This window comes from Spinacia oleracea, chromosome 2, assembly GCF_020520425.1.
Source record: "Spinacia oleracea cultivar Varoflay chromosome 2, BTI_SOV_V1, whole genome shotgun sequence".
In the NCBI taxonomy this organism is placed as follows: domain Eukaryota; kingdom Viridiplantae; phylum Streptophyta; class Magnoliopsida; order Caryophyllales; family Amaranthaceae; genus Spinacia; species Spinacia oleracea.
In genome coordinates, this window is record NC_079488.1 from 69,713,637 (window position 1) to 69,785,725 (window position 72,089).

Here is a 72,089-nt window from a genome sequence, read left to right on the forward strand (position 1 = left end):
GTTTGAGTTATTACCGAAGTAAGAACCTCAAGCGGTATATGATACCAAGGAAGTTTGATTGCTAGGTCACTTCTCTTTAAACATAAACTTATAGGTAGAAACGGAATCGTAAACTCCTTTCATTTGTTCCTTGTTTTCCTATTTCTTGTACCCTTTCTTATAGTCTTAAGAATTGAATTCTTTAGTGTTGACTTTTATACTTTGTTAGACATGTCCAATGTCACCCCAATAAGGTTCTTACCATTTAATTTATGTTGAATATTAAGTTTCAACTAGATGATCTTACCAGAAGCTTCTAAAGTTCTCTAAGCATCGATCTATTCGAATGTCTAGGGACTAGACTCATTCGAGAATTAAATGGACAAAGATATTAGGCTGTTAACCATTGGTAAAGCTGAGCTTTATGATCTCAAAACTACAGTGTATTTTGAATTCACAAGCACCAATTGGTTTGCCATTCGACTTTGATGTTCGAAAACAACCATAAAAGTCGCTATAAGAAACGTACATTTTAAATTGCTCACTTTCTCTCATTTCCGTGAATCGTTCTTGGATTCACTACCAATCGAGGAAATTTACTGTTACCTTTCTAAAAGGATTTACTGCAGTGCAAGATATTTAATTATAAACAATAATTAAAACATACATTGAAGCATGCAAAGTCTAAACATTTATCATGAGTAATAACTTGAAAATTAAAGCATTCATGCAATTTAAACAAGTTATTAGCATTTTATTCGAATTTAATGTTCCGGCAGGTGTGAATAAAATGAGTCCAAGATCCTAAAATCATTAAAGAACTAAGCACAGTTTGTCGACTTAATCCTAAAACATCTTAGGTAAGCAAAAGCCTTTTGCTAATAGTCTAGAAACTATTCTTGGTTGATAGGTACGTCTAGGAACTTATTAGGTAAACCTATCGATTTTGCCACGACATAAAAGGACTCCTTACTTATATCGTTGAGTTTCACCAAAACTAACATGTACTCACAATTATTTGTGTACCTTGCCCCTTTAGGACCAATAAGCAACACCTCGCTTAGCGAAAACTATTACTAGATTGATGTAAAGGATATCCAAGCAAGTGTATATTTTGGCATGGCACCTTTTAACTCAATTTTTTTAAGTTTGGAACTTAAGGCTCTTACTATGTTGGTTAGATTTTAAGTGAACTAAAATCCTTAATCATGCAACACAATCAAGCTTTTGATCTCATGCATTTTAAGACATATTTAAAAGCAATAAATAACTTAAAACATGCATAAGATAAATGTGATCTAGTATGGCCCGACTTCATCTTGAAGCTTTAACTTCAAAGTCCGTCTTGAAAATCTCCGTGGGAGGCACCATTTTCTTCAAATAGAAGAAGCTATAATTAAAACTAATTACAACTATTTGATGGTACGCAGACCATATTTGAATTGAAAAACAACTTTGGTACTTTTGACCAATTACATTCAAATTAATGGTACGCAGACCATATTTTCTATCCTATTTGGGTCATACTAGTCACTTCATAACCTGCAAAACAGTACATATACAATATATACCATTCACCCATTCATTATCATGAATGGCCCACATAGCTGGTTAGTAAAACACATTATGCATCACGTAAACATTTGCAGCAATTAATCAAGGGCACCAATAATCTACCAATTATTCAGTCCTTATTAATTCTAATCAAGTTGTTTTAACCTTAAGGATTTGTAGACCTAATCAAGAGTTTATGACTAAAAAGGGCTCCCACTTAAACCAATAAATTCATATGCTTTACTAATTTTAAACATAAAAATGTATTTCTAGTCTAACCAGAAACATACAAATTTAATTAAAATTTAAAGCTCATATAAATTTATAATTGAATCCAAAAAGTTTAATTTAATTTCAGTCGTATTTAAATTAATTCATGATTTTAATTTTAGTAAAATAATTAGAATAAATAAAATTTATTATAATTACAATATTCAAAATTAAAATCCAAGAAAATAATTTAAATTATTAATTTTAAAATTAATTAAAATTACGTAAACTGAAAATTTCAAATTAAAATTTCAAAACGATCCAATCGCAACGCAACAACCCCACGCAACGCACGCCCATGGGCCACACGCACACAGCCATCGCTGGCCATGTGCGCGCAGCCCATGCGCTGCGTCGCATCGCTGCTGCTGCTCTCCTTCGCAAGGCATCACGCGAGCTGGTGCTCGATGCGCGCGCCAGCACTCGATGCACGCGAGCCATCGCTCGCTACGCTCGCTCGCCAGCGCTCGCTTCATGCGAGCCAGCGCTCGCTTTATGCGGGCCATTGCTCGCTGCGCGCGCTTGCCAGCGCTCGATCCTGCGAGCCATCGCTCGCTGCGCGAGGCATCGACGCTGGGCGTAGCACTCGTGGCACGCGAGCTTGCGCTCGCTGCGCGCGAGGCTCCGCACGCTTGCGCGAGGCAGTGCGCGCTGTGGCGCAGCTCGCTTGCTGCCCACACGCGACTGATGTGCCTTGCTTTCGCCCTCGCCCATTCGTCCATTGCTCACAGCCCACGACACAAGGCAGGGCTGCTGCCTTGTGCTCGTGCACCATGGCCTTGCTCATTGCATTCGTGCCGCATGGGCGACGAGCTCCCTTGCTCGTCGTCACATGCCCGCACTATACAACACCCCTTAAGGGTAACACGTAGCGTCCATTGCTTTGTGCGTGCAAGTTATATGAGCGAATCGCATGAAATTTAAAAAATTTATATTTAAAATTAATGACAAATTAATAAATAATATTAATTTCATAATTTTAGGGCGAAAAAATCGAAAATTTATTATTCAATTGATTTCCGATTAACATGGATTCAAGTCTAGGTCATAAAAATTTAAAATTTAACATAAATTTACAATTTTTATGGTGGTTTTTAATCATAGGTATCTAATTAAATTATAATTAATTATGAAAATCAAATTAATTCTAAATTATTCTAATTTTCAACAAATTAATCATAATTACAAATTAGATTGCATAATTAACAAGGCTAGGCATTCAAACTTGTTAAACATATACAGTAGGTCAATCAAAAATTCAAGATTTATCAACAAGAATCGCAAATATTTAATTTAACATCTTAAATTTACGAAATTTTGCATTCGAAAAACTAAAGGAAAAATTGATATTATCGGTCCCAACTATGGCCGATTTACTTTAAAAGGTCCCAACTTTTGATTATGTCAGGGTGGTCCCAACTATAGAGAGTGTTTTCCAAAAATGGTCCCTTAGTTAAAATTAAGTGCTAAATAACTTAATTAACACTAATATCTCTCGTGCAATAATCATATTTTTTAATTAAATGAAGTAAATGGAACAGTATGATATGCTTAAATCAACTTAATTAATAGTTTAATAAACCAAAGGACCATTCTTGGAAAACACACCTTAAAGTTGAGACCACTCTAGAATAATAAAAAGTTGGGACCTTTAAAAGTTAAACGGCCATAGTTGGAACTGTCAATATCAATTTTTCCAAAACTAAAACCTCCGAAAAATCATAGTTAGGCTTCGAATTTGAGAATTCTGGGTTCGGCAGAAAAATATTATTTTTGTCAAAATTTTAGAATGCCTTTTACATGCGGAATTGACACAAAAATCACTCGATTTGGATGAGTAACGAAGAAACTGCCGAAAAATTGCGTACGTATAATTAAATAAACGCAATTTGCAATTAATTAACAATTACGAAAATTAATCACCCCTTTTAATTCTTGCAAATTTGTAATATTTAACCATGTTCATGCAATTTTAGATTATGAAAATAATAAGAGGCTCGTGATACCACTGTTAGGATATGATACATATGACAATTCATAAATCATGCGGAAAAACCATAAAGCCAGGAAAAAGCATATTATTTACACATAATCATTTAGCATAGTTTAGATGCATACTCTTTGTTGCGTGCCTTCCCTAGCTGCGCCCGAACCGAACAAGAACAAGTCTTTAGGACTCCAAGTGTCGTCCCTCCGTAGATAGTCCACAGCACGTCCGGATCCGCCTTAAGATTGACCAACTAGAATCGCCCTTAAGGTACTTAGAATTTTCGGCACTTTATAGGCAATTGTATGACTGAATTTTGCTCTCAAAAACTCACTTTGAATACTTGAATGCTCGATGTAAATATGTGACCCTAGGCACCTATTTATAGAGTTATGGAAAAGGATTTGGAATCCTATTAGGATACTAATTTATTTAATTATAATCCTACTAGGACTCTAATTAAATAAACTAAATCTTTTAGGTTTAGATTTAATCATATGCCAAATCCCGGTAGCTTTAGGATTCGAGTAGCACACAAACACACACGCACGCACAGCAGCCCACGAGGGGCGCCATGCGCGCGCGCAGCCCGCGAGCTCGCAGCCCACTGCCGCAAGCACACACGCTGCCGTAGCCTTGGCGCGCGCTGGGCCTGCCTTGCGGTGGGCCTGGCGTAGCCTTGGCTGGTGCGTTTGTGGCGCGCTGGCTTGCTGGGCGATGGCCCGGCTTCGTGCTGGGCCTTCGTCTGGCAGGCCTCGTCCGATGCTAATTCGTACGATACGCTTCCGATTAATTTCCCGATTTCGGAATTCATTTCCGATACGAACAATATTCAATATTTCCGATTCCGGAATCAATTTCCGTTTCGAACAAATATTTAATATTTCCGTTTCCGGAATTATTTTCCGATTCCGATAATATTTCCGATTCTGACAATATTTCCGTTTCCGGCAATATTTCCGATTCCGGCAATATTTCCATTTCCGATAATATTTTCCGATACGTAACATGTTTCCGTTTCCGGCAACATCTACGACTTGGATAATATTTATATTTCCGATACGATCCATATTTCCGTTTCCGGCAATATCATCGTTTCCGGAGTATTCATTTCTTGCCTGTGACGATCTCAGCTCCCACTGAAACCAAGATCCGTCGATTCCAAATATCCATAGATGGAGTATTTAATGCCATTAAATACTTGATCCGTTTACGTACTATTTGTGTGACCCTACGGGTTCAGTCAAGAGTAAGCTGTGGATTAATATCATTAATTCCACTTGAACTGAAGCGGCCTCTAGCTAGGCATTCAGCTCACTTGATCTCACTGAATTATTAACTTGTTAATTAATACTGAACCGCATTTATTAGACTTAACATTGAATGCATACTTGGACCAAGGGCATTATTTCCTTCATCTTGACCTTCACCCTCACCCCCTGTATTATCGGCCCCGTCTGCACCCGGACCCCCTGCATTATTTGCACCTTCAGCTTCACCCGCAACCGGACCCGTCGTACCACTGTTTGCTCCTTGGTTCTCATCATCATCATCATCACCAGGTTTATCTTGATCCCCGGTATTTCCCTCACCATCATCTTCTTCATCATCATCACCTTCCTTGTCATCTTCTTCATTGTCGTTCTCATTTTGTGGCTCTTTTTCTACTGGGCCCTGGTCGGCCTCCTGAACTTGCTGCACAACAGGCACCAAAGGCTCTTCTTGTGGTGCGCCTTGGTCTGCCTCCTCATGAACTTGCTGCACCACAACAGGCTCTTCTTGTGGTTTGCCATGCTCTGCCTCCGTATGATCTTGCTGCACAGCAGGCACATGTTGTGGCTCATGTTGTGGCTCTTGTTGCGGCTCTTGTTGCGGCAGTGCCTGGAAGTGCTGCACATGTTCCATGTCCACTTGCTGTGGGGGGGGGGGGGGCTGCACTAGCTCTGCCTCCATAGGCTCATTCTGCACGGCCTCCACTGCTGGCACATTCCCATGCAAAAACTCAAACACGGGCTGCTGCACAGGCAAGGACTGATAATTCACAAACACAGGTTCTTCACCTCCCACTGCTTGTTGCACTCTGTGTTGCACATGCTCTTGCAAATTCTCTGTTTCTTCATCCAATAGAACGACATCTAACTCACTCAGGACCTTGTTAACCGACTTATCCACCGCAATTGGCTCACCTTCCACGTTAATGTAAGCATTATCGCTGATTTGGCGATGGGAACTGCCAGCAGAGGGATCTTTTTCAGCAACACTATCCTTTGCCCCCAGCCTGCGTATGATTACTTGTTCTCGTATCACGGCACGGAGGTCTTGCAATAAGGGGGCCATCCTTTCCATAACCTAATACCAAGGTCAAAAAAATAGGGTGTTTTAGTCTAATACATTCACACAATATTAATAAAGAACAGGCTATAAGGATGCAAATAATAACGTTTGGTACACGTACAATATTTACAAATATGTTCTATACTATCCTACATATTATTATTTGGTACACAGTCGACTATACCAAAATTCTTAACCACAATGACACTCATAAGTCTTTCATCTGCTTTTAAAGACTTCACAATAATACTTTGGGGGATTAAGCAGTCCTTAAATGAAAGAATCACCATTCTTTCATTGTCATTGGACTACAGAATCCTTCCAAGGTATTATTATAAGCTTTCTGAAGCTACACTTGTATATCGTCCTTCCAAACATCAGCATATAGAATGTGTTTAATAAAAAAACAGAACACTTGATATCAAACTACTGCTACTCATACCAGATCAGCAACCTCTTCTGCCAACGGCCTTCTTTCTTCTCTGCCAAATAGAGGATGGGGCTCCCGGTAAACAACATCAACCGTCTGTTGAAATGAAATAAACCAAGAATTTAAATACTAATAACAATGTCATATTTAAAGCAACAAACACCACATATATTGATCACAGGAGAATACACACCGGTAACCTCCCATAGTCTTCACTAGGCTTCCTATCTTGAAGTTTCACCTTCTCCACCTCCTCCTCAGTCCAGACTTTTAGTCTGGGAAACTCGTCCCAACGGACAGGAAGCCGACATAAACGGTCTAGATAAAATACCTGCCAGAATGGATAACTAATTAAAACATGCCAGAAAAGGACTACAACATACAACACTTATAATGAAAATACTTATTAAATGTCAATTTCAGGAGAGCACTCACCAACAAAAATAAAACACAACCACCAGTCCCAGCCGCATAACCCTAAACTTCTAGCTTTCGCTGGCATGTGATCGCGTAGTCTAGCAGCCATTTGTGACAAAACTCACACCAGTTATACTAATCTGCGTCCTTCGCAACACATACAGCACCTAGCAGTTTCGTCGACATGTTTGCACCATCAGTAGAAGGACAAAGAATCTGTCCTATTAGCACAATCATGAAGTTCTCCATGAACTCAGTCCTTTGACGTTGATTTGTGAGCGGCATTAAGTTGTCGTGCTTGTCCAAGGGACCTAACAACACGCGAGTTGCATTGGATATCAGTACTGTGGTATTGGTGTTTGCAGGGTTTTTCTCACCATACTTGACTGCATACGCTAGAGCTTTTCCAGGCGGCAAATCAGAATCCTTTTCAGGAACGGGAAGCCCGTTGTTCCTCAAACCAAACACATCTTCCCAATGGCCAGGTGTGATCGGCAACACATGCCCGTCACCACCTACCAGATAACTGTTGACTCCGTCCAATCTGGTCATCAACCAATAACAAAGCTGCCTCGGAAGCTTGGATATTTTCAACTCCAACAAGCCTCCAAACCCCATTTTTTGCACACAGGCTCTTCTAGAGTCATCAAATCCAGCAATGATCTTTGAGAAAGCATCAGTGCGACATATAACACTGGGTTTCTACCAACATGCCATTAAGTAAGTCAGAACCTAACATAATATCTGCTACACAATCACATAATCTCAAGAATTAAATTACTATATACCTTGCGATCGCAATTAGCCCTCTGGGTAGCAACTACAACATCATGACACTTGGCATATTCACCCCTAGACATTAGATGTTGGGGGATTGGAACCTGATCAGAGGGTACAACAACATATTATTAAACATACTAGTTGATACTAATTTAATGAATATATATTAAAATATCAGTATAGATATTAATCATACCCGCAGAAACACTCTCCTATTCTTGCCTCTCTTAGTCATTCCCTTGTCTTTAAGAGGAGACTTTCCTTTTCTACGCTCTTTATCCACAATCTTACCAACCTTTTCTTCAGCACCAACTTCTTCTTCATAGGCCCCTGTTCTTCCTCGTCATCAGTATCCCCCCGACGCCTCTTCCTAATCACCTTCAAATGTTTCTTCCTCAACCCATGTTGTTCATCTTCTGGATAACCCCGCCTAACATTTTGGCCTACATGCTTCGGATGCTTCTTCACCACTCTACGGACATCAGCTTCTCCATCTTCCTCGTCATCCTCTTCATCATCATTTCCTTCATCCTCCTCTACATCATCAGCTAAACGCCTGCTCTTAGGATTAGCATACTTCCGACTGCGCTCTTTCATCTTCGACTTAGCACCAGCAACAACTTCAAGCTCATCATAACACTCATCATCCTCCTCTACAACATCAGGACGCCTTCCTTTAGCATTACCCGTTTTCCTGCCCTGATTTTTCAACTTAGACTTTACACTAACATCATTTTCCTCCTCATCATCCTCATCTACATACTCTTTGTCGTCTTCTTCTTCGTTATCTAATTCCTCACCCTCCTCTTCATATGGTGTATCTTCACTATCATCCCCTGATCCAATGAGATCTTCCTCGTACTCTTCATCATCTTCATCAATTGCCGGTTCCATATACTTCTTACGGTTACTAGTGCCGGGTACCTGGGGAGGTTTATCCTTAAAAACTTCATTCATTGCAAATTTCTGCTAATATACGAAAACAAATTCCATGATTATGTAATGCACAAACATATTCATGATTATTTAATGAAAAGACATATACAATATTAAGTAATACCAACCAAAATATTATATAGCTATCATAAAATTATATAAACAACACTTCACAACACTCACCCATTGCTTATTTGATCCGGTGTGACCCTTTTTGAATACCATCCTGAAATTACAAGGGGCCAACAAAGTGAATAAGAATCTGAATACCAAACTAACAATAACTTCAGGAAATTGAACTTTCAGATCAGCTAGGCAATACCAAACAAATACGACACTGTTTGGTCAATGTTTTTACGACACTGAATAAGAATAACAGAACAAATAGAAGCAATATTTGAGAAAAATAACCCAATGTTTGGTCAATTTATATAACAATTCAATACACAAGTAACCATGTTTTGGGATATTCATAACAAATAAAAAATTAATAAATATTTTAAGAACAATTTGAACAACATAAGAACAAATCTAAAAGACAAATGAAGAACAATTTTTGTACCTCGGGATTTATAATCAAATTTTTTAAAACCCACTTCACAAAATCCAAGACATCTAATTTATACGTATTATAACTATAAATCAGATAAAGATTATTAACCACAAATTAATTTCTAACTTCAATTTTAAATTGCATGCAAATTTCTAAACAAATAAATTCCATACTTTCTACATCCCATGAAATCTTACAACTCGTATCAAAATTGCATAAACCAATCATAAATTGTGACTTATGAATCATACTAAATCCAGAATTACAAACCCTAATTAGATTATTGTTCAAAAAAATCATAAATTTACACTAATTCGATATGAACCCTAGATTATAACAATAGAAAATTCTAACAAAATAACAATAGAAGATTATTCAATAAAGCTTAACTCTTTACCTGAGATGTCGCAAGTCACCAACTTCCTCCTTCTCGCAGAAAATAACTTCAACATCCCCTTCACGCAGATATTTCAATTATATACTACGGGACGGCAGTGAAGAAGTACGGCGGTTTAACGTTTGTGGGGAAGTTATAGAATGGGAGGCGGTTAATCAATTGAGGATTCTGAATTTGGAGGGAGAAGAGACGAGCGGGAGACGAAATGGCGGAACAAGTGAAGAACACAAAGCTTCCCAGGTAAGTTTTTAGGAGAGAGAGTGAAAATTAAGAGTGTTAAAATTTAATTACAACATTTATTAAAATTTACAGTTGTAAAATAATTTCCCCAAATTAATTAAAAGGAAAACAAATTAATTTTTTTGAAATTTGGAATTTGAACCTGATTTTAGAGAGAGAATGAGAAATAAAAAGGAGAAAGAAATTGAAAGTGGGTCAAACACCTTCATACCCTTGCATTTACCGATATACCCTTGGCATAGTCTTCAAAGACTCTAGCTGGTAGAGTCTCAGAAAACCCCCCCTCCTTACCTCTGCTTTGTTTTTCAGTTTCTTTTTGCAATATATAAAATAATCTAAGGCGTAGCCGTCGAGGCTCCTCCTTCCTCTTCTTCGTTCAGCAGATCTCACTCTTTTCGTATCGGACCGTGATGAAAATTTAAAAAGGAGACCCAAGCCCTTGTGCCCTCATGCCGGACCACACTTTTTACCTAAGCTTAATTTTATTCAATTTAATGTGTTTTGTTGAATTGAATTTTGTCGTGTCTTATCATTCTTTTTTCAAATAAATGAAGCTCGAGTCCAACCCACAACCTGTGATTTCATACTCGAGTAAGACCGTATTTATTCCGTATCCGTGCTTAACTGTGCCTTTCTTCGTGTCGGGCTGACCCAATGCCTATCTTTAATCGGAACCAATCTATGTCACATGCACATCTTCTTAGTTTTACTTTTGAAAAAGGAAAATAAGCGCACAACTGCGGCATATGCTTCTTCAATATAGTGAGTGCTTTCCTTTTCTTCCTGTTTCCCGGTTAACAAAAAAACAACCTTCCACCTTTTCCCTCTCTCTTTCTCCTCCAAGCTTTATCCCATGGAAGGACAAGAAACCCTAAAAAATCCACCGGAATCTTCCGACAACCACCTCCCTGCAACCACCACCACCACCACCACCGAAGAGGTGGAGGAGGATATAAACACTGCCCTCGATCTAACGAGTTACCAGCTCCACGACCTTGACTCGGTCGAGTTACCTCCGACGCTTGTCGAGTTAGACTTGACTGCCAATCGTCTCTCTCAATTGGATCCTCGAATTACTCTTCTCTCTCACCTCAAAAAGCTCTCTCTTCGACAAAACCTCTTTGATGATGCCGGCATTGATTCTCTCTCTAGTTCGCATGCCATTTCTGGTCTTGAGGTAAACTTATTGCCATTTTCCCCCTTTTTTTGTGAAAATCGTTTATTCTTTGTTGATCAGGTCATTCAATTTGTAATTTGTCGATTTTATTTTGAATATCCCCTTCTTTCGGATAAGAAATTTGTTGATCATGTGCTTCAATCAGAGTTTATGTGGATCATTTCGTTTGTGTATCATTTTTTTTTTAAAAAGCCTTTCGTTGATAAGCTCTATTAATGTAGTTTTTTCTGGAAATATTTCAATTTCAAGTGTGATTGCATTGTACAAGGTAGAAGCATAGAATGCTTATTATTACAGTAAAGAGTAGAAGAGATTTCAATGTGCATTCGGCTATCGCATGGGCATCTGGAGAGAAAAGGAGAAATTTTTCATATCTAATTTTGTTAAGGGGGTGAGACATGGAGAATCAGGTTATTTTATATGCTGCGCCGAATGCACTATTATATACTTATATGAAGGAGTCAAAAGTTTTGATGCTTAGCTTAGCTATTGTTAACTGTTAAACCTCACTCTTCCTATGTATAAAGGTGGTATCTTTTCACTTGCTCATTTATCATAATTGTTAATGCATTGGCATTCTTTTGTTTGAAGGATTTCTTTGACCTCTTTTTTCATCATTGCATTCCTGTAATTCGTTTTATTAATCCGGTAAAAGTAATACTCTGTCGAAGAAGAAGAAAGAGTATTTGCCCGTTATGTCTAAAAGAAGCAGGGATTTATATTTGCTTGAAATAATTCCCAAATAACTATTCTGTGTGTTTTTCTACGCCTGGAACCTTTGATTATATCTCGACGAAAATCAGATTTTAGTGGATAGCGTGTCAAAACCACTTCGTCCTCCTCAGTATAATCGTAATAAGTTGCATCACAATAAGATGCAGGTTTCTCTGACCAGTTTTTAAGGATTTTATACGTAGTATCTCATTTCTATAAGCTACCAAGGAAAAATATGGTATTTCTTACATATTACTAAATAACGACCTCTAACCAAATGTGGCCTATAAAAGCTGGATAGGAGAAGGTAACAATTTAACCATTTAATCTGAATATTAGTTAGTAGTTTCGAACAATCTAGAATAATAAATCATGTCATAGTGAATAATATGTTGACTTGTCACTAGTATACAACTATACAATGCTATCCAGACCAGGCATTTCTATTAAGTTTATAATTTTGGCTAATTGAAGTGTCCAAAAATCTGTACATTTTCCTAGTGTCTAATTGTCTATAGGGCTTGTTTTTCAAGTGAGACTGTAAGACTATGAGCAACCTGTAGACAAAGATTGGATGAAGTAGAACTAATGTTTATTGCCTTGCAAAAGTGATGTAATTGCATTCTACTGTGCTAGTATAGTAGTATTGCCTAACCGTATTACCGCTCTCCAAACTGATTGTTAAAATTTGCAGTGGGTAGCATATACTCCCTCCGTCCCATATTTATAGTCCCGTTTGACAAAACACACGGGTTTTAAGAAAAATGGAATATAGTACATGTAAAAGTGGAATAAAGTACAAATGATGATTGATTTATATGGAAAAGTGGAATAAAGTACTTAAGTACATGGGAAAGAAAAATATAATACAAGGGAAAATGGAATATAGTACTTGTTTTTGTTTTGTTGTGTTTTCAATGCATTTTTTAATTAATATAATACATGAGAAAGTGGGGACCTTCATTGTCATTCATTATCATTGCAAGAAGCGGGGTAAGGGGGGGTCGGGCGTACGCAACCTTACCCCTGCAATTGCAGAGAGGTTGTTTCCCAAAAGCGACAACGGGATGACAACGGGACGACCATCTTCTACTTCATGAAAAGGAAACGAAGAGGTATTAAGAGCCATTTTGATTTAGTCCATTACATCTCACAGCCAAAAGAACAAATGAATCTTTGGCTCCATCGGAAAGTGGGGACCTTAATAGCAAAAAATAGAAACATGACTATAATTTTGGGACGCCCGATTTGAAAAACAGGACTATAATTTTGGTACGGAGGGAGTACATATTAGTTTGTGGTCAACTATTGAAGGACACCTTGTTATATGTACTGCCCCTTCTGTACAAAAGTGCACCAATTTCAGTTCGTTGTATTTTGTGACTTGGACTAATGTGTTGACTGAGCAAGTTATGTTTGTTTAAAATACTTTATTAGCAGGGTTAGCAATAATATGTTAGGCTTCTCCAGACTGCTGCAAGACTAAGCTAGAATGTTTTTTAGAATAAGCTCAGAATGTGGTTTTGCTGTTTATATGCTTGTTAAGGAACAAAAGGGAGAGGGTTGACCAAGAAGATTGTCTTTTCTAATTAGGAGCAATGTTAAATTGAACATTTTACTTTTTGAAGACTTTTTATTCACAAGGACAATGAAATGCAACGTTAAGAAACTGTAACTCCAGCAATGGAGTAGTCTATAAAATTCAGCTTCCAAATAATAGTAAAAGTCTACAAAACTACAACATAGCATACCTTTACTTGTATGAAAAAAGTACCTTGGAACTCGAGTCAGAAAGCCTCATTATGTCTGTGTACAAGATCTGTTCATTGCTCTTGTGTCCCATGAGTTTGGGTTCCAAAAAATCAATGCTGCAAATTGGGCTTTTATGTCCCTGCTGAGAATGATAAACAGCCTCAGACAATGTGTTTTTAGGCCCTCCGCTGGATAGGCATCATTTGACCTTGGTGGTAATGCTGACTGTGAGTTGAACCTTTATTACCCAACGAGAGAGATTCAATACCCACATTATGGGGTGAGGGGGGGGGAGAACAAGAAAACTTGAACTATTAGTAATGATGGAGGTGATTAAGAGAAAAAAAAAAATTGGTATAGGTTTTTTATGTTTTCTTGTCACATGTGAGGATATCTTATCCTCTAAATCTACTATTTTTCATCTTCAATAATCAAATTTTCTTATCTGAAAGAGTCCCCATGTCGGAATATGTGATAGCATGGAATTAAATCATGATGTGTGTCATGTGTCCTTGCACAAATGCTTTTCTGTTAAAAGGATTTTAACTTGTCTTTTCAGGCGTGAGTTTTCAGTCATGCAGCGACTTCCGATATTGACTGGTCTTTTGTCGCATCAGACATTTTAATCTTTTATAAACGCCGTAAGCATATTGATAAAAAAATTGAATATACATATAAGATGAAATAACACTCATAGTAGAGATGTAGAGTCAACTTAATGTTTAGAACCTCTTGTCTCTGCATATTACAAGAAAAGCTTTCGAAAAGTATGTTTTCAACTGTAATCTAAAATATGTATTCTAGGAGCTCTTGAGTGACAGTGATGAAGTTGATTTTTTTTTTTTTAAATTTCTCCAATGTCAATTCACCATAAAAATTGGCATAATTCGTAACGTCTGCAAGATGCGTCTTCCGCAACGTGACTGTTACCACAATCTGTAACTGAACTACGGTTTCTTTTCGATGTGTATACTTTGTCCCTTAAGTTCGGAAAACTCTGTAGCAGCAATTTTTCCTTTGTAGCAAAGAACTATCAGATTTGTAGCAGCAATTTAGCCTTTTCCTCTGTTGTATGTAGGAGCTGGTACTTAGAGACAACAAACTTACAAAGATACCTGATGTCAGCATATTCAAAAATCTTCTGGTGTTTGATGTTTCTTTCAATGAGATACCGTCTTCAAGTGGGCTATCAAAGGTCTCCAACACTCTCCTAGAACTTTATGTGTCAAAAAATGAAGTCACTAAGATAGAGGAAATTGAGCATTTTCACGAGCTGCAAATTCTTGAACTGGGCTCCAATAGATTGCGGGTATGTGTCCTGAAATTTTTCAGCTAATGGCTATATGCTTAATTAGTGTAAAGCACGACATTTTGGCTAAATGATTAATTACTGTAAAGCAAGACATTCTGCAGAAATTTAAGAAATGTAATCGGAAATTGCCTCCTTAGATTATAATGTCCCAACTTCGGTCTCTGTTTGAAAGACAAGCTCTAGTAATACAGTAACTGCCTTTTTTCAGGTAATGGAGAATCTAGAAACTTTGATCAACTTGCAAGAGTTGTGGCTTGGTCGAAATCGGATTAAAGCTGTTAACTTATGTGGGTTAAAATGCATTAAAAAACTTAGTTTGCAGAGCAACCGCTTGACATCTATGAAAGGGTGTGAGGTATGCTTTATCCCCCTAATTTATGAAAGATTAGTAGATTACACTTGATACACTTTTGAGACTCTGTCCTTCTGTGTTTTTTCTGTTGTGGTGTAAATATTGCAGGAATGTGTAGCCCTTGAAGAATTATACCTGAGCCATAATGGAATTACAAAAATGGAAGGCCTATCAACGTTGGCAAACCTCCGTGTCTTGGATATTGCATCGAATAAGCTAACAGCAATAGAGGATATTGAAAAGTTGGCAAGGTATGGTGGTTATCTTCTACCAGTAAGTACTTTTCATGAAATTGATGGTTGGCTGTTTAGCCGCAACATAATTATGTTCTTTGACTGATCTTTATGTTCAGGCTAGAAGATCTGTGGCTTAATGATAACCAGATTGCCTCCCTGGAGGATATGGCTGAGGCAGTTGCTGGTTCGAGGGAGACGATTACCACTATCTATCTTGAGCATAACCCATGTGTATGTACCTAATCTTAGTCTTGCTATCCTATTTTGAATGCTAGAATAGGATGCACCAACAGAGATTTTTTTCACTTTAGATGCAGTTATATGATTCCTTACCCCGCTTCTTGCGGGAGCCTTTTTGAGGCAATGGGGTAATGATAATGATGATGCAGTTATATGATTGCAATGAAAGGAGAAGGGGAGAGGATGTTTTTTAGTATTTTTGAATCTTTTTACTTCTTGGCATTCTGATCTCTACAGTCTACTTTATTCTGTTTCTCATGTCTTAGTCCTATTAGAAGATCTTAAGGTTTCTGTACAAGGGTCTAGTACACCGGATGACCTATTACACCTGCTAAGCTTGGAATTCAATTCATCTATGGCAAGTATATAGTTTGTTGTAGTACTAACGACTCCGTGCTGGTCATTTTTTTACTTGGTTGCTTTTTGCCCCATGGCTGGTGGAAAAATTTGGACTGAAGTAAGACATGAAGATAACATTTAGTCCGGATAACCTAATTTTGGAAATCACTCATAAAAGAAGTTGGACTTCAAGACAGCTAATCCTGCAAACCGTCCACTGTAGAGCTGTATGATTTCTGTGATGTCGTTACCCTGAATCATTATTATCATCAGAAGCTTAATGAGATCTTGGCCTAATGGCTCTAATGATAAAGAGTCAGTTGTTGGGTTTGAAGGTCCCACGTTCTAATATTTCTTTCCCCGTTGTATTTAGCCTTTGCGCTTCTCATGAACCTAAAAAAAATCAAGAAAAACAGATCAGATATCAAGAAAACACCTCTCTGATCAGATCGATTTTTGTTTTTTAGCAATGGGTGTTTTCTAGAATCAATCTCTGAGATGTATGCGAGTTTTCAATTTCAATGTAGAAATCCTGTGAGATGTCAGATTTCAACTTGTGATTCACAGCGTGATTATAGGATTTAAAGCATGATAATGGTGTATAGTCTAGAGGGGGTTGTTCTGTAGAGCTGGCCTGCTTTGGAATTTCATTCCTGCTGTTGTGTCTATGGAAAATTATGGTAGCTCAACACTGTAGATACATGTTTTTGCTGATTCTTACTAAATGGAAGATAAGGATGGCCACCCCTTAACCCATGAATGGGAAATAGGAAGGAAACATCAAGAATATTGTGGTTTTATCGTTGGATGTGATTTTGAATGGATCAAGAAGGAAACAACAAGAGTATTGTGGTTTATTTGTCTCTTAATGTTCTTCCTGTTTCGTAAAATGGAAAACACCTCACCCTGCCTTCTGTTGGCGTCACTTTTCTCCATACTACTTTTTCACTCTCCATCATGTCAACCCTTTTCTCTCATAATTTCGACACACTTTCTACTCATATATCTATCTCCATCCCCCTACATTTTTTTATTCACATCTACAAGGGCCCATCCCTACTGTTCTCCTTGATCTTTGTACCAAATTAGGACATAGAGAGTGGTTTATACTATTAGTTGCATCAGCCTCACTTTCGCGCAGCCCATCTAAAACGGGTAAGTCAAAATAGGTGGTTGGCAAATATGGTGTAGGAAGTCTATCATCATTTGTGCCACCATCCCTGGAGTTATTTTGTTTAAGTATCTCTTTTGGTGGTGCTGTATGCCTAACGGCTAACTTGTAACTAAGTGTATCAGTCAGCTGTTGGGAAATTTTTGTTAGATGTACTATTGACTATTGAGCCTTGAGAGCAAATGAGAGTTGTGATCCACTGTTATTGACTACGAGGTATTGAATATGCTAGGCCCTCCTGTTGCACTTGCTTCTCTTTCGATTCAAACGTAATGAAATCTAGAGACAAAATTGTTGGTACATTGCCTGGCACAATGCTGCTAATTGGAAAACCCAGATACAGAAACTGTGACTGACTTGTCAATTGTCATGGTAGCTTTCAGTTTAAGGTTATTTTTGCTCTCAGATCTGCATTTTCTGGCTTTATTCTGTCTTGCTTCAATGATTTATGTTGCTGCAACCCTGCCTATATTCTTGTTGCAATAATTGCCTGTCTAATCTTCTTTCCGTCATCTCTCAGGCAAAATCTCCCAACTACACTGCCACTTTGAGACAGATTTTATCAAATATCCAGCAGATTGATTCCCAAGTTTTTGCTTAGACAGGACTTGATCACCCAAGAGTGTATAATTTTATGAAATCACAAGTTCAGGCATCCTGGCTTACAAAAACCATGGATAATGAAGTGTGGATTGAGAAATGACGGAACTGAGCACATATTCTTTAAAACCAAGAAGACATTTGGGGGTCTAGTAGCTTCATATTTCCTTGTGAATTGCAAGTTCTTGCTCAAAGGAGTCATTTCGAAAGAAGATTTCGGACACTGAGCTATTGGATCTGTCTTGAATCATGATACTTCTTCCTTGGTTATATAAACTCGTGAAGTTTTCAACGATGATGCTGACTCTGAAATTAAAAAATTTGAGCGTTGTAATGTTTGTTTTCATTTCTCTAATTTATAGTAACAAGTTTAACATGAGTGACCTCAATGCACAATTACATGTTATAGAATAGTAGATCACTTTGTCCAAATATGTCGTACAATGTGATCTGCACAGGTGCTTCATGCGTAGATTTTTAATGCAATGCGTTTGGGCTCTGAGCACCAGACCCTGAATTTCAAAATCTGGTGTTGCATTTGTGCCTTTGTTCATATAAAGGCTAATTTTCATATATATGTTGGTGCGATAATGAATCCACAACTATCGAATTCTCAGCGCATATAAAGCGTGTATTTGTTCATCAAAAAGCTTGTTTTATGTTTGTTTGCGCTGTTGTACATTGCTCCTGTGCAGTAAGCAAGATTGCAATGTTTTCTCGTCTTCCTTACATTGATTATCCGCCTGATGTGGTTGTCTGTTGGGTCGTGGACTCGTAGTAGGCACTGCAGGGAAGTTTCCAGCTAACAATTGACTAGAATCAAGGCCATTTTACCAAACTGGTTAAAAAAAAGTGGAAGTTGGGTTACAAATTGGTAGGAAATGAGGAAAATTAATCGAAAAAATACAATATTAGGAGCATGAAAATCACACAGTTGAGTTTCACATTTCTGGCCAGTTTTGTGACTTTTTCGCTACCATTGCGATTTAAATTTATCAATTTATCGCGTGGGACACTTTCTTTTACCATTTGTGTGTGCAGCTTCCTTGTATCGCCTTCATAAACTCTTGCAGGGTCGATCAAAAAAAGTACCCTGGTAAGTTGCCAAAAGTTAGGATTCCTAAATCAATTTTATCATCAATTAAGTATAACATCTAAACTCTGGGATAAGTAGATGACAACAATTAACCATGAAAACCACAAAGATCTCTATTCAAACCTTGTAGGAACCTGAACAGTGGCTTTTCCCAGCAGGTTACATATTATACAGTCAAATAAAATGCAAATCAGCTATAGTGCAAAAACAGAAAGAAGCTAACAGAATGGTCATAAAGTACAAGAGAAAATGGAGACCTTAATTAATGACCCTTGTCGAAGGCAATCCTACTCCTTCCAGAGCCACCATCATAAGCTTCTCGAGAAGTAGACCCAGCACTTGCTTTCATTGTACCTCCACCACCAATTTTGTCAAGAGATTTCTTACCCTTCTTCACTTCAGTCAACCACTGATCCAAACCGAATGGATCAGCTTCTTCAGCAACTTTCTCAAACTCAACAGGCCTCTCTCTCTTACCACTCTTCTCTGCAGCTCCTGTGAATCCCTTGTCCGGTTTGAACCTCTCCGTATTCCTGATCTTCTCAAGCTGTTCATCAGCTCCTCCATACATTTCACCATCCACATCTTTCTTTGGTTGGTATAGAGTGGAAAGTGTAGCCTGTGCAGTAAACAATCCCTTGTCGTATACATTGTACTGATCATCGGCAGCAAAACCAGATTCCATACCTTTCTCTTGGTTGAACAATCGCTGATCATACATGACTTCACCCCTTCCAGCCCCAACAGATGCCATACCAAGAGCAACCTTCTCACTAATATCACGATCTCTATCTCTAGTAATCTTACTCTTCTTCCCCACGGCAGCATCTTTTGCCTCCAATCTTCTCTCCCTCTCCCTCTCTCGTCGCCGTTCTTCACGTATTTTCTCACGCCCCAACCTCTCTTCCCTCTCCTCTTTCGCCTCCCTCGTCACCACTTCTCTCTCTCCTCTGCCACCGTAATCAAATCTCATGTCGTCTTCTATATCCATATTTCTGGAAGAGGGAGCAGGTGCAGCTACAGGAGCTGCAATACCAGTCCTCTCAGACCGTGCTTTAGCAGCCAAAGCACGCAACTCCAGCTCCTTCTTTTCCTTTTCCTTCATTGCCATCTCCTTTTGGACCTTTGATCTCATTGCCACAGCTTCTCTAGCCTTCTGCTCAGCAACATACAGAGCCTCAGAAAGCTTTGCGAAATTGTCATTGATTTGAACGTCTTGAAGGCCCCTTCCATCAGCTGCAAGACGCTTATCCAATGGAATGGTGTAACCCTTAGGATTCTTCCAGTTTGAAATGCAAGGTGGAATCTTCCAGTCTTGCTGATCTTTCACAGTCACAGGACGAGGCGGTGAATGCATGACCGGCACAGGTGGTGAACCTGAAGCCCTAGGAACCCTCTTATGCTTGAACTTAGGAGGTTCAAGAGGGTCCACTGGCATCTCTACCATTCTAATAATCCTCTCCTTGGCACCAGAATTAAAGGCTTGAGCTTGCTGTGAAGGCTTATACTTGATGAACTTAGAATCAGTTGACTGCTTCGGCACATTCTTGGGCTGAGCAGCACTCAGCCTCACATTAACTATCTTCTCAATCGCAGCTTTAGTAGCTTCAGTAGTTTCATCAATCTGCTTCTGCAGCTCATCCAATTCTTCCTCTGAATCAGACTCCTCCCCCCTCAAAATTTTAGGCACAAGATCCCTGTGTTGGGAATAAACAATTTTCGATGCATTTTCATTCTGCTTCACTATATTATCAAACGCCACATCCCCATGACTATCCACTGTAATAGCCAATATTTTTGAAGTTGGTTTCTTATCCCTGCCCATTCCCAAGGGATATTGGGCCATGTGAATCTCAGGGAACGCCCCTCCATCGCCAAAATCTTCAGGTTTTCGAGGTTTAAACCCTTGCCGCTTTAAATAAACAGGAACATTATACTCCTTAAGAGCTAAAGCCTTTTCATCTTCTTGAGCACTAAAACGGCTTTTAAACCAGGGGTCATTAGTGTGGTCGTATTGCGTAGTTGTTGAAGATTTTGCTGGTGGCAGTCTCATTGTCGACATGGCTCTATCAATTAAACAAGCTCCGACACTCAAAAACCTCAAGTTTTATCTTTCAAGTCCAACAATACACTGCCAACCAAGAAAAACGAAAGAAAATCAATCTTATGTAGCACCAATTAAAGAAACAACAAATTTGAACCGAGCAGGACACCAATTACAGTTGAAATCAGATCAAATATCACAGCGAAGCAATACAATCCTAAAGCATGCCCAAAAATTGAATCCAAATGCAAAATATAGATTCAAAAGAGAGCAAAAAAATTAAAACCCTAATATCAAGGATCTTAACACATACAAATCTTAACGAAATAAAGGTAATCAAATTTAAATTTGAGCAAATTCGTCGAGTAAAAACCTAATAAATCAGGAATCAGCATTTACGTAAGCATAAATTTCAGGTATTTTTTTCGGATTCATCAACCCTAATACAAAATTCGACAAGAAAAAACGAAGTAAGGAACTCACCTGATTCGAAAAGCTGGAGTTTAAGACTTGAGAAGTTTATCTCTCTAAAATCGTCTTCTGTCTCTCAATCTCTCTCTATATAGGGGCACGGTGGTGGTGGCTGGAGGCGGTTTTGGTATTATATTTGTTTTTGAATTCGGATTTACGATTGTGATTGGGCTTCGGATTAAGTTTGGCACTTGGTGGCAGTTGCTAATCGACCATCTCGGACTCAACTTGGCTAAAGATAAAAGATCTGTCAAAATTCGGCTCGCCTACACTCCACTCGTATTCGAAAGGTTAACGAACATAAGTTAAAGCATGCTCTAAAAGCCTGTCCAGCTGTAATATTTATAGGTACTAACTTTCTATGTACGCGATGGCGATGGGTGCTTATAATTTAAAACAGGGAATATAAAAATAATATATCAAAGATCAAAGATCAATCTAGAATTCTAGAAGAGCCAAATTTTAACGAGCAACTCAACTCGGCTCAAGACTTTAACGAGCACGAGTCGATCAAAGCATTATCAAGCATAGCGAGTAGCTAGTGAGCATGAATCGAGCATATAATAACAAAAAAAATCGAGTCGGTCGAGCACCCCTCAGCTCGCGGTCGATTCAATCACTTAGCACGAACGCACAAGGGAATCCCACATATTCTATTTAGTAGTTTAACACCACGCTAACCTATCGAAAACGAGAAGCAAATCAAAACTTAGACAAGCTTTTAAAAGTAAGCATATGTATTGAAATAATTAAAGAAGTGATGTTAACTAGGGTTATAGAGGATGACATTGTATTGGCAACTTCACCACTTTTTATTGATGTTTCGTACTCCATATGTCTTTATATTTTGATTTTTGTTTTATCTTACTGTTGCAACTGATCGATAAACATGTATTTGAAATACTGAATAAAGTTTCCCTAAAAATAAAATAAAAAATACTGAAGAAAGTTGACACTTAGGATAAATTTTCTTCAACTTACTAGTTTTGAACTCGTTCAATGCACCAATGGTATTAAGTTAATTTTGATATTATTACTTCCCCAATAATTTGCAAATAAAATATGTAAAGAAATAAAATAAATTTGAAACTTGATATTGGAAATCATATAAATTAATCACATGTGGAGTAAATTTTATCACTTTATCATCCTTGTTTATTCAAAGTAAGAGAATCATTTGTTTTTCTTTTAATGATTATTATTATTAACAGTGATTCCACATAATGAGAAAATCAAATAATAATCATTTAAGGATTTAAGATATCTATTAAATTACATTATGCTAAAACAGACACCATGAATGACACATGTCATTTTCTGGTGTAAAATTTTTCCGCCAAAAAAATTATTTTCTAAAAAAGATATCTACTTTATTTATTATTTTATTTTCTTTCCTTTTGTATAAACTGCTATGTATGGAAAAAATATACTTCGTATAAGATTATAGAATATTATAGTATTAGGCGATTTTGACAATATTTTAGTCAAATTGACATATCAATTACAGAAAAACATACTTCGTATCAAATATTTTGGCATATTATCATGTTCAACAAATAAAATATATAATGTGTAGTAGGGAGAAAATTTAATATTAGATGATTAAATGAGACCGTTCAAGATTTATTAATTACGCATTAGCTTTAAGGGATAAATATTTCAGTTGAATATTTTATAAAAAAATATAATCAAATAATACTTTTCGAATATTCGTGCGTGCACAATACCTAATGTAGTTTTAAGTATATCGCAGTAAGGATAATATTGTCCTTGTATAAAGGTCGTTGTTCTCTCCCTCATCTCCCTCTCTTAAACCCTAGCCTCCATTAGTGAATTTTGAAGGGGCTTCCATCGATTGTTATCGGTGGAAAGCCTCAATTTTTTTTATAAAATTTAATTTGTTGTTCTTTTCTTTAATTTTGTTTGCTTTTTAGGGTTAATAATACTTCTTCCTTGTGCGAGGAACTGTTCTCCCTCGAAAGACAGAGTTTTTCTTCTCCTTTTAGGGTGAATTTTTCTTAGGTTAGAGGATCCTAAACTTGTGGTGTACGAAGGAAGAATATTATTTTATTTCACAAGAGAAATATATTGATTCAACGATGAAGATCTATACGGTGTCACAACAGATGTTTGTTCTACGTCTACAACCAATTGAATCTGATTTAATTCAATATCAAAACTACAACAGATCAAAAGACTCCCTCGTTGAAAGTTGTATCAAACAACGATGTGTTAGAGGGTATATAAGATGTTCGACGTGCAATGATCGTAGTTTTGCAAAAAAACAAGTTTTATTTGATTCAATTTGTTATGTATTTGATAGATTCAAATCTCTTTTGTAGACGTCGTATGACCTTTTATTAATGAATTAATTTTACTTTCATAAAAAGTATATTGCAGTAATGAATTTGACATCATGACTTTTAAACGTAAGCCAAATAATAAAGTAAGATATATTCTTGTGGTAATTTTAATTTCTTTGTAAAAAGTCTTTCAATTTCCACCAATCACAAATTTAATCCTAAACAATGTTAATATATTTTTTTAAGAATAGAAAAATCATGAAATATTTTGTGATACATATAGAGACTTAATTGTGGGGAGGAATGCTATAGTAGTTGAACCTATTAGTAAAAAAATTAAATGAAAATGAACAAATTAATTATAATGTAGCGTTGAATAGTTTTCTTATACGGATTAAAATCGGGTATAAAAAAATATCGAGGATATACTACCTTTGTTCCTTAATGTTCTTTACGCTTACTATTTGCACGGACTCCAATGCGATATTTGACCACTTATATATCCAATTTCGTATGTGAAAAAATTATAAAAAGTTAATATTCTCAAAATACATTTCGAGACCAATCTAACAAGATCTTACATGATAACGTTATGATGTATATAACAGTAAGAATTTACGATCAAAGTTTTCATACTTTGCACACATATTCCAAGGCGTAAAGAACTTTAAGGAACAAAGGTAGTATATTATGATATTTTCAAATACGGGGTACTTATTTTTATAATATTATGTCACAATTTTTTTTATTGATAGAAAAATGTCACTTTTTTTTACGACATGCTGCATATAAAATAGGTGATGACTTCATATGCTACAGGGAAGTGATAAATCCAAGGAAAATTTTACTTCTTCCAAGGAAATCCACATTTTTTTAAAGGTGATTTCCTTGGAAGAAGTGAAATTCTTCCTTGGATTTATCATTTCCCTATGCTACATATAGAGTACTACGTATGTCCTTTTTTTTTATTATTAAAATAAGGATTTTATATGACTTCTAAAATTTTAAGTTTTATATAAATAATATTATTGTTGAATTATACTACTTCCTCCGTTTCTGAAAGTTCTTTACACTTAGGAATATGTGTCCAAAATATGAAAACTTTGACCGTAAATTCTCACTATTATATACGTTAAAACTTTACATGTAATATTTTGTTAGATTGGTCTCGGTATGTATTTTCAGAATATCAATTTTTTATATTTTTTCCACTTACGAAATTGGATATAATAGTAGTTAAATATTGCATTGGAGTCCGTGCAAATAGTAACTGTAAATAACTTTATGAAACGGAGGTAGTAATTGGTAAAGAAGATCCACTTCGATTCTACAAAGAAAGATATAATGTGTAATATTCTATTTAAATATCACCGAATCTTTTCCAAAAATAGAGTAGGGCTAAAAAAGGAAAAAAAATCTAAAGATACAACAGAAGATGACACATGTCATTCATGTTGTCTTTTCAGTATATAGTTATTGTGGTTAGGCCTAAACTTATTTGAACTGAAATTATTAATTTGATGTGGTGAACTTGGTCATGGACTTGATTAAACATTTTGAACCCGGTGATAGAGAAAGTGTAAACTTATCAAACTTATTGGATTATATTTACTTGGTAATTGTAGCTTGTCTGGACCTATTGAACCTATTATTTTAAGGAGAAGAGAACATGCACCCCCTAATAAGTAAGGACACAAATTTGTCTTAATTAGATTAGGTTATGTGCACATACAATTATTCTGAAATTATTATTTGACCATTTTTTATAGAATATTTTTTTTGATGCTATTGAAGAGACATTTTTTATAAAATGTTTAAGTAACAAAAGGATTGTTAAAAAATAAAGTAGTACGTAGTACAAAATATCTTGACATATTTTCAAACTATTAATAAAGATAGAATATATTTTACAGTTTTACAAATATTATTGTTTGAGAAATAAAATTACAGTTGGATATTTGTATTGAAAACCAAATAAATAGGGAATGATAAAGTTTTAGTAAAATACAAATTATTGAAATAAATAAATTAATAACAAGGAAACAAAAGTTTTGTTGGAAAAAATTTCACCGAAAATTGACATATATTATTCCTGGTGTCTGTTTTATTAGAATGTAATAAATAGATAGATTTTCTTTTAAATGGTTTACCTCTCATCTTTGAGATAAGTAATATCGTGTTCCTTTTGTATCTGCAATAAAATTAATGGTTAATGTATATGATAAGCCCAATTAGTCAGTTTTGATAAGGAAATAAAACTAAGGGCCTGTTTGATATCATTTGTTATTTTTAGTTTTTAGTTTATACTAGTGGCAGGAAGCGCGCGTTTGCGCGTATATGCTTAATTAGGAATAGTTGATTTGGTGTTTCCATTGTTCTAATGCTTCGATATTTGTACTAACGATAGCCGAAAGAGTTGGTATGTTATCATGCCAAAATACAAAAAAAAAAAAAAAAAAAAAAAAAAAAAAAAAAAAAAAAAAACTACAGACTTATATAATTGTTTTCGATATTTGTACTAACGATAATTGAATGAGTTGGTATGTTAATATGTTATCATACCAAAATACAAAAAAAAAAAACTACAGACTTGTATAATTGTTTTAGCTAACCATCATTTTATACCATGCATTAAGCAATTATCTATAATATGCAAAATAAAAAATAAAAAAAAATAGCATATATAAGTTTTCCTATTTTGTTGTCTATCTCACCGCCATAAATTCCTTTAACCACAAAGGAGATACTAAATGCTTGACTTTGATAAACATCAAAGGTACATTTTGTCAACCTCTTTAGCTTGGAATACTTCTTCCTAGATCAGGGTCTCATCCAAAGCCGCACTGAATCCTATATCAAAGAACCCACATGAATTTAGTGTGATCATGGTCAATATTGTTAGAAACCTATGCTGATGAGTCAGACAAGTTAATCTACTGGAACACAAGTGGTATTGTGAGTGGTATATGTATTGACAGAATTATAATTAAATAGGAATTTTTGAAGGAAATAGAAGAAAGTCTCATACTACTATATTCCAGCATCGAGCAGGTCATGAGTCTCAATATCACACGGGAGCTTGAGTTCCATTACTTCCATATAAGCAAGTGTCATGTCCCCTCTATCAATACGCATTTTCCCATTTTCTGCAAAAGATATCAATAGAGGAACTCACTAATCAGATTGATAGAAATAACAAGCATTTAAAATGTGTTAAATTTGATAATCAATCCTATGCTAAAGCACTCATGTTTCTAAGATAAGTAATGAGCGGATCGACCAGGCAAAGACATCAATTATGAACTTATATAAACAGCCAAAAAAAATCTCAATTAGTTACACGTACATTGAACAAAGACAAGACAAATTAAGTGGTGCATATAATTTGAATATTGAAGTATTGGCTCATATAGTCATATTCAATAGATCCAAGGCCATTGACTTTATATTTACCAGCTCTCCTTCCCCAATGAAGCCCAAATATGTTTTTTTTACCAAGACCTTAAGTATGATGAGAAAAAACCTTCTAAATTGACGTCCAATCTAAAGACTACAACAAAACCTTACATTTTAAAAGCCAGACAAAGGAACAACATTTCTGATGAGATAAGCTAATCTCAGATGGCCTAAATCACAAACAAATTTTCTTAAGTTTCTCATGCTCTCATTGACCACTACAATGAAAATGTAACCGCATAGGACATATTCTTAAAGTTTTTCATGTACATTTGTTCTCATCATTTCTCTTGACAAAAAGTGATCACCACCCTGAACAAGGCAATCAAGCACACCACATGCACTTGATATAGGAAAGGTTATCATCATTCTGATAAAAAAGCGCAAATGAAATAAGAAAATAAGGATCAACAACAATAAATAACAAAAAAGTCGAGAAAATAATTAAACGGGTTTAAACACCACCAGCAAATTTAGGCCGTTATCAGTTGGTACTTGAAATATTGCATCCATGGCAAGAAATGTGAGTATGGTAACAAGTCATGAGCCTTGCTTAGCCCGGTACATCATCCTCCACCAGTGAGAAATTACTTGAGGAAGCAATTATCAAAATACCCAATTCAATTTCATGTCCAACACAGAACACAAATAGCCACTACTCAGTTTTATTTTCATTCCAAACTCAATCCCTGCTACATTCTAAATTGATAGTATTAACTGTAATTCAACACTCCTATAGATTACATCAGATAAAAAGGCAACAGGTAGCAAAGTAATATTCCAAGTTATATGCAAAGTAATTCAAATCCCATTTTCTTTCAGAATTTGAGCTTTGTATATATTTAAGAAACCATAGAAAAATGGTCTTTTACATTTTCCCTTTATGCCCCTGTTATCAATGAGTTTGGGGTCATTTAATAACAAGTTATATCATTATAATGCTTTACAGAAACACTATTGTCTATACACTTACCTAATTAAGATTAGGCATACCAAAGTTTAAGGTTGGTTATGGGTTGTTCTGACATAATTCAACTAAGTTTAATTAGTTGACCTTAATTTAGTGATTATATTCTCTTATATTGAATTTTGTGTTACCTACTTTATGTCCTCTTAAAAAGAAAAACTCCTTTATATAGAAGAAATCCTCTACAAAAGTTGTGTTTTAATTGGAAGCACCATGTGTGTAATTGATGATGCTATTGTGTTTTGAAACTTGGATAGCTAAGAAGACATTACTGTATTCGCTTGTTTATATGCGGCTTTCTTATCTCCCTCTCCAAGCTAGGTTACCATCAACATATATCCCAAATTAAACATGATTAATCTCCCCACCAATTAACACATGTAAAAAACCAGGACAAAACCCTAAATATAAATACATGAACAACACAACACATCAAACAAAGCAGCGTTAAGCTAGGAAATTGCAAAAGGGAACAATTTTTTGCCCTCAATTGCTTCAAAATTCATATACACGAGAAGAATAGATAGTAAATACCAAAATAATAGAAAATCGAATATACCCTCTTCCCAGAATTTAGGGTTGAGGAAACAACATCTTGCACTTACCGTCTACCGCTAACTTAAAATTGAATCCTCACTCATTCACCCGGCAAGAAATCCACACTAAAGTCTAATCATCACAATACCCTGATCTGAGAGAGCAATTTCACCCAGAAAGGAGAAAAAATACGGGGAAAAGTAAAAAACAAAAAAAAAACAGAAAACCTAGAAATTGACAATTGAGAGCAAAATAGAGAGAAAATTTACCAGAACATTAATCATTTTATTAAAATGAAGAGACATTGCTTGAATTCCATGAAATCAGTTTTCCATGAATGAGGGAGGATTCAAGGAGAAAGAATAATGAGGGCGGAAGAAGAGATGAAGGTACAAATGAAAGGAGAGAGGGAGACGGGCAGAGTGCAGTTGAAAGTGGGTATCTACAGTAGATAGTTCCCACTTTTTAAAGGTTAAAGATTAAAGATAAAACTGAAAACATATTTCAGTTTTAATTTTCCTTTTTTTTCAAAACCCAATGTCTACTATTTCCAACTATATGCAATTTGAGAATAATATGAATTTCATTATATATGCAATTTTAGAATAAAGTTGGTTAACCAACAATTGGTGAACTAAATTTTTGAGAAATTTTCTTTACTTGGGTAAAACTTTATTTTTTGTACTACTTTATTTATAAGTACGTCAAAATTTTGATGTTACAATTGTATATTGAGTTGCAAAGTCGAAATACATTTTAGAGGGGAAAAAAACAAATTTGATTAGCTAAAAGAAAACACAACATTATTTTTTTTCCTATTCTTTTCTCTGTTAATTTCATGGTTTTGTGTTTGTTCTAAATAAACTAGTGTTATATGCACGCGATGCGTGCGAATTTCTATAAAAACTAAAAATTGAGTTATCACAACTCATTACAAAAAATAATAGGCAAGAAAAATTATTCTCAAAGTTATATAATTCAAAGAAAAATAAGACATCATCTCTATTTAAAATATCTAAATAGTGAAAAAACTGACTCATGGTCTTACATGATCAAGAAAATGAACATATAAAATAGTGTGTTTTACTTTTTATTTGCTCGCAATTATTTGCCTAACAACATGCGCGCACTCCTCCGTCCAATGGATTTGTAGAACATAACTAACATTCGTTTTCATTATAAAATATAAAGCTACACATATTTTTGTACCAATCGTATTATAAAAATAATTAAATTTAATAGTATTTCATCAAATTACATAACCAAAATTTCCTTACTAAATATATCTATTCTATAAGTGAGGTTATAAAAAACCGATAAATGTTAATGCAATAGTATGAACAAACTCCGAACTCTACAATTTCACCTCAACCCAAATTGGGATTTGAAACACTTGTCAAGACTCAAGAAATTCATCCACCAAGGCCATAATGTTTTACTCTGACCTTTTTGAAGCAACCCGGTAGTTAACAAGGCTATCTAAGCTATCCCTTAGTACTTTTCTGCGTTAAATGAGCTCTTATGAGCCATTTTTAGTACTAACTAGTATAAAACCCGTGCGATGCACGGCTTATAATCCAAATATTAAATTTGCACGAAATCTAAACTATAGTTATAGGCAATAATCATCTAAATCGATCTTATATATATTCTTCCAATTAAATTTAAGGGAATAATTATTGATAGCTTTGTCATTGCCCCCATTCAATGTAAGATTTTTTAAAAAGTTAAAACAAATAATGCATATAAATTTTTTCAGCCCCGTCCACCTTCCGTGTCAAACAAAAAGTTATTTCCATCCATCGTTTACTTCGATACCATACCCGCCTAATATTCGTCCCACCATTTACCTCATCACTTAACACTTACCTCTTCCATCTACTTTATCCAGCTAAAGTTGACTTCAAAGCGGGGCAGGGAGGGGGCGGGGGCGGGGGCGGGGGCGGAGGATGGTCCTTCCACCCTCTTACCTGCCTAAAAATCATCCTTATTCTGCCACTGATATTTTTTATAAGAGAATAATTGTAGATATTCTTCCAATTAAAATTAAGGGAATAGTTATTTATATATTTGTTATTGCCCCATTCAATGTAAGATTTCTTAAAAATGTTAAAACAACTAATGCATATAAAACTATTTTCACCCCCGTCCACCATCTGTGTCAAACAAAAAGTTATTTTCATCCATCGTTTACTTCGATATCATACCCGTCAAATACCCCACCATATACCTCATAACTTAACACTTACCTCCACCATCTACTTTATTCAGCTAAAGTTGACTTCAAAGAGGGGCGGGGGCGGGGGCAGGGGCGGGGGCAAGTCCTTCCACCCTCTTACCTGCCTAAAATTCATCCCAACTTCGCCACCGATATTTATTTGTACGATAATTTTGTATTTTAAAACTCTTTTATTCTATACTATTTGACAATTTCGTTGTATTGGAGTAATTGAATAAATTAAAAAAAAATGTAAGTTACTCCCTCTGTCCCTTAATACTTGCACCTTTTAACTTTTTGCACTATTCACATAATCACTTTGACCCTATTTTATTTCTAGCATATGAAAACAAATGTTATATATATGAAAACAAATGCAAAAGGTCAAAAGGTGCAAGTATTAAGGGACAGAGGGAGTAACTTACATTTTTTTTATTCAATTACTCCAATACGGTGCGACAACACTACATGACTATCTATTAGTCAATCATATATGTTTATCTTCATCGACATCTTTGTATAAAATTCAAACCTGCCCCATCATCTAAATGTGATGCACGGTTTACCTATCAAAATATTAATTTTACACAAAATTTTATATATGATTCATATTGCAATACTTTACATATATTGACATATGAATAATAAGTTGTGCTCCAAGCATATTATTTATTCCGTATAACATTTATATCTCCGTAAAATTTTAATTAATTATTTATTTATAAACAATACTCCGTACGACGATTCATGTTAGCCGATCCCAAATCATTTTGGGACTAAGGCTCTGTTGTTGTTGTTGTTGTTGTTGTTGTTAAACAATACTCCGTACATAGTAGTCTAAGTTTCTTTTTACTTATTATTAACATAAAAAAAAGTTAGGACCTTTTTAAAAATAGAGAGCATCACGTGTCAGATGTTTATCGACTTTCTTGTTTAGTACGGGATACGTAATACGTATAGTTAAATGATATATAGATTATGTTAGTTTTTTTTTCTTGAACATACATATAATTATTTAATGTAGTAGAATATCAAATGTAAAAGTTGTGATATTAATCAAATCTAGTTATTAAAATGTTAGTACTCCCTCTATTCATGAATGTTAGACTACTCTCACTAGTGGGGAAAAAAAAATCTCACCACTATCTCTCTACCACTTTCTTACTCCTCCACATCACTTTTCTCACATACAAATTTTGCTACAACAAATTCATCCCACCAATGAGCTAAAAAAAACTCCTCACCACTTTTACTTTTACTATTCACTAAACCCCACTACACTTTCTATTTCCCACATACTCCATTCATTTTGTACTTATTCAATTATATTAATAACTTAAATGAGTTTTAACAATTTTTTTTTTTGAGGGGAAATGAATTTTAACAATTAGTTAAGATAAATTATTTAATTTACGTTAATCTTTTTATTTACGTTATTTTTATATCTATTTTTAATAATATAAATTTAATTGAAAATATTTCATAAATTTAAATAACATAAAGGGATTTTGATGGTTTTAGAGAGAGAAAAATGAATTTTGAAAGTGTGTCAAAATATAGCAAAATTGGTCTCTATTTATAGATCATGAAATTTTATGACCGTTGGTATAATTTTTTTATTATTAATTATTTACGGCAAAATTAGCCGTTAACAAAAATATAACCGTTGCAAATTTCACACAATTTTTTAATTGGTTGATATACTGAGTATGACAAGTGTCACACGCTCATTGGGTCGTTGACTGCACACATCAGCACACGTTTATCCAAAGGGAATCTTTCCCTTTTATTTGGAGTAATTTGCATGCCAACTGCTATTTTCCCTTAATTTGCATGCAAGTGCCAGTACTTTTTGCCTGCAACAAACATTAAGTGGGACCCAAATTTTCGGTGAGAAAAAATTACAAAATGAACGCCATGCGAGTCTTTATTTATTTCCTCGCGAGCAACTTACATTTTACCCATTGGTGTGATGTATGAGCTAATTTAATCTCATCATTTCTCACTCGTGAGGAACTTTTTTCCCCAATGGTGAGAGTGCTCTTAGACCACTCCCATCAATGGGGAAAAAAACTCCTCACCACTATCTCTCTACCACTTTCTTACTCCTCCACATCACTTTCCTCACATACAAATTCTGTTACAACAAACTCATCCCACCAATGAGCAAAAAAAAAACTCCTCACCACTTTTACTTTTACTATTCACTAAACCCCACCACACTTTCTATTTCCCACATAGTCCATCCATTTTGTATTTATTCAATTATATTAATAACTTAAATGAATTTTAACAATTAGTTAAGATAAATTATTTAATTTACGTTTAATATTTTATTTACGCTAATTATTTAATTTACGTTCATTATTTTATTTACGTTATTTTTATATCTATTTTTAATACTTCGTATTAAAAAATTTATTGAAAATATTTCATAAATTTAAATAAAATAAAGGGACATAATTGAATAAAATACATAATAGATGGACTAAAGCAAGACAAGTTTCGGATAACTAAAACATTACAACGACTAAAAATACTATGTCATAAACTAAAACATCATAAAGCCAAAATATGATTAAAAAAAATTACGATAAATCAAACGCAACCACTAAAAATAACAACTCTTCTTCGAGGCATGAGTTTAATGATTATTGCCTCCATATTTTTGCCAGTTATGCTCAATTAAATCCTCTTTCAAATAGTGATGAATTTGACTGCTACGCAAAGCTGTTATTCTCCCCAATAATGCGTTAATGGAGAAGGGTTGTCCAGTCTGGAACTCAAAGGGTTCACCATTATTCAATGTTGCGGTTAAGCTCGAAAGGTCTTCTTCATAGTACCTTCGTAACACATCAGCTCGGACATACATATCTCGTTCATCCTCAACTATCATGTTGTGTAAGATGATACAAGCCTTCATTATATCGCCTAATATATCTTCATCATAAGCCTGAGATGGTTGTCGTACAATGACGAATCTTGCTTGCAAAACTCCGAACGCACGTTCAACATCCTTACGAACATGCGCTTGTCTGTTAGCAAACAACCTTTCCGTTTCAAGTTGGGGAAGAGAAAATCCTTGAATGAACGTAGCCCAATTTGGATAAATACCATCTGTGAGGTAGTACCCCATTTTGTATTCATGTCCGTTCACCTGAAAAGTTATAGGAGGTGCCTTACCTGTCAAAACATCATCAAAAACAGGAGAACGGTGCAGAACATTAAGGTCATTAGATGAACCAGGAATACCAAAAAATGAATGCCAAATCCATAGATCTTGATCTGCAACAGTTTCAAGAATTAGGGACGCTTTCCCGCTGCGTCCTTGGTATTGACCTCTCCATGCAGTAGGACAGTTCTTCCATTCCCAGTGCATACAATCAATACTACCGATCATGCCTGGAAATCCGCGCATTTCATTTTGATAAAGGATCCTCCTTAAGTCTTCATCAGTAGGACTTCTTAGGTAATCCTCTTCAAAATGCTTGATTACCCCTTGAGTGAAATGTAATAATGATTTTTTTGAAGTTGTTTCACCCATTCGCAGATATTCATCAATTGCATCCGGAGCCAAACCATACGCTAACATCTTGATAGCTGCAGTGCATTTTTGCAATCCTGATAACCCTAATTTTCCGGCAGCATTTCTTCTCTGTTGCAAGATAACATCATTTTCAACCACTTTGTTCATGATACGGCAAAACAAATGTCTTCTCATTCGAAACCTTCGACGAAACTGCTTGTCTGAATATACTGGATTTTCCGCAAAGTAATCATTAAACAAGCGGTTATGCCGTTCTTCACGGTTTCTATCTGCTGGAATCGGAATGGTATCATTCTCATTTCGAAGTCTAGGACCTCGTGGAAAGAATGTGTTTGGTAAGTGATGAGTAACAAAATCGTCAACCATTCGATCAACTTCTCCGTATGGTTTTTCATCAGCAGATTCTGAGCTTGAACTGTATTCAAATAACATTTTTTTGAGATATAGTAGAGTGTGATAATGAGAAGTGAGTGTGAGAAATGAGTTTGATAATGTGTGTGTATTTAAAGTGTAATGTGGATAAGAATATATGGATTACGTGATAAGATTTTACTTGATTTTATTGGATTTTCTTATATTTTCTAAGATTTTTCAAGATTCTCGATTGGTTGATAGGATTGTATGGAATACGTGATAAGATTTTTTTGGATTTTCTTAGATTTTCGATAAGATTTTTTTGGATTTTCTTAGATTTTCGGTAAGATGTTATTGGATGTTCTTAGATTTTGTTGATAAGATTTTCTTGATAAGATGTTATTGGATGTTCTTAGATTTTCTTAGATTTTCTATTGGTTGATAAGATTTTATGGATTTCTTGATAAGATTATATTGTAGTTTCTTATAATATAATAACAAAAATGTGTAAAATACTACTTGGCAATAAAAAATAATATAATATATTACATAACACAAAACAATACAAAGTTAAAGACATAACACGAACTAATACAAGTTTAAAGGCACAACACGAATTAATACAAGCTTATTGAAAACTTATTAAAACTAGATTGTGACATAAAATTTAAACACATGAAATAAACTAAACATTAAACACTTTGCTAATTATCAGTTTATCACCACCATAAAACTCTAACATCAATCTTGCCTTAAATTTTTCCTCATCAGGAGTTAGTCAAGCCTTAGACACCAATGTTTGCAAGAAATCATGTTTCATTTTTAGCTTTTCCAATTGGATTCTCCGTTCCTCTATCTCAAGCTGTCGCCTCCTCATTATAGTCTTTTCTGCTGCTTGCTCGAATCTCTTTAAATTTAGTTCGTGCTCATTACACTATAAGAAATTGATTAATTTCCGACCGCCAAAAGTAGTTGGTAAAACACGAAATACGGTTGGTAAATGTTTTAGCGACCACCAACGGTCGTAAAAGATCGGTCAGTGTTCACCTGGACAGTAATTAAGAAAACTCCGATTGTAAAGCGGTCGCTAAACTTTACCGTCTGAAATAGCGACTGCTTAGGAGTTGGTATTTTATCGACTGCCTTTACAGTCGGAAATTTAACGATTGCTTTGGCAGTCGTTAATTTAGCGACTGTCATAGCAGTTGGTAATTTAACGACTGCTTTAGCAGTCGCTAAATTAACGACTGACAAAGCGGTCGACAATTTACTAATTTACCGACCAACTAAGCAGTCGGTAAATTACTGACTGCTTAGTTGGTCGGTAAATTAGTAAATTGTCGACCGCTTTGGCAGTCGGTAATTTTAATTAAAAAAAAATAAAAAAATCAAAAGCATCTAACTGGAAAGAAAACCAGCCAATGGTTTTGATTTCTTCCAAACAAAATAATTTGAGTTTGCATGCTATGCCTTTCCAAACCCACTGGCATCAACCCAATGCCATATACATAATCCGTTGATTAGTCCCTAATTCTCCACTAAAGCAGAGTATGAGTGAAGACATATCTGCTTTAAATTTGCTGAATATTCTGATTTACAACCAATTTCATCTTCAATATTTTAAAACTAACGTACTAGAATAAAGAAAAAGGGTATGAATTAATTACCAACATACACATATAGAGATAAAATAACAATTTTATAAAGAGGGTGCTTAAACAAAAACAATCCAAAAAAATAGAGTTATATATCTCAATAAAATTTAATTAATTACAAGGATGCAAAAAATTAACCACCCAAAAATTAAGACTAATATTAAGAATAATCTTAAAAAATCCAGATCTGCAACTAAAACATAAAAATCATGTACAAAAACCTCTAGACTTGGATTTTTCACTAAAAAACATCAATCTTGGATTCTTTATCAGAAACCCAAATCTTTTTCACCATAAAACATCAATCGTGATCCTCCATTCTTTGACTAAAACCTAAAAACCAACCTTTTCCGGTGATTATTTGTCGGCGATGGAAATGCAAGTGCGGTGATGAGCGAGATGAATTGTTGAGATGATGAATTGCAGCTTCCACATGTGATTTGTAGATAGAACGATAATTTTTGGGGATTACAGGGCTGTCGCAACGCGGAGGTCGAAGGTGTGGGAGGAGCAGATAGAAAGGGCAGAGAGTTTTGATTAAGAGAGGAGGCGAAGATCGATCGATGGTTGGGATTGATTCTAAGGATAGGCAAATCGATTTAAAACACCAAAGTTTGATGTTATTGTGTTGAATTTTTAGCAGGAAAAAGAGTGGAGGAGATGAAGGGGGAGGTTGCCTGGTGAGAGAAATAGGGGCTTGTGAGAGAAAGAGGCAGGAGAGAGGGGGCTTTATTAGGGTTATAAAACAAGAGAAATTGGTACTCCGTAATATATTCTCGGTAAAACAGTTTTTTACCGACTGTTATTGTGGTCGGTAAATAATTTTTTATCGACTACCTTATGTGCGGTCGGTAAATAGTTATTTAGCGACTGTTTCAGCAGTTGGTAAATATTTTTTTAACGACTATCTAGTCTGCCGTCGGTAAATTACTTTTCACCGACTGCTTGGGCGGTTGGTAAAATGTTAAATTTATTTTGGAAATAGTTGGGTTTTTACCGACTGCTATTTAGTCGGAACACACGGGGGGAGAAGTCGTTAATTTATCGACTTCTATAGAGGCGGTCGGTAAATGTAAAAAATAACGACTGCTTCTAAACCGGTCGGTAAATTAACGACCGCTTCCAAAGTGGTCGGTAAATTTTGTTTTACCAACTACTTTTCTGGCGGTCGGTAAATTTGGTCGGTAATCAAGTGCTTTCTTGTAGTGTTATTCCTCACTTCAGTGTTAGCTTGCAAACGACTTCCAAAAGACGAAACTGCCTCTAATGATTCTGCCGCTTTTCCTTTTCTTCCGGCCTTAGCTTTCTTTACACCATCTGGTCGAGATATACCTCCAGATACAAAGCTCCCACCACTTGGCAAGACGGTGTCACCATCATCATCAACTCTAGTTCTCTTGCCACTACCATCACTCTCTTCAGTAGAAATTGGTAGACTGGCATCGTATGTTTCTCTCTCTGTCTTTGACATACCCCACCTCATCATCACCCTCCACTTTGGGTTTTCATTAGTAAGCATCTTCCAAGCATGCATCAATGTGAAGTTCTTTTTGTTTTCTGTGCGGAATAACTGATGAGCGGTATCAACTTGGTCCGCATCATTATTCCCACTTGTAATTAACCTACCAGCCTTTTCAAAACTAGCAGCCCACAACATGATGTCTGGAGACATCCTTCCCCAACGACTCTCAAAACATTTTGCATTTCTTACAGCAAGTTCGTACGGTCTACCTACTTGAATTTGGCTATAGCGCACAGCAGCTTGCCTCCAAATATCAACTTTTCTTATGTTGGTGCCTATAATCTGATCGGAGCAAACTTTAATGTAGGAATCAACCAGAGCTTCATCCTCCTGAATCGACCAACTTCGAGACTGAGATGCAACCTTAGTTGGTTGATTTGGTTTGACGGGCAATGGATGTGTCATGATCGGTTCATGTCTCTCCATAACACGTTCCTCTATAGCTTCACGGTCAACAATAGTGTTAGCATAAAAAGATTGTTGAAAATTTTGAGACGAAGAATTACCCTGCGAATAAGAATCATAGCCGGGATGCTGATTGTTGTCAGAGTTAAGATCAAAATCATCAAATTGTTTTCTAAATTTTGAGAATAGTAATTAGGGTCCATTTTATTTTTGAAAAATACGCAAGCACACTAATAAGTAACAATAATAATTTTAATAGTAAATATACCTACAAGTAACAATAATAATAATGACAATGATAATAATAATGATAAAATTAATAAATAACAACCGGAAATAAGATTTTCGAAATTATATGCTACTGGAAATGTTCAGTAATTTTCAAAAAATAACACAAATTATAGTAATATTTAGTATGAAAAATGATTTTGATGATTTTAGAGAGAGAAAAATGATTTTTGAAAGTGTGTCAAAATATAGCAAAATTGATCTCTATTTATAGATCTTGAAATTTTATGACCGTTGGTACAATTTTTTTTATTAATTATTTACAGCAAAATTAGCCCTTACAAGATTATAGCCGTTGCAAATTTCAAACAATTTTTTGATTGGTTTAAATTCTGACAATGACAAATGTCACACGGTCATTGGACCGTTGACTGCACATGGTCAGCACAAAGGGAATCTTTCCCTTTTTTTTGGAGTAATTTGCATGATTAACGGATACTTGTACCAATTTGCATGCAAGTGGGTTACTTTTTGCCTGCAAATTACAGCAAGTGGGGCCCAATAATTTCGGTGAGCAAACAACAAAAATGGAACGCCGTGCGAGCATTTTTTCATTTCCTCGCGAGCATTTTCCAGTTAACCCATTGCTGTAGGCCGTGTTTTTTTCCCCTCACGTTTTTTTGCCCGTGAGAAAATTTTTTCCCCATTGATGGGAGTGCTCTTAGTTCTCTTTCTGTATTGATTTTTTTTTTTGTTTAGTCACTTTTAGAATATTTCCTTACTTGTCCACATTTATCCCAATTAAATCCTTATAAATATTTAAATGCTCCACTCATTTACTCGAAAGTAACCTTTATCCCCACGAACCCCTTAAATACTTCTATTTCATTCCAATCTATATAAAATTAAATCAAATAATAAAAAAAATACTTTGTACCACATATATGATTATTTATCAACTCATGCTACTTTTATGTTTTTTTTTAAAAAAAAACTTTCATTTTTTGCCCAAAATTTAGTAGATTAATTATATTAATATTTAGATTACACAAAAAAAAAAAAAAAAATAGACATGATACATGTCAACTTTACAGTTAATGCCCTGACAACTTAAGTAGTATATATTTATGTTATATTTCGCAGAATATTCATTGTAAACGGCAAATTTACTTAGTGCATCATATTTACAAGAAGTTTACACATATAAGCACGGGAATATAATATTTACCTATTCGTATTTTTTACATTTTATTTTTTTATTTAGTACATTTAGGATATTTATTATCAACCGAATCATTAAGATTTATATTGGAAAATAAATAATAGTATTTTCTCTGGTATATTTTTCCTTAAATAAGACAACTTTAAGTTACTTTAAGTTAGATTAATAATTTTAATTAAATAATTTTAATTTATAAGAGAGGAAAATCTTAAACTATTATAGAAAATATCCCGGTTGTTCAATGTTTAGAACAACAATCTAAATTTCTTGTTAAAATTATTAACGTGCTTCTTTCACACTACTACAATGTACTACGTAGTAGTAGATCAATTATAATTTGTTTTACCATTTTCTTTTCACTTAAAGCAGGGTTTCATCTTTGAGGATAAGAAAAAGTCCCGATTACATCCGTTTAATTAATATAAGGTTTAAGTTTTGTTTGATTAGATACTGGCGATGAAACCGCCAAGAAGCTCTGCCATCCAAAAGTTTGGTTATTGTTCGTTAATGGTGGTGAGAACACAACTTTTAATTAGACTTAGAATTAATAAGCCATTCAAACTTTGAGCATTCAACGTCCATATATAAGAGTATTGAACTATTAGTTCTTTTGACTATCACCTCTGGATCCCTCTTTTTTCTCTCTCTTTTAGTACATTGTAAAAAATATTAATATGGAAAAACATCTTAATAAAGAAATAGAGAGTAATAGAATATTTATATGGCCAGTATAAGGGCAAGGGAATATAAATGCAGAGTATTTTATGAATTAAATACATGTTTCAATGTATAAGAATAAAATATTCCACATCATCAATGAACTACTATAGAATAAACGTTAGAAAAACCGATAAATAAAAGCAATAGTATATTTAGTTAATCGTATATGCATAGTTTCCTTAGAAAATCTAATATTATGTACTCCATAATAGATTTTTATTTAGAGATAGTTAGAGAAAAAAAATATTTTATTTATTTTAAAAGAGAGGCGAATCAATGAGTGACATTTGTCATCACCACATTGATTTCCTCTCTTTTAGTATATTATATAGATTCATGTTATGAGTGAAGGAAATAATGCCCTTGGTCCAAGTATGCATTCTATGTTAAGTCTAATAAATGCGGTTCAGTATTAATTAACAAGTTAATAATTCAGTGAGATCAAGTGAGCTGAATGCCTAGCTAGAGGCCGCTTCAGTTCAAGTGGAATTAATGATATTAATCCACAGCTTACTCTTGACTGAACCCGTAGGGTCACACAAATAGTACGTAAACGGATCAAGTATTTAATGGCATTAAATACTCCATCTATGAATATTCGGAACCGACGGATCTTGGTTTCAGTGGGAGCTAAGATCGTCACAGGCAAGAAATGAATACTCCGGAAACGATGATATTGCCGGAAACGGAAATATGGATCGTATCGGAAATATAAATATTATCCAAGTCGTAGATGTTGCCGGAAACGGAAACATGGTACGTATCGGAAAATATTATCGGAAATGGAAATATTGTCAGAATCGGAAATATTGCCGGAAACGGAAATATTGTCAGAATCGGAAATATTACCGGAATCGGAAAATAATTCCGGAAACGGAAATATTAAATATTTGTTCGAAACGGAAATTAATTCCGGAATCGGAAATATTAAATATTGTTCGTATCGGAAATGAATTCCGGAATCGGAAAATTTAATCGGAAGCGCATCGTACGAATAAGCATCGGACGAGGCCTGCCGGACGAGGCCCAGCACGAAGCCAGGCCATCGCCCAGCAAGCCAAGCGCGCCGCACAAACAGCCACGCCAGGCCCAGCGCAAGGCCAGTCCCAGCAGGCTGCGCAGCGCGCACAACGCGCACAGCACGCGCAGCGCGCAGCGCGCGCGGGCGCTGCGTGGGCTGCTGCTCGCGCGCACGCATGGGGCCCATCGTGGCTGCCGTGCGTGTGTGTGCAAGTGTTTGTGTTCGTGCACGTTTCCTAAAACATGCAGAGTTCGGTTAATGATTAAATTCCTAATTCTATTTGATAAATTAATTAAATTAGAGTTCTTGTAGGATTCTAGGTTTAATTAATTTGTATCTGAATAGGATTTCGATTCCCTTTCCATACCCCTATAAATATGAGGCTAGGGCTCACAATTTATAACAAGTTTCAAAGTATTCAAAAGTGAGTTTTTTGAGAGAAAATTAAAACACACATCTTGCTCATAAAGTGCCGAAATTTTCTAGTACCTTAAGGGCGATTCTAGTTGGTCAATCTTAAGGCGGATCCGGACGTGCTGTGGACTATCTACGGAGGGACGACACTTGGAGTCCTAAAGACTTGTTCTTGTTCGGTTCGGGCGCAGCTAGGGAGGGCACGCAACAAAGAGTATGCATCTAAATTATGCTATATGATTATGTGTAAATAATATGTTGTCCTGGGTTAATGGTTGTTTCCGCATGATCTATGTAATGTCATATGTATCATAACCTAACAGTGGTATCACGAGCCCCTTATTATTTTCATAATCTAAATTGCATGAACATGGTTAAATATTACAAATTTGCAAGAATTAAAAGGGGTGATTAATTTTCGTAATTGTTAATTAATTGCAAATTGCGTTTATTTAATTATACGTACGCAGTTTTTCGGCAGTTTCTTCGTTACTCATCCGAATTGAGTGATTTTTGTGTCAATTCCGCATGTAAAAGGCATTCTAAAATTTTGACAAAAATAGTTTTTTTCTGCCGAACCCAGAATTCTCAAATTCGAAGCCTAACTATGACTTTTCGAAGGTTTTAGTTTTTCGAATGCAAAATTTCGTAAATTTAAGATGTTAAATTAAATATTTGCGATTCTTGTTGATAAATCTTGAATTTTTGATTGACCTACTGCATATGTTTAACAAGTTTGAATGCCTAGTCTTGTTAATTATGCAATCTAATTTGTAATTATGATTAATTTGTTGAAAATTAGAATAATTTAGAATTAATTTGATTTTCATAATTAATTGTAATTTAATTAGAAACCTATGATTAAAAACCACCATAAAAATTGTAAATTTATGATAAATTTTAAATTTTTATGACCTAGACTTGAATCCATAACAATCGGAAATCAATTGGATAATAAATTTTCGATTTTTCGCCCTAAAATTATGAAATTAATATTATTTATTAATTTGTCATTAATTTTAAATATAAATTTTAAATTTTTTATGCGATTCGTTCATAAAACTTGCACGCACGAAGCAATGGACGCTTCGTGTTACCCTTAAGGGGTGTTGTATAATGCGGGCATGCGACGACGAGCAAGGGAGCTCGTCGCCCGTGCGGCACGAATGCAATGAGCAAGGGCGTAGTGCACGAGCACAAGGCAGCAGCCCTGCCTTGTGTCGTGTGCCACGAGCAATGGACGAATGGGCATGGGCGAAGGGCGAGCCAAGGCAGTCGCGTGTGGGCAGCAAGCGAGCTGCGCCACAACGCGCGCTGCCTCGCACAAGAGCGCGCAGCCTCGCGCGCAGCGAGCGCAAGCTCGCGTGCCACGAGCGCTGCGCCTAGCATTGCTCGTGCGCACAGCGAGCGATGTCGCCCGCCCAGCGAGCGATGTCGCGCGCCCAGCGAGCGATGGCTCGCGCGCCCAGCGAGCGATGTCGCGCGCCCAACGAGCGATGTCGGGCGCGCAGCGAGCACCAATGCGTGCGGAGGCTTGCGATGGGGATGCAGCAGCTATGCGACGAGCGCATGGGCTGCGCGCACATGGCCAGCAATGGCTGTGTGCGTGCGGCCCATGGGCGTGCAACGCGTAGGGTGTTTGCGTTACGATTAAAGATCGTTTTGAATGTTTAATTTGAAAATTTCAGTTCACGTAATTTTAATTAATTTTAAAATTAATAATTTAAATTATTTTCTTGGATTTTAATTTTGAATATTGTAATTATAATAAATTTTATTTATTCTAATTATTTTACTAAAATTAAAATCATGAATTAATTTAAATACGACTGAAATTAAATTAAATTTTTGGATTCAATTATAAATTTATATGAGCTTTAAATTTTAATTAAATTTGTATGTTTCCGGTTAGACTAGAAATACATTTTTATGTTTAAAATTAGTAAAGCATATAAATTTATTGGTTTAAGTGGGAGCGTTTTTTAGTCATAAACTCTTGATTAGGTCTACAAATCCTTAAGGTTAAAACAACTTGATTAGAATTAATAAGGACTGAATAATTGGTAGATTATTGGTGCCCTTGATTAATTGCTGCAAATGTTTACGTGATGCATAATGTGTTTTACTAACCAGCTATGTGGGCCATTCATGATAATGAATGGGTGAATGGTATATATTGTATATGTACTGTTTTGCAGGTTATGAAGTGACTAGTATGGCCCAAATAGGATAGAAAATATGGTCTGCGTACCATTAATTTGAATGTAATTGGTCTAAAGTACCAAAGTTGTTTTTCAATTCAAATATGGCATGCGAACCATCAAATAGTTGTAATTAGTTATAGCTTATCCTATTTGAAGAAAATGGTGCCTCCCACGGAGATTTTCAAGACGGACTTTGAAGTCAAAGCTTCAAGATGAAGTCGGGCCATACTAGATCACATTTATCTTATGCATGCTTTAAGTTATTTATTGTTTTAAATATGTCTTAAAATGCATGAGATCAAAAGCTTGATTATGTTGCATGATTAAGGATTTTAGTTCACTTAAAATCTAACCAACATAGTAAGAGCCTTAAGTTCCAAACTTAAAAATTGAGTTAAAAGGTGCCATGCCAAAATATACACTTGCTTGGATATCCTTTACATCAATCTAGTAATAGTTTTCGCTCAGCGAGGTGTTACTTATTGGTCCTAAAGGGGCAAGGTACACAAATAATTGTGAGTACATGTTAGTTTTGGTGAAACTCAACGATATAAGTAAGGAGTCCTTTTATGTCGTGGCGAATTCGATAGGTTTACCTAATAAGTTCTTAGACGTACCTATCAACCAAGAATAGTTTCTAGACTATTAGCAAAAGGCTTTTGCTTACCTAAGATGTTCTAGGATTAAGTCGACAAACTGTGCTTAGTTCTTCAATGATTTTAGGATCTTGGAATCATTTTATTCACACCTGCCGGAACACATAATTTGAATAAAATGCTTAATAAACATTGAATTATGCATGTATGCTAGAATTTAAGTTTATTAAGAGAAACTGTGAATGGTTATTTATTTGTTTATTCTTTTCAATTGTAGTTTTAATATGGCAAACAACAATCAAAACATCATCATGGGTTCTGAGCTTATGGTCAAGCTGAACCTGACAAATTTTCTTGAATGGGAAGCCAAGCTAGTTGAAATAGTCAAACTCAATGGACTTGAGTATGTACTGTCACATCCCATGCCAAGCTACTATGCCAGAGACATGACCCCTGAGAGATTTTACGCCTGGGATGCGGATCTCAAAAAGGTTATGAGTCTCATGCTGAACAATATCCCTAATGATTGGGCTAAAAGGTTTGTAGCCTATGAACCTTTTACGCTCATCAAGAATCTGAGGGATATCTGTCGTGGAAGTACGGAGGACAGGGACCTGAACGTCCATGAGTTGATTGAATCAATGTCTGGTCTAAAGGTTAGTTCTCCCAACAGGTGTTATAGGATGGAGGTCCAAGAAACACATGTTCAGCTCCTTCGCACTAAACAGAGGGTAGGCGTCCCACTGAGGTTCCATGTGGATCTTATGTGTTCATATTTTGATCGCCTAAGTCTACTAGGAACACCAATAAGCGAAAGGATGGCAGTCTCTGTCTTGCTCAATTCACTACACAGTGGGTTTGGTCGCTTCAAGCAACTATACCTAAGTGAACCAAGAGAAGAAACAGTTGCAGAATTTATTCACCTTGTCAGAAAGGCTGAAATAGTACTGGACTGTGAAGCCAAAGATTTACTCAAGGCTAGAAAGAGACCATTCAAGAAAGGTGGAAAGTCCAAGGGCAATGCTAAATCAAAGCAGGACAAGTCCACATCAAGCTGTCTTTATTGTGATGGAATAGGCCATTACAAAAGAGAATGTCCAAAGCTAAAGGAAGATCAGAAGAACGGAACAGTCGTTCCATCTTCAGGTATTTTCGTTATAGACTGTATACTTGCTAATTCAACTTCTTGGGTATTAGATACAGGTTGTGGCTCACACTTATGTTCCAATCCACAGGGACTAAGAAGAAGTAGAAAGTTAAGCAAGGGTGAAGTCGACCTACGAGTGGGAAATGGAGCACGGATTGCTGCATTAGCCGTAGGAACTTACTATTTGTCGTTGCCCTCCGGGCTAGTTTTGGAACTGGAAGAATGTTTCCATGTTCCAAGTCTTACTAAAAACATCATTTCAGTTTCTTGCTTAGATGCTGAGGGATTTTCCTTTTTAATAAAAGACAATAGTTGTTCGTTTTATTTTAAAGAGATGTTTTATGGATCTGCTAGATTAGTCAATGGACTTTATTTATTAGATCACGACAAACAAGTATATAACATAAATACCAAAAAGGCCAAAAAGGATGATTCAGATCTCACCTATCTGTGGCATTGTCGATTAGGCCATATAAACTTGAAACGCTTAGAAAGTCTTCAAAAGGAAGGAATTCTAGAACCATTTGACTTAGAGGATTATGGTAAATGCGAATCATGTTTACTTGGCAAAATGACAAAGCAACCTTTCTCTAAAGTTGGAGAAAGAGCAAATGAACTATTGGGTTTAATCCATACAGATGTATGTGGACCAATGAGTACAAATGCTAGAGGTGGTTTCAGCTACTTTATCACTTTCACTGATGACTTCAGTAGGTATGGTTATGTCTACCTAATGAAGCATAAGTCTGAATCCTTTGACAAATTCAAGGAATTTCAGAGTGAAGTAGAGAATCAATTAGGCAAGAAGATTAAGGCACTGCGGTCTGATAGAGGCGGTGAATATCTGAGCTATGAATTTGATGACCATCTGAAAGAATGTGGAATTCTATCAGAATTGACTCCTCCTGGAACACCACAATGGAACGGTGTGTCGGAACGGAGGAACAGAACCTTGCTAGACATGGTCAGGTCAATGATGGGTCAGGCCGAACTTCCATTAGAATTTTGGGGACATGCACTAAATACAGCTGCACTCACTATAAATAGAGCTCCGTCTAAAGCTGTCGAAAAGACTCCATACGAATTATGGTTTGGAAAGCCTCCAAATGTGTCTTTTCTTAAGATTTGGGGATGTGAAGTATACGTCAAACGATTAATTTCAGACAAACTTCATCCAAAATCTGACAAATGTATCCTTGTGGGCTATCCAAAGGAAACAAAGGGGTATTACTTCTACAATACATCTGAGAACAAAGTGTTTGTTGCTCGAGATGGTGTCTTTTTGGAGAAGGATCACATTTCCAAAATGACAAGTGGGAGAAAAGTAGACCTCGAAGAAATTCGAGTCGAACAACAAACTCTAGAGAATGCTCAAGATGACATTCAGGATGAAACTCAGAGATCTTTAGAAGAATCTGGTGAGAATCATGGTCAATCTAGAAATGTTACCCCGCGTAGATCGCAAAGATATAGATCTCAACCGGAAAGGTACTTAGGTATTTTGACGAACGAGAGCTATGACGTTCTATTACTTGAAAGTGATGAACCTGCGACTTACAAACAAGCTATGACGAGCCCTAGCTCCAAGCAATGGCAAGAAGCCATGCAATCTGAATTAGACTCCATGTCTGAAAACCAAGTATGGGATTTGGTCGATTTGCCAGATGGCTACCAAGCCATTGGAAGCAAATGGGTTTTCAAACTGAAAAAGGACAAGGATGGGAAACTTGAAGTTTTCAAAGCTAGATTGGTCGCAAAAGGTTACAGGCAAGTCCACGGTGTGGATTACGATGAAACCTTTTCACCAGTTGCAATGCTAAAGTCTATTCGGATAATGTTAGCAATCGCTGCATATTACGATTACGAAATATGGCAGATGGATGTCAAAACTGCTTTCTTAAACGGCGTTTTAACAGAAACTGTGTTTATGACACAGCCTGAAGGTTTTGAGGATCCAAAGAATGCTAAAAAGGTATGCAAGCTAAAGAAGTCAATCTACGGATTGAAGCAGGCATCCAGGAGCTGGAATATACGTTTTGATGAAGCAGTCAGTGACTTTGGTTTCATCAAGAACGCGGACGAATCTTGTGTATACAAGAAGGTCAGTGGGAGCAAAATTGCTTTCCTAGTATTATATGTCGACGACATATTGCTTATCGGAAATGACATTCCTATGTTGAACTCTGTCAAGATTTGGCTTGGGAAATGTTTTTCGATGAAGGATCTAGGAGAAGCACAGTACATATTGGGCATCAAGATTTATAGAGATAGATCTAAAAAGATGATTGGACTTAGTCAAAGCACTTATATCAATAAGGTGCTTGATAGGTTCAAGATGGCGGACTCCAAGCGAGGCTACCTACCCATGTCTCATGGAATGACTCTAAGCAAGACTCAGTGCCCAAAAACACTTGATGAGCGTAGACGAATGAATGGGATTCCATATGCATCATTGATTGGTTCAATAATGTATGCTATGATATGTACACGCCCGGATGTTGCGTACGCACTCAGTGCTACAAGCAGATACCAGTCAGACCCAGGAGAGGCGCATTGGACTGCTGCCAAGAACATTCTGAAGTACCTGAAAAGGCACAAAGATGACTTCCTGGTCTATGGTGGAGATGATGAATTAATTGTTAAAGGCTATACGGACGCAAGTTTCCAAACCGACAAAGATGATTTTAGATCACAGTCTGGGTTTGTCTTCTGCCTCAACGGAGGAGCAGTAAGCTGGAAAAGTGCTAAGCAAAGCACCATTGCGGATTCTACAACTGAAGCGGAGTACATTGCTGCACATGAAGCAGCAAAGGAAGCTATATGGCTAAGGAAGTTCATAGGAGAACTTGGTGTAGTCCCCTCCATTAAAGGACCAATAGCCCTGTATTGTGATAATAACGGAGCTATTGCACAGGCAAAAGAGCCTAGACACCACCAGAGAGTCAAGCATGTACTTCGTAGATTTCACCTTCTACGAGAGTTCGTTGAAAGAAAAGAAGTCGAGATAAGAAAAATTGGAACTGATGACAACATATCAGATCCATTAACTAAACCTCTGCCGCAGGCGAAGCACAACTCGCACACTGCAGCTATGGGAATCAAGCATATTGGAGAATGGCTTTGATGTCTCTGTTTAATGTTTTAAAGTTTTAGAGTTTAAATCTTTGTAAAACATTATTGGTTAATCATTCACAATAAATGAAATGAATTCATTTTTCCATTTAATTTATGGTTTATTAAATGATGAGTCCCTTCAATTTGACGATATATTCAAGATAGACTGTCAGGACCAGTCCTGTGACTAAGAAATGTCTATCAAGTGAACTTGAATGTCAAAGGTTGAAAATGGTCCCTAATCGGAGTTTTCTATAAAATTGGACGCATAGAAAACGTTAGACGATTAGAATGCAAGATGACTAGTAGTTCTGTTTCTTGAACTATGTGGACATGGCAATGTCATAATCATTTGCATAGATACTTACTTTGGGAAGACTAGTATCGGACAAGACCTATGAAACTTTACTGTAAGAGATGAAAATCTGTCATGAGTAAATTTCATTAAATTATTAGACACTAAATCCTCAATACCTGAGTGATTTGGGATTACTTGTTTGAGAACTGGTTGCTTTGACGTTGACCAACCGTCGCACCGTAAAAGGAGGCTATAAAGGCAACGCTCAGGTAATCACCTATCAAACGAAGTCTAATCTCAAGATCGCAAGATTGGGATTGTCCTCCCATAAATCGGGATGAGATGCTTAAAAGTTGTACAAGGCCACTCGGAGAGCTAGAAACTGTGAAATGCATGGCCGTGCTCGGATGAATCATAGGCTATGATTATCTGTTTATTTGATCAGTTGAACTCTGAAACCGAGGAACACCTCTGGACATAATAAGGATGACAACTCTTACCTTATGTTCAAGAGCAAGCATCGAGCGACAAAGGAATTAGGAAATGCACACTTGTCCCTAAGGACAAGTGGGAGACTGAAGGAAATAATGCCCTTGGTCCAAGTATGCATTCTATGTTAAGTCTAATAAATGCGGTTCAGTATTAATTAACAAGTTAATAATTCAGTGAGATCAAGTGAGCTGAATGCCTAGCTAGAGGCCGCTTCAGTTCAAGTGGAATTAATGATATTAATCCACAGCTTACTCTTGACTGAACCCGTAGGGTCACACAAATAGTACGTAAACGGATCAAGTATTTAATGGCATTAAATACTCCATCTATGAATATTCGGAACCGACGGATCTTTGTTTCAGTGGGAGCTAAGATCGTCACAGGCAAGAAATGAATACTCCGGAAACGATGATATTGCCGGAAACGGAAATATGGATCGTATCGGAAATATAAATATTATCCAAGTCGTAGATGTTGCCGGAAACGGAAACATGGTACGTATCGGAAAATATTATCGGAAATGGAAATATTGCCAGAATCGGAAATATTGCCGGAAACGGAAATATTGTCAGAATCGGAAATATTACCGGAATCGGAAAATAATTCCGGAAACGGAAATATTAAATATTTGTTCGAAACGGAAATTAATTCCGGAATCGGAAATATTAAATATTGTTCGTATCGGAAATGAATTCCGGAATCGGAAAATTTAATCGGAAGCGCATCGTACGAATAAGCATCGGACGAGGCCTGCCGGACGAGGCCCAGCACGAAGCCAGGCCATCGCCCAGCAAGCCAAGCGCGCCGCACAAACAGCCACGCCAGGCCCAGCGCAAGGCCAGGCCCAGCAGGCTGCGCAGCGCGCACAACGCGCACAGCACGCGCAGCGCGCAGCGCGCGCGGGCGCTGCGTGGGCTGCTGCTCGCGCGCATGCATGGGGCCCATCGTGGCTGCCGTGCGTGTGTGTGCAAGTGTTTGTGTTCGTGCACGTTTCCTAAAACATGCAGAGTTCGGTTAATGATTAAATTCCTAATTCTATTTGATAAATTAATTAAATTAGAGTTCTTGTAGGATTCTAGGTTTAATTAATTTGTATCTGAATAGGATTTCGATTCCCTTTCCATACCCCTATAAATATGAGGCTAGGGCTCACAATTTATAACAAGTTTCAAAGTATTCAAAAGTGAGTTTTTTGAGAGAAAATTAAAACACACATCTTGCTCATAAAGTGCCGAAATTTTCTAGTACCTTAAGGGCGATTCTAGTTGGTCAATCTTAAGGCGGATCCGGACGTGCTGTGGACTATCTACGGAGGGACGACACTTGGAGTCCTAAAGACTTGTTCTTGTTCGGTTCGGGCGCAGCTAGGGAGGGCACGCAACAAAGAGTATGCATCTAAATTATGCTATATGATTATGTGTAAATAATATGTTGTCCTGGGTTAATGGTTGTTTCCGCATGATCTATGTAATGTCATATGTATCATAACCTAACAATGAGTGTGCCTTGAGTTTCATGATCGTTTAATGATAAATTGGTCTTTTTAGGCTCATTTCGCGATGATATAGGCCTCTACACGGTTCCCGAGTAGGTTCGGGATGATCATGGTCGACCCTTGGGATCCTATGATGTCTATGATTGAGCCCCGAGAGTTAGACTTGGTGCTATGAGTGAAGGACGATGCATTCTGCTAATCGCCCTACGACTGGAGGGCGAATAGAGAAAACTGGGAGAGAAAAAAGACCCTTTGCATGTTTCAACGCGCGCCTGATCGGGCGGGCTTCGCCCGGTGCCCATCGGGCGCCCATCGGGCGCCCATCCTGCAGGTCATATGAGGATTTTCTCATCTGCCCGATCGGGCGACGACAACCTCCAACACTTTTTCGCTTACTTTCTTCCGCTTTTTTGTTATGTTTTGGGCAAGACTATAAATATAGCCCTTAGTTAATTTAGTTTAACATCTTTTTTTTTTCTAGTTTCAAACACTTAGTTTATTATCATTACTTAGTTTATTCTCTCAATTGTTGCAAAATACTTAGTTTTATTTTCAATCAAAAATTCAAGCTTTCATTATTCATTGTTCAATTCCTTAGGTATTATTTCTTACCTTGCTTCATTATTTTATTCTAATTATGTTTTCATTGATTAATATTGTCTTAGTTATTTCAATCATGTGTGATTAGTTCCATTCTTGGGTTTTGGGAATCCATGAACCAATATGAAGGGATGATATATTATAGTTGATTGTTGGTATTAGCTGTTAATTCCTATTGATTGTTTCCATTTACTTTGCGATTAGATTTGCGCAGGTCTAATTGTATTAGTCTAGTAATATCAAGTTAAGATTCGAGAGATGCAATTTGATGTTTAGGCCTGTTTCAATAGGTAGAATTGGAACTAATACGTAGCGAGAGCCCGTTAATTCAAAGTCTATGATTAGTATCGATTCGAGAGAGCATGCTAGTCTAATTAACTACTTTATTGAATATTATCGATTGTTTATCATCCTGGATTGTTGTTCATTGGTGAACCTATGCCCTAGACCTTTTAATATCTGAATTCTTCCTTGTTTAATTATTGTCGTAGTTTAATACTCAAACACAAATCATTTACTTGTTTCCCAATAGTATGGACCTTAGTTTTAGTAATAGAAAGAACGCCTGTTTCCCTGTGGATTAGATCCCTACTTCCCTTGCTATCTTGTTAGTGGATTTAGGTTTATCTTTGATTAGGTGATACGACTTAAGCCTGTCATACTTCGTATTTGTTTATTAAAACACTTTCCCTGAACATGTTTCATTTTCTTTTTTAAAGGAAAAAACAGGAAAACCAAAAACTACAACAACGCCGAACAAACCCTAAGTTAATTACACAAACTAACATGTCATATACTACACCTACCTAGGGGTGGAAATGGATCGAAGGTGGATTGGGTGTAGCTTCATTCGTACGTCTCCATCCGTAAAGTTTTCATCCATCATCCAACCCATCCATCACCCAATTTATCCCCATCCACATCTGACCCATCCATCATCCGCGGATGAATCGGGTGGATCTGGTCATTAACGGGTGAAATTAAAAGCATAATCAACTTTATTTATAATATCAATATAAAGTAATATGTGTTAATATAGTGGACAATGAAATTTAAATTTGATACATCTACATTATAAAATAGCCTAAAATGCTAATAATAAAAAATTATTAAGTAATAAATATAAGATTCTATTAATAATTAAGTAATTTTAGTAAAAAAATTAACAATTTTAACGGATGGATGGATCGGGTGACGGGTTGGATGACCAACCACCTGAATCTGACCCAATCCACCCGCCACCCATTTAACACCTGTTTTTTATCGAATTTTCATCCATATATTCGCTTCGGGTGGTTCGGATATCCGTCGGACTCGGATGAAATTACCACAACTACACCTACCGCTTATTACGATTTTTTTTTTGGAGAAACCAATTAAAAAGCACCACACGGCCCTAATGATATTTCCACTGTACTAATATAGCCATGTATGTCCTCTTATGTGTTGGAAAGTACCGTATAGATGAAAAATTGAAAATGGGAAATCCATCAATTTCTAGCTAGATAATTGGCTAATACAAGGTAATCTACGATCCTTTTGTAACCTCAATATCGACACAGTGGATTGCAATATGTTAGTCTCTTATTTCATCCTACCCTTTGCTCCTATTACCAAGCTAGAGATATGGTTCTTAAAATTCAAGTAATCTCGATCCCTCTAGATGATATGGAAGAAAATCCGATCTGGGGTACTACTCCATCAGGTGATTTCACTGTCAAAGCAACATGGATTGCTCACGACATCCATCCTCACCAACCCGAGTGCGAATTTCAATGGATTTGAAAACTAGATATTCCTCCAAGAATCCATTTTTTCCTCCGACAAATCTGCCACAAAAGCATTCTAGTTAGAGACACTCTTTATAAAAGAAATATTTTACCCTTTGATTTATGTCCCTTGTGTGATACTTATATCGAAACAATAAACCACCTCTTGTTCCAATTACCTTCTTCTAAAAAAATATGGCACCTCGATTTCAAAAAGAAATGGTTGAACTTTTCCAACACCCACAATGACTTCTTTGATACTATCCAGTATTTGAGTAAACACCCTTCAACTTTATTTAAATTCATACTTCATATTTATGGTTTGTTCCCTTTGGAAAGAAAGATAAATGATTACTCCGTATATCTTTAACAATGCTTTGTTTAACCCACATCAAGTCTTTTTTAAGCTAATTCAACCTTTCATGAATGACAATTTAATCACATTGCATATTGACCTCAACCAACTTAAGTGTTCCTCTCTCACTTCACACATCCTTACTTTAAATCATCCTTCCCCGTCGGTGCTAGTTCGTTGGTATACACCGTCTTTGTGTACCTTCAAACTATATTTCGACGGATCATGCAAATCTTCTTCAACCGTTACATGAATCATCATTATTAAAGACAGCAACGGAGAACCACTTACTTCTTACACTTATAACCTCGACATCTCTCAACCTTTCATGGCAGAATATATTGAAGTGTGTGCTTTTCATAAGGGCCTTTAGGAATCCAAACGACTAAAATTAGAAGGCTTCTCATCGAAGGTGACAATCTACTCATCATCAACCCAGTTAAACGAATCTGGTCTACCGCGTGGAAACTTCACAACATTATCAAAGACAACAAGAGCCTCCTCTCCACCTTCCTTTTGATATGTGGGAAATCAAGCATATTTATAGAGAGGCGAATAGGGCAGCGTACGTCATTCCTAATGTCGGCCACCTAATTAGCAATAGAAAGTATGTTGATACTTTTTTTTTGAGGGAATATATGTTGATATTTGTAATAGCCTGTATTTACTTAAAATCCTTTGTAGTGATTATTTAGGAGTAACCCTCGAGCGTAGGGGGTTCGTAATGTATTATTCTCCTTACTTTTCAAAAGAAAAAAAAATGCAATTTAGATTATATTGAGATAATCAATAAGTTGAGATTAATTATGTCATAACCAATAATAACTTTCTAAATGATTACAACTTTATTGAGGAGGTCGTGGCGGCTATCAGACATGGGTTTTCAGACACATATCATGGGTATATTGGTAAATCCACCCCAATTTTGAAATTGCTGATCTGTGTTAATGAAATCCACGTCTGAAGCTTGTGGCTGGTCATCGTTTCCAGTGTGGCATAAGTTAAGGCAAGGTCCTCGAATCCTCCGTCCTTCTCTCTCACTTCTCTCTCTCACTTCTCTCTCTTGTCTCCTTCTTCAAGCTCAAGCTCAAGCTCAGATCTACCTAGAAACCAAGTCGTACGCAGAATTCCGAAGGTTGTGTTCTAGTCCTCAGTCGTCGAAGTTAGAATTCTAAAGGTTTGTCCATCGAAAACTTTGAAATGGTTTTATTTTGTCCCCTAAAAACCCCAAACCCTTAGTCCCCAAATTAATAATTATCAGAAATTTCTATTTGAAATGGATTTTTGTTGTCGTACTTTGGTTAAAAATTTGGACAATTAGCAAACTTTGTCTTTACTTTGTCGACTTCTATGGAAGTTAAGTTAAAATTATGTGTTTTTAATAATTGTTATTGTCTTGGTTTCTATGAGAAAATGCAAACATGTATGGTCCAAAAGTTAAGGACTTCATTGATTTTGGAGGAACCTATTGCTGATTAAGTTGATTATAATATTTAGTAAAGTAATAAAATTTTGTTATTGGGTGTATTAATATATTGATTAAGTTTGTATTAATGTATTGGTAAAAGTTTTAAAGTAATAGAATGAATTGATTTATTAATGTTTATATTTGAATAATTATGTAGATATTTGTGTTTAAGTGTAATAGATGGATTGAAATGTTTATAATATATGTAGTTGTAGTGAAGTCAATTGTAAATTTATGTAATGGTTGTTACAGTAAATAGAATAATGTGGATATTCGTAGAACGACCCTTTGGTCAGTTGAATGATTCTGATGAAGTTGTGATCTTGTCATTAATAGAATGGTGCAAAAGAAGGCTGCTACTACTAAGTCAAAGATAAATGATGCTAGTAAGAACACTAGGGGGGTATGTTTTGATCTTGGTAATTGATATATTTGTTGCCTGTGACCCTGTTAAATTGTCTAATTTAGTATTTGATTTATCCTTGTAGAGGTCCAGTACCATACAAAAAATTTTGGGAGTGATACCAGGGCAGAAACCGAGTGTAGTAGCTAGGGTAAAGAAAACTGGGAAGAGAAAGAGAGCTGACTCCTTTAATGATGATTGTGATGCACTTGATGTTAGTGGAAATGGAACATCGGAAGATAGTACTGAGGATTCCTCATATGGTGAATCCTCTGATTCATCGGAGTCTGAATCGTATGCCTCATCTGATTCCTCTCAGTCATCAGATATGGAAAGGAGGAAAAGAAAGAAGAGAAAAGGAAAAGGGAAGTTGAAGAAGGAAAAATCGAGGTGTAAAAGGGTTAAGGTAAATAATGATCTAAAAAAATAAATTATTAGTAAAAAATTAGTAAATGTATGAATATTTTGTTGATATTGAATACACGGTAAGTTGTTATTTATGTTTGAATAGATTATGAAGAGTAACGGGGAGTATGTGGAGGCTCGTTCTCGTGTCGTGAAAACTCACTTTCAAATGTTGGGGAAGGTAAATAATGCTTTAATTTTTAATGTATTATTTGTGGATTACTTTGCAATAATGTATTTATAAGTTAAATTTTTAATGTAGGCACCTAACATAATATGTCGAGTGAAAGCTTTTGTTGGTGTTGTTAGTAAGTTTGACAAGTCCAGGAGGGAAGAAGTCAGGAAGATGGGTTTTGGTGGGTTACTAGAGATGAAGTTGAAGAAGTTACCCCGTAACTTTTGTTATTGGCTGCTGACAAGGCTTGGGGTTGATGGGGTTGTTGAATTCGGCGATGGAAAACTTCGTTCATTCTGTGCAGAAGAATTTCATAGGATCTTAGGCTTGCCAAATGGGGATAAGGAGGTTCCTTTTGAGGTAGATTATGAGAATGTGGTGATGGTTGAAAATTCTCAAGAGATTTTGACAAGATTTGGGAAAAATTTGGATAAACCTCGGGAGGAGGTTATTTTGCTGAGGCCTGCTGTTCAAGCTTGTGTGGGACAGAGAGATGATGAAGGTGGTTTGGTGCCGTTAAGCACAAATAAGGAGAAGAAGGATTTCAGGGCTGCCTTCTTGATTATTGTTTTGGGACATATTCTTTGTCCTACGACGATGTCCACCAATCTTTCATCACAACTATTGGCAGCTGCTTCGCTTTTTGAGAATGCAGAAGAGTACGACTGGTGTACTTTTGTATTCGGGTGGTTAATGGAGCGGGCACAGAGATTCGCTGAGAAATTCAAGGAAGAGGGGTTTGTAGGTGGATGTGGAGGGTGCATCCTTGCTCTAATGGTAAGAATATAATATCTAGAATATTGTGTTTAATATATTACTTCATTTCTTATTTCATATTTTGATTTGCATTAGTCTTGTCATATTTAAGGTTTGTTAAAGCAATTTCTAATTTTTTATGTATCTTTGTAGATATTTTACCTAGATCGATTGGATATGCCACCCTTGCAAATGAAGGTGTTACCTAGGGTGAAGGTTCGGGGCGAAAAAGAAGTTAAGAAGGCTATTGGAGCGGATAGGAGGAAAAATAGGGACTTTGGTAAATTGTCGGTAAGTTTATATTGAATGGTATACATGTTCATTTATATGGTTGAATTATGAAAACTAATAGTTTTTTTAAATTTTCAGTCCTGCAAGAGGTTTCATGAGATTAGGAGAGTCCCCGATGTAGATACCTATGGTGAAGGTCAGAATACTCCAGCAGTTGAACAAGAACCTGTCATGGTTCCCCGTCGGGGAGAAGCAAACCTGGGGGCTTCCCTTGTATCTGGTTTGGCTCAAGAGGTATGTAGGTTAGCATATTAATATAACATTGAGTTGATACTTAGAATGGTTGGTTGATTTTATTGTGGTTGTTTTTGTGATGCTCTAAAGGTATTTCAATTGGTGAAACCCCATTTAGAGAGGTTAATATTGGATGCGGTTTTTTTTCGAGGTTGTGCCCATGGCTCCGGATTATCAGGAGGTGGCCATGGGTTTGGTAGTGGTGGCCAGGTATTTGAATCTGGTACTTCTGTAGTGGAGCATGCTTTTGGTGCAAGAGTTCAAGGTGCTGGTGGGGTTGTTCATGGTATTGTTGCTGATCCAACAGATGGTGGTGTTGGTGATTTGAATGTAGATGTAGTTGCTAGGAATGATGCTGGTGGTGTTGGTGATTTGAATCATGGAGGTGTAGTTGCGGGGAGTGATGCTGGTGGTGTTGGTGATTTGAATGGAGGTGTAGTTGCTGGGATTGATGCTGGTTGTGCCGGGATAGGCAGTGTTGGTGGTGCTGCATTGGCAGGGGTATTGAACCTGGTGGTGCAGGTGTAGGGGGTAGTGGGCATTGCCTTTCTAACCCAAGTCAGGTATCTGTTGAAAACAATGAAGATGTTCAAATTGATATTGGTGTTCAAAACGAAGTTGATGATGATGTTCTAAATAATGACGATGTTGAAAATGATGGTCTGAATGATGACCATGTAAAAAATGATGGTCTGAATGATGATGATGGTCTGAATGATGACGATGTTCAAAATGATGGTCTGAATGATGACGATGTTCAAAATGATGTGTGTGGAGTGATAGCGGGTGTGGCAAAGGTGGCAGAGGAATTGATGAATGATGAGATGACTGGGGACAGTAGTAGTTCTTCTAGCCTGAATACGAGCAATGGGCCACCCGAAAAAGGTGAACATAGTTGCACAAGGGACGAGAACAAAACTGGCTAAAAGAGGGTTATTAAACCAACCAGAATTGACTCGGATTTTGTGTCAAGACCCAGTACTCGTAGGCAAACCGTAATGGAAACCCGCCTAACAGATTTTATTCGAAGTTGGCGCTCGATTAAAAATCCCGGGAGGTATTTTTTTAGTTTTTGTTTGAGTATTTTCCTAAGTTGCAGTAATGATAGTACATTTCATTTAACGGTTGAATTTATTTTAACTGGTAAACGCATTTTATGTAGCGGTGGTGCAATTTTGATTTCATGTGATGGAATTTCATGTGATCAACGAGATTGTCACGCCACCTTGCTTGCAACACAAAGTGTCAGTTCTGGGTATATAAGGATGGCTTCTTCTTTATACACCAAATTCTGGAGAGAAAAGGAATTCATGGGAGGAGTAGATGGATACTGCTGAGTCCTGATTATGCGGTATTTATGTTATTGATATTTATTTTATTGGTACCTGTTGTTTATTGTTGATCATTGTTTACTAGCTGTTGATTTGTTGATGATTATTGTTTACCAGACCTTTGTGATGGAGGGCAAAGACGCAACTCATCATCTAGGTATAAAGTACGGAAAGGTTATGAGGACATTACATGTTCAAAACTACGCGTGGTATGTTTAGTAATTTAATTATTCTCTTTGAATGTATGTTTAGTAATTTAATTATTCTATTTGAATGTATGTTCTGTGTTTTAACAATGTATATTATAAATTGGGGCAAACAGATATTTGTACCTGTGTTGTTGAACAGTCATTGGTGGTGTCTTTGCTTTGACCTGATGGGAGGGGTGTTAAGAGTTATTGATTTCATGTACTCCAACCCCGAAGAAAAACATAGTGCTATCATTAAAGATCTGGTACAAGTCATTAGACCTTTGTTGAGATGTAGCTTCAGTGTTATTATCAAAGTTATACTTAATCTATTGTAAATTGATTTATGTTAGGTAAACGCAATGGATGTAATGTTACAGATCCAGTTTGGGGCTGATTGGGTAACTGGAAGGATGCAAAGTTGGAGTGTACAATCTATTAAGATTGTTAGTCGTAGAGATCAGTGAGTAATCTTTGTCATCTTGTTGCTTTAATAGTTTGAATGTTATAAGTTTATCATACGTAAATGGATGCCTATTTGTGCAGCCGGTCATGTGGTGTGATCATGCTACAATGCATTAAGGGTTGTATACGTCGATTTGTCACGAAGTTTGAGTTGGTAAGTGACTTTTATTCGTCCTCTACTTTTAATATGATGAAGTTTGAGTTGCATTCTAGATTAATTGATTGGAGTTGGTTGATTTATAATATTTTATTGGACTTGAACTGAAACAGGGCGACATGGTTACTGGTAGGCGGGATCTTGTACTTGATGATGTGTTATCGGAGTACAATGAATTGAAGCCCATGTTCGATGCCATACTTCCTCGGCCGTTGGTGATGAAGAGGAGGGCAAGTTCAAAATGATGGTGTGTCCTCGGCCTATAATTGTAACACGGAACTTATATTTTCTAACACGAGACTAACTTAAATTTTCTGGGTAGATTTGGTTATTCTTAACCTTCTAAGTTTGGTGTTTTGAGCCATGTGCAAATACTTCCTCATTTTGAGCCTAGTGGTAGGCAAAACTAGATACTTAATGTTGTGTGTTATTGTGTTTAGTTCTAAATTGTCCTAAGTGTTCTAAAAATTTGGTAGTTGCGTGTTTGTTAGTTTCATTTCAAGTATGGCCTTCTCAAAAATCAGAAGGCCCATGAACATATGCATGTTTGTTAGTTTCTTTCATTTCAAGTATGGCATTCTTAAAATCAGAAAGCCCATGTTTGTTAGTTTCTTTCATGTTTGTTAGTTGCATGTTTTTAGTTTCTTTCATTTCAAGTATGGCCTTCTCTAAATCAGAAGGCCCATGAACATATTCATGATCCAAGTTTCCACATGGCCCATGAGCATATCCTATTTTTCTTTCTGCCCCCCAATCCTCTTTCATGAGTATAAACATGCAACCCAGGTTAAACACGGAGCATAAGAGCATTGGAAACAACAAAGTAAACATGATTAAAAGGTAAATAAGTTCAGTTAACAACACACATCACAAGGGGAGACAACACGCGCCCCGTCCTGAATACGATACTTAAACTTAATTAGGATTAGGGTAGATGTTTAACAGGTTAATAATAATAGCCGATTGAATTCCGATTTAAATATCCAGATTATATATATCACTACTACACCAGCCAGCAGACCGTCCTCCATCTCACAGCTACTCCAACTCACAGCTCTGGCAACCGATCTAGTCGATCGTGGGATCGTCGTAATCCATTCCAGAACTCCACCATTCCGTGTCGTCTTCTTGTGCATCCGGTGGCCTACTAGTCTGCTGAGAGATGATCCTCCTTCTCGAGGGATGATAGAGTGACTGCAATTAAATTTAAGACTATAAGTTGTCTAACAAGAATGGTACTATAATAACAAGAATGGTACTTTAATAACAAGAATGGTACTTATATAATCAAAATGGTACTTTCTCAACACGAATGGTATCAAGAATGGTACTTTAATAACAAGAATGGTACTTTAATAACAAGAATGGTACTTTAATAACAAGAATGTAACGTTAAATTATAAAGTTTAGGGAACTATATGTGTAAGTATAATTAGAGAACTATAAGTGTATGTGATTACCTCGAAGCGGATACCAACGATTTGACCTCGTTCATGATAATTTTTGTTCCCGTCGGATCAATATCCTCGTAAGCCCAGAACAACAACACACCCCCCGCACGTCCCTGCCACCCAAATTGCTCGTGCTTGTACCTTCCTGGAAGTTGGCTAGCCACAGTAGGCATAGAAGGACACTCAACCCGACACTCGGAAATCAAGACAATTAGGGGATTGGAAGCAGTGTATATCTTGGTGAAATTTTCAGCAAATGTTGAACGGGTAACTCCTCTGACGTTCCAAAACACGACCCTAGACCCGCGGGGCACATGAAGTACGTCTTCCGGGTATTGTTCGGCGTCACCATAGACGTCAAATTGATGGTATCTAGTGTTCCTTTTGTAGTTGTATTTATGGAAAACATCTACGTTGATGTGTGTCAAAGTGGTGTTAACCTTCATCACGTGGAGTGTGTCGGTGAAAGAACCAATGAATAGGTGACATTGATTGGCCAAGCGCATGGGTAGGTAAAATTCAGGAGTGGCTGCTGTGTTGACTATAGGAATTGGATCTACGACACCAACCAAGAATTCAGGCACGAGCTCGTCTTCGACGTCGTGGTTTTCCACACACCATTTGACAAAAAACTCAACAGCAGGATTTCCCTTTAGATCCTCTAGTAAAGGCACGTAAGCTTGCTTGACTTCACCGTTCCCGGTTTGCATGAATCTTCCTTGGAAGGATCCAATTATAATCATTGTGCTTTCCTTGAATGTTTGAATCACACGCAGTAAAGGGATGCGGTTCCATAATCCACGATTTTCATCATTATCATGATAGTATAGCGTGTTGTTTATGTCGGTTTTGGAAGGTTGGCCTAGTACCGGGACAAAGTAAAGACAATTTTTGGGGTTGTAATTGAAACGGTTCGAGTTGGAGTTACCCACTTGGTTTCTTGAGTGCAATTGAAAAGGGTTGTTCATCTTCAAAAAAAATTGGTAAAGGAGACAAAGAAAATGGAGAGGATTTGAACCAAGACAAAAAAAAAACTGGAGAGTGAAATTGGGTAATGAAATGGACGAAAATAAATCAAATCTAAAGTAACTAGAAAACTGATTTAAAGGTAAAGATAAAGGATAGGTACTTACTTTTCCATTTGAGTTAAAAAGTAAACTTTTCCTTCTTTTTTGGATAATAGGTTGTATTTTTACTTGTACTAGGTAATGAGTGGTCCAACTAAAAGGCAATGAGTGGTCCAACAAAGAATATTGTCCTTTTAGATTTGATTCTCCCATTATTCAGATTTTACCCAATATTTAGAATTTAAAGATTTTGTTGGAGATTTTCCTACAACATCAACAAGTTCGATTTGGTGAGACCAATTTAAAAGATTCCGGCCACAATTGTACCATTTTCTGAAATCTAATAACTTGTACCATTATATGATAACTTGTACCATTTTATGATAATATGTACCGTATGTACGGATAATAAATTGGTGGATAGCATATTTGTGACAATGTGGACTATTTAAGAAGAATAAGTGTAGTAGTGTGGAAAAAATATGGTCATTCTACAATGTCAAAAAATCAGAAAAATATTAAACCCAATGGTGAAGAGGTTATGGATTTCGGAAATGACGATTTGAAGGTGGCAATAGGCGACTTAACTATTCAACGTCGTAGTCGGACTTGCATTGAAGGCTTTCAAATGTTAACGATTGCTAGGAGTGGGTACAACGCTGTGCAAGGTATAGATTACCATCCCGAGTATCCTTTTCTTAACCCAATGAAGATTGGCAACGCCTGTTACTTCCGCAAGGAAGCATACGGGTTTATGTTTTACCTCCTTCAAAATTTCAAAATATCCTTTGTTTTCAACATTGAAAAACTCCACACAACATTGGTGAAGTGTAGGAAGTTTCCAAGTACGCATCGTTATTTGAGAAAAAATTTCGAGCTTACCATGCCCATGCAGAAATGGGAATCAATGGCAATAAATCTACAAGTGGAGGAGTTGGAGTTAAAAGGAAACAAATGGGGAATATTATTACTAGGCCGGAACTTCGAAGGTGTTACACCGAGTGGAGAAGTGCAATGGAGTTCCATGGTTGATTGGTTGAATTTCTCCACCAACGATCCGATGGAGATATTAGAGGATGACGATGAGTACGTTGTTTTCAAAAGTAAAATTTTTGAGGTCAATGGGATGAATGAGATGGAAAATCTGAACTTAATTTCGGATTATCAACCATCGGACCATGCATCTTATCCAGGCGATCACTTGGGAAAATTACACATGGTTCAACAAAAACATGATGAAAAAATGTATGGGAGTGACCTAGATTCGGGTGCCGAGACGTATTCGGATTGGTCGTCAAACGGTAGTGATGCATAACTTAGTAGTATTTAGGATTAAGTTACCATTTTCAGTCGTAATTTGTTAAAGGATTGTTGATTACGCACTAATCATGTTTAATTTTAAGTCCCATGATGTTTTAAGTTCGATTTTAAGTCTTTTAAGTCCCATGTAAGTCCCATCAGTTGGTTACATGTAAGTAGAATTATATCAATTTTATGTCCCATTTAACAATTTTATGTCCAATTTATAAATTTTATGTACCATTGATTTTTAAGCAACTACCATTTCAGAAGTAGGAAAAAGACAAATATGGAGGAATCAAAATACCCCCTCTGCTTCTTCACGTGTTTTTCAAATAGTTGTCTTGGCATATTGAGCTGACATATCAGAGATTCCCTTTTCAGAATAATAAATCAGAATATAATGCTTTTTGGAGTTATCTACAAAGGGGTAATAATTGTACAATTTGGACTTATCTTGTTCAAAAGGGTAATAATTGTATTTGGTCTTATCTTGTTCAAAAGGGTAATAATAAAAGGGGTAAATTTTGTTTTTAGCGTCAGTGGTTGTTTTTTGGTCGACATTGGAAAACTTGGATTGGTTGTTTTTTTGAGTTGGTCACATTAAAAATGTCAATTGAATTGTTCATATTTTTTTATTGTTTATTTGCTAACACGGTTATTATTGTTTATTCATGCAACACGTTTTAAAAATTTCAATTGAATTGTTCATATTTTTTTATTGTTTATTTGCTAACACGGTTATTATTGTTAATTCATGCAACACGTTTATTATTGTTTATTTGCTAACACGTATTTAAGTATTGTATTTTGTAGACAATTCCGGGGAAGTCGGAACTTATATTAAATTGATTGGGAAGGCGGTGTGTATTCGTTTCGTGTTAAAGTGTTTTATTATTGGACAATTGAATAAGTCATTTACATTTGGATGGGTCAAATGTTTGCATTGTGTACCATTACAATTGAATTGTGTACCATTACATTTGAAATCCGCACCATTTAACTACCCATTTCAATTGAATTGATAAGGTCAACATGATAAGTGCATGGGCGACAAGTGTATGGGCATCAATATGAGAAGTGCATGGGCGACAAGTGTTGCGTTACTATTGCGTGATCAATCCTATATATATTGTTCTTCCATATTATATCTTCACACAATGATACAAATAATATATACTACCACATCTAAGTGACTACGATGGAAGAAGTGTCTTATGGGTTTAGTGTCAAACTAAACAATCAAAACATGATCCGTATGGTAAGATCTTATTTCAATCATCTAACGTATATTTCTATATTCTATATAAGTATTTAGATATTATATTTAGTTTGTAATTTATTTGATCCTTTATTTACAAAACAATTACTTGTGTAACCTCTACATTTTGTTTTATGTATATTACCTATCAAACAATTCTCCTCGTTGACTAACTACTTTTGAGCAATCAGCCTGTACCGATAAGTCCAATGTATACACTAGGACATCAGTATATTTCTACCATAGCAATATGACGGGTGAATACAGACAGGGTGTGGGAGATTCAAATTGTATTGGATCAATATCCCCTAACCATAACTTCTCCTATCTACCGGAAGGGAGTATGACATTCCGGGATGGATGGAGTGATTTCATCAGGGGAAATAATTACAGAGTTGGGGATAAGCTGTATTTTCAATATATTGGAAACACAACATTCAGAGTAGATTCATCTAGGGACGGACAAAGCCTTGATAATTGTGTTGTCGGCGGAAATTCAACTACCTCAAGGGGTCCAAGACCTCGGTGGTTAACTAATGAGGAATACTCCTTCAGTGCGCAATGCTACTTGAAGTACTCAAGACTCCCTAACTTTGCCATTAAGTTAGGCGCAACTTATTATCAGTCCGGCACGCTGGTAAGTTATGTCTAACTTTTTGTAGTTATTTAAGGTCGCTTTTTTTGTACACAAATTGATTTTTTGTTACCTATTTGCTTTGTAGACTATACCCAGGGAATTTGCGAGAACTTACATTAGACCGGGGAAGTCAGAAGTTGTCTTAATGAATCGTCATGGTCCCTTTTATGGTGCCAAGTTCCAATTTTACGATAACATTTGTTTGCTCACCGATTTTAGTACTATAACTAAGTGGCCTTGTAATGACATTCAAGTTGGAGACGTCTGTGCCTTTGAAAGGGAAGATGATTGGGAAGGAGGTGTGTATGCGTTTCGGGTCAAAGTGTTCTCCCCTATGGAGGGAGACGTTTCACCGTGACCGGAAGAATTGTAGTTTAAAAATTAAATTAAATGGGAATAATGTTTTTATTATAAGTCGCATATTAGTCTTGTACGCCCCTTCTTTATTACTTTATGGCACCTACCATTTTCATATAATAATACTACCATTTTGTTATGTTGTAGTACCATTTTAATAAAATTGTATACCCAATGCAATGAAATGCCAATTGGCGTCATCTGACCAATCTGACGCAACTGGATATGCTGACAAATCTCCACACCAATTGGGCACGTTTTTTTACAGAATAACAAATAGTGAAAGTTAAATGTTGGAATTGACTACACTTGGGTGGTGGGGTTAAATTTGAGTGGCCCACATCTGAAGTAAGATTTGCATATATTGTCTGTCATACCTTGAAAAAAGACACTTTTTACCTCAAAAGTAGATATGGTTTAATTATTATCAATTAACATTATTTCTGGTCATATTATTAACTAATTACTAACCAATTTCGTAAGTCTTATTGTAAATCAAAAAAAGGTCAACCGTCTACAAGGTCAAACGTGGAGAAAATTCTAGCTGGGCCCAACGGCCCAAATGAGAACAATACCCCATTTGCTGGTCATATTCACCATCTTGTCCAATTACACTTAGAAACCCTAAGTCTCTCTTTCTCTCTCATCGCATTCAAATTCATCTTGCTGTCCATTTTTACAAGATCCACAATTTCGATATGGGAGGTATGTTATTAATTAATTTGTAAATTTTTAACTTTTATTATTGTCAATTCCATGAGTAGGTAGTTAATATTCATGACAATTGAATTTTTCTTGTACTTGTTAATTGATGTTGAAATTGGGGATGTAATTTAGTGTCCAATCAGTATACATGTATGCAATTTTGTAAATTTTGGTTCACTATAGCAATTAAACGTAGTTGAAATTTGGTTCAATATACTGTTCGGAACTTGTTATAAATTAAGGGGAAGGTGTTGGAACTAGTTTCACTTTTATTGGAAAGCCTTGGAAATGCAGGGGAAATTCTTGCTAATATAGGGGAAATATAGGGGAAATTCTGGGTTCGAAAGTCTGGGTTCGAAATCAGGTTCGAAATTCTGGGTATGGAATATGACTTTCCCATTCTGGGAATTAAAATTGGTTGGAATTGTAGAATTATTTCTAAGAATTCTAGAATTTTATCTTGGGATTTTACCATTTCTGTTTTTATTTTGTTGTTTGAAATTTTTACTTTTTAAGTGTCTGCACAACGAATTCATGTTTATGAAAATTACTGTTTTAGAAACCCTGGTTGGTTCATATAACTTTTTCAATCTGGGAAATTAAATCAAACGGGGGGTTTACATGAGATTTGTACAAGTTTACCATTCGTTAATTGTATTCGATAAGTTAAACATGTAGGGTCCTCTACACCACCCGTTGTGCTGCCCATTGCGAAGCGTTGTTACTGTGGCTTCGTTATGTCCACCATCAGAGCATGGACAAAAGACAATCCAGGGAGGAGGTTCGTGGCATGTCCTGACTACGACCCCAAAACAGGTAGAAGGGTTTGTGTTTACTTCCGATGAGTCGACGTGGAAGATTCGACTTCTTGGCAGACACAAGTCATTCACAATTTGAATGCCGATAAGAAAAAACTGCAACGAGACCTGGCTTCGTACAAAGGGAACATTGTTGAAGCTAATACCACTGCCCGGAAAGCCCAGACCCAGACATCATGCTTAAGCTGCAAAGATCGGGAGGAGGATTAGGCTGTTGGATATTCATGCCCTTCATTTGCACTATAGTAGTTTTAACTTTGATGTTGTGTTTGGGTTAAGCATAACTCTTTATTTATTATCACTGTTGTTATGTAATGGCACTTTTAATAGTTAAATGGTACTTTAAATATTTAAATGGTACTTTTAGTATCTAAATGGTACTTTAAATATTTGAATGGTACTTAAATATGTAAATGGTACTTTTAATATTTAAATGGTACTTTTAGTATTTAAATGGTACTTTTAGTATTTAAATGGTACTTTTAAAATTTAAATGATACTTTTAGTATTTAACATTGTGGTCCAATTTTTTACATGGTGCGATAATATAATGTCCTATAATATTAAATGCTACCATGCAACGTCTGAATATATGCATGCAAAATCATTTTGCATGGACCAAGACATGCAGAACCAACCAAATTGGTGGCAAAACCAAATCAGTTACATGCATGGATACAATGCAATACATACAATACATGCATGCGAAATCAGTTTGCATGGCCCAAGAAATGACATGCATGCAGAATTAATTTGCCAAGACCCAATGCATGTAAACAATGTATGGACCAATGCATGGATACAATGCATGGTTCTCTATTTACATCATTTACATATTTGTATATATATGAACAACACCCTTCAAAACGATAGCATCACACAACAAAACCCCCGCATCTAACCTTGTTAATCTTGTATGTTACCGACAAAGGTTGGAACGTGGGGAGTATTCCAATAGAGATGGTCGTGCATAAATATGACTAGTTTTATGTTTAAGTTTGGTTATGTGATGTAATGGTCCTTTTTAATAGTTAAATGGTACTCTTAATAATGTAATGGTATTTCGTTTTTTAAATGGTACTCTTTTTAATCATATGGTATTATTTATGTGTACATTGTACTGTTAATGGTACTTTTATGAATTAAGTGGCATTAATACGTCTTCAAATATCACCTAGTGACTTAGTGAATTAGCCCAATTTGCCAATAGAGATGGCCCACTTCCACTTACAAATAAACATAACCAAAACTCTGAATATGGAAAAGTATCCCAATTGTTAATGGAATGGGCTGGCCCAAAATTCATATAAATATATTGTAAAACATATTGTAAAAACCAGTTTCACATCACTTTATTCCAACTACAAATGGTAAATATTTCCAACTTCAAATGGGCTGGCCCAGATACAAATATCCAACTACTTAATAAACTACAAACTTGGCAAATCATCCTACATCTCCTTCACACCAGACACAATATTACGGATAAATAGAGGCAACCGAGAGGTTGACAAAGTAGAGGCACCTGAAACAGCTGGCCTTGGATCAAATGGGGTGGAAGTGTCGGGTCCTCGAACACTCGTCTGGTACGGGGTACCCAAACTGAAACCCTAGCTATGTTCACCATATTCCACCTCACGCAAATGCTGTAAAAAGGAGATAACCTTCGAAGAACATTGGTCAACATAACCACCATCACCATCCAAGGGTGGTTCCAAGAATCCAACTCCCGGTCCGTTCACAGACCCAACACACACTTCGGATTGGGATTTATCAACAAACAATTGTTGGGATTGTTGTGATTGAATATACCGTCGTTCTTGTGGATGTTGAGGATGAAAATAGCGTTGTTATTGAGGATGAAAAAAGGTTTGTTGATGTATTGTTTGGGGATGAACATAGCTTATTGGTTGAGATTGTTGTGGATGAACACAGGGTCGTGCTTCAGATTGTTGTGGATGAACATAGGGTCATGGTTCAGATTGTTGGGGATGGACATAAGGTCGTGGTTGACACTGCTGGGGTTGAACAAAGGTTGGTTGATGAGATTGTGGGGGGTGATTGCCATATCCAGGGGGTAAGAGAGTTGTCGGCTTAGAAAAATATCGTATGGTTCCATCCAACATTTGTATACCACCAAGACTTTGTTGTAACACCTGATGAATTGATGTTTTTAAAACATAAATAAAATAGGGTCAAATATAAGCACGTGTCGAATTTAGCTAACTGTACTTGCTGTGTCGGAGGCTGTGGGGGTGCTTGTTCCATGGCCTTCTTGCCCTTCCTTGGAGCAGCCGGCTTCATCGGAGCAGCAGGCTTCCTTGGAGCAGCAGGCTTCCTTGGCTTCCTTGGGGCTGCTGGCTTCCTTGGGGCTGTTGGCTTCCTCGGAGCTACTGCCTTCCTCGGAGCCGGCTTCTCCGAGGCTGGGTACAATGGACCCTGATCAATATGGTTAGCATCATCATCATCACCATCATCATTATCACCATCATCATCATCATCCTCAACATCAGTTTGGGAAACATCTTTGTCATAATAATCACCGTTCCGGTTCATCTATTCTTTCGTTGGAGGTCTCTTTGGATACTCAGTACATGACCTGAACCTGTAGCTAGTAGTCCTATGAGCAGGTGCGGGAGGCTTAAAGGGATCCAACAGGGGAGTACCATCTACGCTACCAGACAGAAAACCATGCCCATCATTACTTCCAGAATCAACAAGACCCTGAAACTCTACACTCCCTGAAACATATCCAGGAACACTTTCACCACCAATACAACTACCTTCATGTTCGGTTCCTAGTGGCGAATCAAAGACTGCAATGCGACATCGTACCGGGACCAACTCACCAACAGAAGAGGGGCTTACCTCATTCAAACCCTTCTCTAGACATACGGAAGACGGTGTCCCCAACATCACCTCCTCACTTTGACTTTGATTAACATGATTCTGCCTGTCAAGCATGGATATCTTATCGTCCAACCGAATATCCAACAACTGAAATATCTCTACAACTATGTCAAAAATTTCTTTGTAACTGGAAGCCTTCTTACAAATGGGATCAAACAACACCTGCAAATTATCATACCTACATGGCATGCCAAAAACATATAAATAACCATATAAAACTTCATTTTTAACAATTAATACTTGGGATGGATCTCACCTGCAAACAACCTCTGTAGACACCTACTTTTGTCCCCATTCCCGCAAGGGAAAGGTTCGATGATGAAAGCATAAAAACTCCACTTGACAACGCATCTCCTATAAAATAAACGAATCTCGATTCCCCATTTCATTTCACCCGAAACCTGCTATTTATGGAAACCTGCTAAAAATAGTAATTGCCGTAAAAAGTAGCGTCTACAAGTGGCAAATCATAAAAGATAGAAACCTGTCAGAATTAGGTGTTGCATTCCAACATAAATCCTAAATGAGATAGAAAACTGCGAGAATCCTATTCCTAATAGGATTCGGAAATAAGAGTTACGTATTAATTAAAATCCTAACGAGCCTAGAGTTCGTAACGGGCCCAGACGCATTCCGTCACAAAATTGATACGCGCTAAAAGACTCGAATTAATCTCAAACTCTACGGATTTTAGGAATCCGAATCTGACTAAACAAAACTGCCCAGACCCTATTTTCAACGCTTGGCTCTGGGCGCCGAAATCTTCGGCGCCTAGGCCTGGGCGCTGAAAATACCTGGGTACGTCTCTTTTCCTAATTCTTTGTGGATTAGAACTCTGCAATTCTATCTTTCCACGAACTCTTCCCTATAAATAGGCCCCTAGTTTCGACGTGAAAGAACAGACAACAACACATAATATATTCTAAGTATTTACTCTAAACCCCTTAAGCCTAAGCCTCTCGCTGCGAAACTGTTCACGCGTTCTGTCGCAATCGATCCATAAATCGAACAGAACGTATCCTGTCCCATAATTGAGATTCGCTAAATAAAAAGGAGAAATAGCAAAGTCAAAGTGGTTAGTTTTCTGAGAACCGTGACGCACCTCTCAAGGGTGCGTCGTAATGTGTCCCTTTTCGATGATTTAACTGCTTTCCTCGCCCTTTTTATGAACTGTTAAACTAACCTAATTTGATTGTTCTATCACGCCTAACAAATATAATATTTTTGGGAAATCGGATTATCATGCTAGGTCCCTTAATGTTATTTAAATCAGATAATCACGATCGAATTAGTGTTATATGTTGCATATTGCTAAAATCAATTCAGATTAGTTTAATGGTTAATGCATGTCCCTTCAATTATTTATGCTGAGCTAGTAAGGATATCCTGCCTCTGGAGTTATCGACGAGCGAATTACTCCTCTCGGTAGTTACAGTCCCCCGAACCCTCAATCTCTACCTTGCGGGTGTATATTGAGAGATCCCCACACCAGGGATCACAAGGGAACCTACGGCCGTCGTGGTCAAACATAATTGCATTCCCTTTATGTCACGATAACCGGGTTTTGTCAGTTTTTCTCATTGTCGTTAAAAACTGAATGGCGACTCCTATATTACTAGTCAATTGGGTGTATACTCACAGGAAATCCAATTACACTTGATTGAATAAAAAGAATCGTCACACCCACGAGG

General features: G+C 36.5%; 5 protein-coding genes and 2 long non-coding RNA genes across 9 annotated transcripts; 2 read left to right on the plus strand and 5 right to left on the minus strand.

The window, feature by feature from the left end:
- Positions 1-8,573: 8,573 nt before the first annotated feature.
- Positions 8,574-9,710, minus strand: LOC130466983 (uncharacterized). Its single transcript, XR_008927138.1, has 3 exons — positions 9,638-9,710; positions 8,871-8,913; positions 8,574-8,717 (listed from the first exon to the last, which is right to left on the minus strand). It is a non-coding gene; the product is annotated as an uncharacterized lncRNA (long non-coding RNA).
- Positions 9,711-10,573: 863 nt separating this feature from the next.
- On the plus strand, positions 10,574-18,295 carry LOC110788252 (protein phosphatase 1 regulatory inhibitor subunit PPP1R7 homolog). Its single transcript, XM_021992886.2, has 6 exons — positions 10,574-11,054; positions 14,599-14,829; positions 15,041-15,187; positions 15,293-15,435; positions 15,537-15,651; positions 17,691-18,295. The coding sequence occupies exons 1-6, from the start codon at positions 10,731-10,733 to the stop codon at positions 17,769-17,771; spliced, it is 1,041 nt and encodes a 346-aa protein (XP_021848578.1). The 5' UTR covers positions 10,574-10,730; the 3' UTR covers positions 17,772-18,295.
- A 284-nt stretch (positions 18,296-18,579) lies between these two features.
- LOC110788251 (SNW/SKI-interacting protein) lies at positions 18,580-21,690 on the minus strand. Of its 2 annotated transcripts, XM_021992885.2 has the most exons (3): positions 21,394-21,690; positions 19,124-20,997; positions 18,580-18,863 (listed from the first exon to the last, which is right to left on the minus strand). In XM_021992885.2, exon 2 carries the CDS (start codon positions 20,926-20,928, stop codon positions 19,129-19,131), a length of 1,800 nt encoding a protein of 599 aa, XP_021848577.2. In that variant the 5' UTR covers positions 20,929-20,997; positions 21,394-21,690; the 3' UTR covers positions 18,580-18,863; positions 19,124-19,128. The 2 variants fall into 2 exon arrangements, with proteins under 2 accessions (XP_021848577.2, XP_056692934.1); XM_056836956.1 differs by lacking the exon at positions 18,580-18,863 and having other exon boundaries at positions 18,955-20,997; positions 21,394-21,643.
- A 4,486-nt stretch (positions 21,691-26,176) lies between these two features.
- Positions 26,177-29,099, minus strand: LOC110778196 (uncharacterized). Its single transcript, XR_002530694.2, has 3 exons — positions 28,914-29,099; positions 26,713-26,830; positions 26,177-26,534 (listed from the first exon to the last, which is right to left on the minus strand). It is a non-coding gene; the product is annotated as an uncharacterized lncRNA (long non-coding RNA).
- Positions 29,100-33,291: 4,192 nt separating this feature from the next.
- Positions 33,292-34,877, minus strand: LOC110778195 (uncharacterized). Its single transcript, XM_021982761.2, has one exon. The coding sequence runs from the start codon at positions 34,839-34,841 to the stop codon at positions 33,507-33,509; it is 1,335 nt and encodes a 444-aa protein (XP_021838453.2). The 5' UTR covers positions 34,842-34,877; the 3' UTR covers positions 33,292-33,506.
- A 2,694-nt stretch (positions 34,878-37,571) lies between these two features.
- On the minus strand, positions 37,572-54,281 carry LOC110778194 (glutathione S-transferase T3-like). The gene is made up of 3 exons (XM_056836028.1): positions 54,222-54,281; positions 52,788-52,856; positions 37,572-38,474 (listed from the first exon to the last, which is right to left on the minus strand). The coding sequence occupies exons 1-3, from the start codon at positions 54,279-54,281 to the stop codon at positions 37,572-37,574; spliced, it is 1,032 nt and encodes a 343-aa protein (XP_056692006.1).
- A 10,611-nt stretch (positions 54,282-64,892) lies between these two features.
- On the plus strand, positions 64,893-66,140 carry LOC130466984 (uncharacterized). Of its 2 annotated transcripts, XM_056835508.1 has the most exons (3): positions 64,893-64,971; positions 65,163-65,608; positions 65,694-66,139. In XM_056835508.1, the coding sequence occupies exons 2-3, from the start codon at positions 65,222-65,224 to the stop codon at positions 65,964-65,966; spliced, it is 660 nt and encodes a 219-aa protein (XP_056691486.1). In that variant the 5' UTR covers positions 64,893-64,971; positions 65,163-65,221; the 3' UTR covers positions 65,967-66,139. The 2 variants fall into 2 exon arrangements, with proteins under 2 accessions (XP_056691486.1, XP_056691485.1); XM_056835507.1 differs by having other exon boundaries at positions 64,899-65,608; positions 65,694-66,140.
- The last annotated feature ends 5,949 nt before the right edge of the window (positions 66,141-72,089 follow it).

Coding starts and splice junctions, on each gene's coding strand:
- LOC110788252 (XM_021992886.2), top strand. CDS start 10,731: ATGGAAGGACAAGAAACCCTAAAAAATCCACCGGAATCTTCCGACAAC. Junction 14,830..15,040: donor TGGGCTCCAATAGATTGCGG/GTATGTGTCCTG, acceptor GCCTTTTTTCAG/GTAATGGAGAATCTAGAAAC. Junction 15,436..15,536: donor GATATTGAAAAGTTGGCAAG/GTATGGTGGTTA, acceptor CTTTATGTTCAG/GCTAGAAGATCTGTGGCTTA.
- LOC110788251 (XM_021992885.2), bottom strand. CDS start 20,928: ATGTCGACAATGAGACTGCCACCAGCAAAATCTTCAACAACTACGCAA.
- LOC110778195 (XM_021982761.2), bottom strand. CDS start 34,841: ATGTTATTTGAATACAGTTCAAGCTCAGAATCTGCTGATGAAAAACCA.
- LOC110778194 (XM_056836028.1), bottom strand. CDS start 54,281: ATGATGATTCATGTAACGGTTGAAGAAGATTTGCATGATCCGTCGAAA. Junction 52,857..54,221: donor CGTCGAAATATAGTTTGAAG/GTACACAAAGAC, acceptor GTTAATGACCAG/ATCCACCCGATTCATCCGCG. Junction 38,475..52,787: donor ATAAATTGGGTGATGGATGG/GTTGGATGATGG, acceptor GACAACAATCAG/CATCCCGGCTATGATTCTTA.
- LOC130466984 (XM_056835508.1), top strand. CDS start 65,222: ATGACGGGTGAATACAGACAGGGTGTGGGAGATTCAAATTGTATTGGA. Junction 65,609..65,693: donor ATTATCAGTCCGGCACGCTG/GTAAGTTATGTC, acceptor TTTGCTTTGTAG/ACTATACCCAGGGAATTTGC.